The sequence below is a fragment of the Solanum lycopersicum genome, chromosome 7 (assembly GCF_036512215.1).
Source record: "Solanum lycopersicum chromosome 7, SLM_r2.1".
Lineage (NCBI taxonomy): Eukaryota > Viridiplantae > Streptophyta > Magnoliopsida > Solanales > Solanaceae > Solanum > Solanum lycopersicum.
In genome coordinates this window covers 29,570,235-29,642,323 of record NC_090806.1, presented here as the reverse complement: position 1 = coordinate 29,642,323, position 72,089 = coordinate 29,570,235, and the positions used below count along the sequence as shown (strand labels likewise).

The following is a 72,089-nucleotide window of genomic DNA, read 5'->3' as shown; positions in this document are numbered from 1 at the left end:
GGACATCACTGAGGGTGTCCAGATTGTAGAGGATGTGGGTTCTGGGAAACCAGACCCACCACATTGTTGATCGACGGTGCTATGCGCCACAGGTTTGCTTCACCTACCCCTCTAATCTTTAGATTTTTTTATGCATTGGGGACAATTGCATGCTTTTTTGTTGGGGGTGGGGTAAATAGATAGTGAGTGTTAGGGTGAAGTCTGAGTAGCCCAACTCACTATCCTCTTTTGGGGTTTTCTTGCCTGTGTTCTTTTTCCCCAAAAGACTGATTACTTTTTCTGTTGAACCGGCGCGTTATATCTTTTGTGCATAGTTCAAGTCTGAAGCATGATGGCTAAAATGATATCCCGATAACACTGGAAAATGTTGCATGAAAAGGCGTAGTAACTGATAATTGTGTGGCTCTAAACATATAATAGAGTTACACCATTGCACTACCCTAAATCTTCAAGTCGAACTAGGTGTTTGATAATCTGGTATAGTGATGAGATGTCAAGTGAGTGTGAGGAAAGTTGAATAGTCCACTATTGATACTGAGCTAGAACTTGCCTGGTTAGTCCTGCTAAAAGTAAGCTGTAACAGACAATTAGGAAAGGATCATAGGCCCTTATTCAATATAGCCCATTTCTAGCCTAAATAAAAGAAACCAAATGAAAGTTATCCTTCTTTGATCCAAATAATTTGAGCTTAAAATTAGACCTTTCTTTTTCACCCCAACTGATCTTTTCTGGGAACAATATGTTGGTCCTGGTCCCTCCTTGGACATATGCACCTTAGCTTATGCCAAAAGCATAAGTTGAGGGTGGCTAATGTATAAACAACCTTCGTTATGGCCCTGACCCGACTTTGGGTATTATGTACCTTGACTCATGGCAAAGCCATGAGTTGAGGGTGGCTGTTTTGAGGAATTCTCTGGAAAGTGGGGTTGAAAGAACAAAGAGAGAGAAAGAACAAAAGTAAATTGACTCAAGAACTCTTTGAAAAAAAAAGAGAAATATTCAAGAATTACAAACAAGAAAAGAAAAGAGTTACTTACACAAATGAAGAAAGAAGGGAAACAACAAGGTGAAAGAATAGAAGTAACTGGGCGAGATAAAGTGATAGAAAGTGGAAGGTTTAGACGATATGTCAAGGAGGGCAAAAATTCACTAAAGTATACCTAAATATACCCTACCTGACTCTGAGCCTACGTTACAAGCTAAAAAAGTCCTATCCTGATCCTAAGGGTTGTATAGCGAACTTAAGGCAGTGAAAATAAGGGAAAGCTTATGGCAAAAGGTATGAATGAGTGTGACTTTGTTCTGAGAGCGAGTGTTGAAATGTAATCCTTATACTCAAACTGAAATCATTATGTGAAAAATGAGGATTTTGTTCTAAAGTGAGGACACTAGTTGCTATACCGGAATTGTTAGCCTCTCGGTGAGAAATTGAAGAGGATAGGTGTTAGTGCGTGGTGAGTCTGTGTCATGTTCGAATCCCACAAAATTCAAGCCTAATAGTGATAGCATGCATAGATTTGATGAGATTAATTGGGATTGATAGCCAAATGATTGCAAAGGATAAAAACATGAATACTATTGTACAAAGATTGTGTAGTGAGTCATAGTGCGTCGCTTGAGGACAAACAACGAATTTAAGTTGAGGGTGTTGATATACCGTGGTTTCACGGTATAATTAATACTTTTTCCTTAAGTTTAGTGTGTCCGAAAGCCCTTTTTATGCTAATTTTGATATAAGTTTCTCTTTGTTTTGCAGGAAATCTGTCCAAAGCTGAATGCGGAGATTTTGAGTGAAAAAAAGAAGAAGAGACCACCTACGGAGCTTATGACGGTCCGTCATGCCTGTGACGGTCTGTCATGCCTGTGACGGTCCGTAGGTGGCAGCGTAGAGAAGCTGCTCAAGGAAGATGGGGAAGTCTGACCAAGTGTGGGGTTACGAAACTTGTGACGGTCCGTCATGGCTATGACGGTCCGTCCTGCAGGTTTGTCGTGAAGATCAGAGAAGTGATCCCAGTACCCAGATTCCAAGAGTTGAAGTATTTGAAACGAGACCCTCGACGGACCGTTGTACTTATGACGGTCCGTCATACTTGCCGTCGAGGAGAATGAAGAAAGCTGCAGGAGAATTGCACCAAGTATGGGACGACGGAGGCCACGACGGTCCGTCATGACCACGACGGTCCGTCGCGTGGTCCGTCGACCCAACCGCGTTTTGGCAGAATTCCAGTAATTAGAATCCTTGTTTAATTAGATTTTTTATTTTTTATAAATAGTTCGAAAAACCTCATTTTTGAGGTTAGACTCTGTGAGATTAAACATCATATTGTTAGACTTTGTGCTTTGTGTCTTGAGTGTTTGATTGTTAGAGATTCTTACAAGTGATTTTTGGTGATTAATCAAGCAAATTTTCAGACTTTATTCTTTCTCATTGAAGTAAGTACATGAATTCTTGTTTAACATATTTGAATATTGTGTTTATGGCTATGAGGAACTAAACTCCATAACTAGGGTTGTGGGAACCATAGGCAAATAATGAGATAAAGCCTAGCTAAAATAACAATTCTAGAATAGTGTCTTGCATGTATTAATAATTCTTTCGCTTAGAAGTCTTTTTAACGGATGATCAACGTTAGAACTCGCCTTAATGCTACTTGTCGGACCAAGGAGGTAGATAATAGGAAAAGAATTATTAACATAGATTTAGTGTATATTATCTAATAGGCTAGTATTGATTGGTACGAGGTAATAACTTAGTCAAATATCGAATACGATGCTTAATATGAGGTAAGGATAAGGGTTAGGAAAGCAACACACGTAGCCAGACCAAGGTGCGGAGTGAGATTTTCTAGATGCCGGACCAAGGATTTAGAAATACATAACTTATCACTTTGCATGCAAGATACTAGGAAAGAATTGTTATAGTTAGAATTATCAAGTTGTGAACCTGTGGGGAACACGTAAACCCTAGTTACTTTGATTAATTGATTAAAACCCAAAATTAAAAGCTATTAAGTGTCTCTGTCAAGTTTGTTATTTATTTTTACTTATTAGGAAATACAAACCCCCCTTTTATGCTTTTACTTTCTAAGGAAGTCATCAACTGAACAATAGTAATAACAAGTTGAAGTTAAGTCTAGACTATTTTCCTCGTGGGAACGATCCCAACCTCACTAGTTGGGTTATTTACTTGACGCGGCCGCTTTACTTCTCATTTGAGAAGTAAGTTTGAGCGTATCATCCACCACTAGGAATTCACCCATAGATGTAAAAAAAACGTGGGCATATGCAATGAATCCTACTCCAAATCATGTCCGAAACGAAATAGGTGGTCAACTTAAGAATGTACGGAATCAAGGTCGAATAACACTAGATACTTTCTCCATAATTCGCATATCAATATTTTCATTCATCTTACTACATCCCTCAATTTATTTATTTTTTTATTTTATTTTTTTTCCACCCAAAATCAACCAGTCTGATCTCCATTACAATTTTACACATGTTGGATTTGTCAAACCCTGCATACTTCTCACAGTACTCCATCAAAGCCAACACTGTTAATATTAACAAATATCATAACCACACCAACCATTTACCTTACTTTCACACAGTCATTAGTATCACATTCTCCTTAGCAAGCACATTGTAGTATCCAAGACTTTGAACCATGGTTTCTTATCTTTCCATTTAAGCGTCCCATAATAGATATAAGTAACACTTAATGTCAACTTCACCTAAACTTTCACATACCATTTTCAACCACCATCATTTACCTCATGCAATAACTCCAAGAAACCCTTGATCACTCCAATATTTATGTATACTATAATCTCATAACCTCTACTCATCATCATATGCCTATGTAACACATTATAACAATCTATTTTGTCTCATCAACAAAGTACTTTTAATCCCCCCCGATCCTCATTAACCATGTAAAATTGTAGGTCCACTCTATTTAACATCCATTTGTTACCTATCACATTCTGAACAATCTACCTCGACATAACAATAGATAATCTTCCACACGTCATTTATTGTAACCCAACCAAAACTTAATATTTAGAAAAGTTAATAATAAACCCATAGTCACATCTCATAGTCATATCTAAACTCAAAGGCGAAATCACTACAACCATCACCTCCGAATACAGTGTTTGTACGAGAGGTCCTATTGTTCCTTTGCCTTTCTTAAAATCTTTCCATGACGAAAATTTCAAATAACTTTAACTCTTCAATACACCATAATTTTTTTTCCTTTTTGCTAACTCATTTACTAGTCTTATATTTTTGACCAGCAATATGGGAAACCTTAGGTATAACAATCAAAAGTAACCAAATGTACTACTCAAATTTTAAGTACTCCTATATGCTTCATACTCAATGTGATAAACCATTTCTTACCTTACCAATTCATTCCTTGACAAGATACATTATCAAAAATCTAAACTCACCACGTAAACTTGAAGTTTTGATCCCAACCATGTAATACAATTCCATTGTCTATCAATATTAGCTCACATCTGAAATTTTTATAAATTTATGTATCATAGCTTACCATATATCGCCTCTCTAGCGACCTTATAATATCCTTTGCTTAAAAATCCAATGGTACCCCTTACCAAATTCGAAACTATAAAAGAACTTATCACCACGCTCGAGTCGAACTGTGTAGGATTGTTTCTCAATTCTTACCCAATATCTATATTATTATTATTATTATTATCAATCTAATGAACGTATGACACTATTACCATAATCAAAATGAAACAGATGAAATCTCGTATCCTCGAACTAAATTCTCAACTCTCTAAAGATATATCTTTGTCCTTTATAATTATAGTAAATATCCTTTTTCTCGATTATCTCTTTCCAATGACTAAAATACTTCCCACTAATTCTTTTCCATTTATGACTCTAGCTTCTTTCAATTCTATTCAAGCGAAATTTTCAACACATCATACAACTTTTCATACAACTACATTGTTCATCAAATAGTGAAAAATCACAACCTTAGATGCTCGAAAGTCGCTATTACCATAAAAACACGTTTAACCCTCAATTCATATTTTATGATTTAGTCTCAATCGCAATCCATCACAAACTCCTATTACCATCATGCTTAGTTAGCTCTTGTTATCACCAAGAAGTCAACTATTTCATCAATATGAATCCTTAAACCCAGTTATACCAATCCAATCCAAAGAACTAACCCACTTTTATCTGCACTTCCTTACTAAAACTCTTAATTATCTTCACATAAGTATACTCTTTAGGACTTCTTTTACCCATATGCTTGTCATTCAATATTGATCCAATTTCTTAGACATTACGATGAAATCACCAATCATTTAAAAATTCATAAAATACATTTCACAATCTGAACATATCAATATCATACCAAAGATCCACTACTAAAAGCTTCCTTATAAATAATGTTTAACACATCCACCCGTACCAACAAGCTAGTTGGGTTCTCAAATATGAGTTCAACACCAAATCTTATCATATGAGCATGTATACCATAGATAACTCCTTAAGTAGTTAATATTTGCACTTAACAATCAACATGTCCGTTTTCATGTACCACTAGTAACACATCGTGAAAATTCATTACATCCACCACTAGAACATATCATATCTATTGGGAAGATCATTTCCAAATAGGTCACACACTTTATCCATCAAATAGCTATAAAATATTAACAATTAGTTTTGTATCTAACCCAAGCTATATGTATTCTTTCGTAAGCAAGGTCAATATCAAAAGTAACACACTCCATAATTCTAACCAAGTACCCATCAGTACCATTGTAATAGTCATATCATGACTTTCTTTGGTATACACTCAATCTGTGAAACCACAGAAGGGATTCTGACCTGAATTGGTGCAACATCATTTGCTAAGCAACCCATTAATGGTATGACAACTATATAAATTGTATTACACTATTTATTATCTAGTTAATTCTTCAAAATTTAACTTCTAATTGTTGAACCATTCCATATTTTGCTTATACCAGATAAGTACTACACTTATTATTATTATTTTACAACGATAACTAACCTTACTCAACTCTTTCAAATATGATCACGCATTCGTTTCATGAGTATATCATTTCCACCTTAATACCAGATCTAACATCAAACCAATACACGACATGCCAATGATTCAAAAAAGGAACTACGCACGAGTCATCACATAAATGAGAGCGAATGGAGTGAAGCGATAAGAATCAAAATGGGACCAAGTACGCACAATAGAGATCCAAGAAGTGAAGATATTTCCTAAAAGTCACTACAGCCTCTCGAAGATAGATACAGACGTCTCCGTACCGATCATCGAGACTCTATTTAGACTCGACTTGTACACATGTGAGACCAATGAACCTGGGGCTCTGATACCATTTTGTCACGACCCAAAAATGGACGTGATGACACTCGTCTTATTCCACCAAGACAAGTAAGCTTAAAACTCAACTATTATGATAAAAATGCGGAAAATTTACTATCAACTTACATTATACCCCAAAACCTGGTTGTCACGTGTACAAGCCTCTAAAGTATTACAATCGGATCAAAAGAAAATATAAGTCTCATATGATATTGTTTCTAGAGTAGAACAAGATCATAATTAAGAAGAAGAAAGTCTGCTGAAATGGAAACAGCTACCTCACAAATCTCCAAGAAGCCTCGGAAAAGAAGAGAATGACAAGTATAACAAAAATCCAGGCTCATAACCTACAAAAATTTTGTAGAAGCAAGGGGTGAGTACCAAACTACACGGTACTCAGCAAGTAAAACTCTAAACACAAGCTAAGGGGATGAAATACGGGTACTCCTACCATCCTCAACCAAACCTCCACAACTACAACCTGCATTAAATTCAACCCAACCTAACAACTCACAGTTTACATAGCACGTAGCTCAACAACAACACTTAGACAAATTATATATCCTCAACAACAACACGTCAACAAATTACATATCCTCAACAACAATACTTCAACAAATTACATATCCTCAACAACAATACTTCAACAAATTATATATCCCCAATAACAAGCTCAATATTGGTCAATCACAAGTTCTGCAGAAAGGCAGTCACTAGATCATCAAAACACAATATCAAGATCACTAATGATAAGTATGTGCAATGTAATGGAATGCAATGTCAAGTATAATGATGCATGTCTGACCTAGTGATACACACCCGCTGTCTCTCAGTCCGGGACCCATGGGGGACATATCTGTCCATGCATCTGTCGCGGCGCACGACACGATCCTTGATAATAGTAACCATCGCGGCGCGCGATACGTCCCTCAAAATATAGTATCCATCGCGGCGCGCGATACGTCCCTCGAAATGGTACAGCCTCTTAAGTACCCATTATTTCTCAATGCACATTACACTTGCCACAACCAATGCCTCAGAATAATGTAGATGACAAGTTCATACATATAATGAGGAGATGATTATTTTTCATAACATCGCACATTTCACAACCACACAAACATGAAGTTACATCAACAATGATTTAACAAGCCTTCAACCCTTTCTCAACACAACACACATAAACAATTAATCACATTGCCTTTTGTTATCCCCATTATTTTCATCATTAGAATTAATCAATGTGGACAAGTCAACCCATCACCAATCCCGTTACTCCCAACATATACCACAAGGACATACACGCATTTCATACACTTAACAAGAGTTTAGAAATCCACTTGCCTCAAATAGTCGAACAATGACTCCAAAACTTGAGTCTTCCTCTTTTTGTTGACTTCCAAACCAATAAAATCTATTCAAATAAATAACCACGATATGATTTCGAAACTAACAACATTAATATTGCTATATCTCTAGCTTAGACCCAAAACTCATCCAAATTTATAATAAAATTTCTAAATCTTTATTCCAACCAATTGATCAAATCTCATATTTTCTGAATTTCAAGTTTAGGGTTAAATCTTAATTCACCGAATAACATAACTATAATGATTTTTATATATCATAATGCACCCACTATTTAATACATATCTCAATATATCAAAACTTGAATCCTAATATGATAATCAAATGAAAATAATTAAAGCCGAAACTAACTGCCCAACACATCAATGGCGGACTACAAAACTATCTGCTGAAACCACTTATTTTCAATGTTCCAATTCATATTTATCGTTCCACTATTAATAATCATAATCTGGGAGTAATCATTGTCCAATGATTAGGACTAATCATTGTCCAATGATTGAACCATAATACTTATACATATTTATAACCCCAAGTTCACATATTAGTATAAATTATACACGTTTTAACCTAAAAATCTATTCCCAGTTACACAAAAATTTAATAGAAAGGATAAGAATAATTACCTTGATATCTCGAGATAAAAATATCGTTGTTTCTCCTTCTTTTTCCTTTTCTTTTCTCCCTTTCTTTTCTTTTCCTTATCTGCGTATCTTTTTTTTTTCCACAGATCGTTCTTTCTTTTTCTTTTTTTTTCTCACAAGCCGTTTGCGGCTTCACAGTTAGGGCACTTTGCCCCTTTTTAATTATTTTATTTTATTTTATTTTATTATTTGATTTTCTTTTCTTTTTTTTTCTTTTTTCATTATTCTTAGCAATAAAATAATTCTTTATTAAATCTAAAAATTATGTCACTTATTCTTATAAGTCATATAAATTATTTACAAAATCTATTAAAAAGGTTAATATAAAATAATAGTTGGAATTTCTAAAACGACTTAGAGGGTTGTTACATATATTATGATTATTGGTAAGATTTATGTGCCATTCTAGGCAACCCGTGGATACTTCTATCCAGGTTGTTCGCTTTAAGTTAAGCTTGAGGTACCATTCCAAGTGGCTAAATGTTTTTAAACGAGCTTAAGATCTTCCTTATGTTGAGTCTTACATTGTATTGTTGCATGAGTCTACCTTTGTGTGTGTGGATTGTCTTTTTTTTTTTTTATAGTTGTAGTTGGTTATTAATATTATTGATTTATTCTCGAGTGTTCTCTTGTTATGCCTAAGTTTTCCCTAGTCTTGCTAGTATCATCGTGCTCCTTATTTATATTTAATTTTTCTGATCTCGGTCTTCCTAGGATGCCTACTAAGTACCCCGTGTATGGTACTTATATTGCACTTTTGCATCTTTTTTTATGTAGCTCCCAGTTTGACCCACCCTGAGTCAGCATTCGGATATCCCGTAGCTATCATTGGCTTGATTGTAGTGAGCTCCTAGTGCTCATAGACTTTGTAATGTCTTTATTTTGTACTAACTCTCAGGTTGTATTCTGGATTTTTCAATTCACTCTCTCTTCGGTATCTTGTGTTGGTTTCTCTCTTGGTCACTTATGGGTCTGTTTTGTACATTTTGTAGTGTACCACACACAGAGTCACAGGCGACTCTTCTTTCTATATCAATTATTCTTGTCTTTCGCTTTTATTACTTATGTTATATAATCTGCGTCTTCCTCAATCTTGTAACTTGGGTTTTACGCTTGTCCATTCAGTAGGCTGTAGTGGGAGTCATCTTGACCCGACTTAGGGCCGTGACAATATCAGAGCCTTATTTTATTTTGTATCCTAATCCTAGTGTATCTAATATGACTGTTCAATGAAATAACTTAACGGACAACGCGAAACATATATACAAGAGAAAAGAAGCTGATTTATTGAATTATTCATTTAATTCTATCTTTTTCTCCATGTAGCATAAAACTCAAAAACGTAAGGCAAAACTAACTGCAAATGTCGTTTTTGTCGTTGTATTTTTTTGTAAGGTAATAAATACTACCTCTATCACAATTTAGTGACCAACTTAAATTTCTATATAGAATTTGATTATTCAAATTAAATACTACCTCAATCTAGTTTTAATTTTCATGTTAATTTTTCAAAAATTAGTTCGAAAAATATTTAAAGTTAAATTAGATTACATTAATTCGACATATTAAACAAAAAAATAAGATTTTCAAAAAAAAAAATATACAAAAAATACTATAATATATATTTTTTTGCATTTCAATGTGATAAATATATATATATATATCACAAATTTTGGTCAATGTGGATTGAGGGGGTATTAAATAGGATTAATTTGTGAGACTTACTTGATTTCGTTTGGTCAAAGTTAAACAATTAATGCATGTATATGCTTATTAAATTAGGTAGTGCTGAATACACTTTTTCTTATTAACTTGGTGAGAATTATTTGAAGGGAGTACTATTAGTAGTTTGAATAGAAAGAATAGTTAAACAAAATTAAAATCAGTTATCTCAAAAAGATCATAAAATATATATTTCAAGGGAACATTTCAGTATCCTCGTGTACACTTATAATACACGAGATATTCTCTTTCACTTCTTTGTTTTCGGGCAAATAAATTAGCAGGTTTGCATTTCCTTTGGTGAGATTCCTACTTAGATTTGCAAATCTTTTTTAGTGTATTTTTTTCATTTTCTCCAGGTTCTTTTCATTTTCTGGGCTATCTCTAATAAATATATATGTGTCTCATGTCCAGTCCTAGATTTTGATTATTTATGTCTTATGGAGTTTTTGGTTCTACATTTTGTATGAATGTAGTCTCTATACAATTAAGTTTGCTTTGTGAAAAGCATAACGATTAAAAAAAAAGACCTCTCCCGCCTTTGTTTAATAATATTTGTCATGTTATAATTTTATTTACTTTTCAACTTTGAAATCAATAGAAAGGAGGGAAGATTTCACTTTGTTTGAGAATGAATCATAAGTTAATTAATTCATTTATAAATTTTCTTTTTGTATTTGATAGTATACACTCTTATGATTGAATTACAAATGAATGAGAAAGATAATCCCAATGAGAATCGAAAAATTGAAGAACACAACGGAGGAAAATAGAAGAGGACCAAGAGGGTAAGTAGCTAAGCTTGCACGTTAATTATTATTTTAATTTTAATTTTATGAGTAAGTCGTTATTTTTAAATTAATTGGAGTACTAGTGGTTGAATTTAAAATTTCAAAATGTTATTAGCAATAATAAATTGGTATGATAAATATTTATTAATATTTATCAAGGGGAGTGTGAAAGGCAAACTGGACAGACAACCAAACAAGAATAAAGGGAGTAATTCAAAACTTTCGATCAAATATAAAAAATATGCAAATTATCACATTCAACAAGGAATTAGGGAGAGAAAAATGAACAGTTCAAATACCATTGAACTCACTACTATGGTCGTAGCTGTTTCTTCTATATATATATATATAACTAGTAAATTTACTCGTGCTTCGCGCAAGAATTTAATATCAAAAAAATTATAAAATAATAATTTTAATCTATCATTCAATAAAACTTAAACACTATATTATCTTATAAACAAGATTACACAATAACAACATTAATAATGTAAAAGAAAATAAAATTTATTACATCTTATCATTTTTTTTGAGATGAAGGTAACTTATCTTATCATTTATCATTAGTAACATAAGTATAAATTAATGACTTTAAAAATAGATATGAAGATCTATAACATAAGAAATTGTGTCTGTGAGTCACTCAACACAAAACAAATACACAAATATTTAGTTGACAAAGGTAACTTATCTTATCATTTATTCTTAGTAACATAATTAGAAATTAATGACAATAAAAAAAAATACCAAGATCTGTAACATAAATAATGGTGTCAGTGAGCCACTCAACAGAAACCAAGTACACAAATATTTAGTTGAGAAGAAGAAGAAAAGACGAAGATAGGTTTTTCATTAATTGGGGTACTAGTGGTTGAGTTTAAAATTTTAAAGTGTTATTAGCAACAATAATTTGGTATGATAAATATTTAATTAATATTTATCAAGGGGAGTGTGAACTGCAAACAGGTCACACAAACAAACAAGAACAAACGGAGTAAGAATTCAAAACATTCAATCAAAGATGTAAAATATGCAAATTATCACGTTCAACAAGGAATAAGGGAAAGAAAAATGAATAGTTAAAATACCATTGAACTCACTATTACCGTAATTTTTGTTTCTACTATACATATATCTAACAAGTAAATTCACCCGTTAATATCACAAAATTTATAAAATAATAGTTTAAACCTATCAGTCATTAAAACTAAAGCACTATATTATATTAATTACAAGATTATGTGATAACAAACCGTAATAATGTAAAGGAAAATGAAACTTATTACATCTTATGTTTTTTTTTTGAGATAAGGGTAACTTATCGTAGCATTTATCCTTAATAACATAAATATAAACTAATGACTTTAAAAATACATACCATGATCTGTAACATAAGCAATGGTGTCAGTGAGCCAGTCAATACGAACCAAGTACACAAATATATAGTTGATAAAGGTAATTTATCTTATCGTTTATCCTTAATAACATAATTAGAAATTAATGATTGTAAAAATACATACCAAGATCTATAACATAAGCAATGGTGTCAGTCAGCCATTCAACATGAACCAATCACACAAATATTTAGTTTTGAAGAAGAAGAAGAAAGAAGAAGAAAAGAAGAAGAAAGGTATACAATTTTCGTTGTTTGAAAATGAGAGGAAATCCCTCTATTTATAGAAACAAAGGGTGTCCTACACAATTGTTTATTGTGCCTCATTCGGAAAAGTTACAACTACTTGGAAAAGTTTCAACCCTTTGTAAATGTTACAACCATTCATAAAAGTCACAACCTTTTATAAAAGTTGCAACTCTACTCTAAAGTCGCAACTTTTCACAAAAGTCGCAACTCTTCATTAAAGTCGCAACTCTTTATAAAAGTCACAACTCTTTATAAAAGTCACAACTTTGCATTAAAGTCAGAACTTTGCGTAAAAGTCAGAACCTTACATAAATAATGTTACTCTTCATAAAAGTCCCAACTTTTCATGATAGGAGAAGGATAGTTTAGAAAATAAATAAAATTTAAAAGGGAATTCTTGTTTGTGGGAGCGCCACTCAGTCGCACCTAACATTTTCATATATATATATATATATATATATATATATATATATAATATTTCATTCTATATAATAAGATGAATGCAAGATTGTTTATATGGTATGATTTTACTTTACTTTACATAAATTTTTGAATTCATTATTCGTGGTCTTTTATTATAAAATAAATTTTCTATGTCATTGGACAAAAATCAATTGGAAAGTTCAAAGGAGGTGATAATTAATGAGAGATTTAAACAATATAATGAAAGTGTAAACGAAAAAGAGTAAGATGACTCTGAAGGGGATTAACCATTTGAAACACAACACCAACAACAACAAGACTTCAAAGGTATCTACGAAATTTTACATTAAACAATTGACGTATATTAATTATTTTAAATTGTTTTTATTTGTAGATGGCGAAGAATTGTATAATTTTAGATCAATGGATTCAAATTATTATTTATTGTCTATGTTTTTCATTTCCTCTCATTTGGTTTTGCATGACTATAAGGTGGGTTGGAGCATACTATTATCACAAGTAATGATAGTCTTTCGAAAGATACCGATATTATTCAAAATGACAACCACACCGATAGTGGCTCAAAAGTTTTAATAATTGATGAAAATTTTGCATGACTATAGGGTGGGTTGGAGCATACTATTATCTCACGTAATGATAGTCTTTCGGAAGATACCGATCTTTTTCAAAAGGATAACAACACCGATAGTGGCTCAAAAGTTTTGATAATTGATGAAAAAGATTAGAATTATTGTCGGTTGAAGAAAGGTGTAACAAGAAGCATAAAATTCCGCTCATTATTAACATATACAAGGTATTTCAAACTATCCCGAAATATGGTTCCAGTCCATTGATATTGTATATAATTATTTTAGTTAGATGATCAAGTTTCCTTTAATTTTACGGCATACACACAACCTCTCATCACTCGAAGAGAAATATAATTGGAGTTCTCCAAATAATTTAGAGAACTAGATATCTAAAGTATACAATTGAGGCAAAACAATAATGAATCAAGTAAACACCTTTGAGGAGATAGCACCTAATAAAGAAAAACAAAAATTTATTCCCGGTATGCATTAAGCATCTTACAATTGACTTACTCTATTGATAATTTAATTTTTCAATTGGTTAAGCATGATTTTCAGAAAATAATTTTTTGAACTCATAATTTTTTTTCTATGTCTATTATACCCTCTTATTTTGTTATGCGTGATTTCCAGGTGAGTCTGAGGTCAAAAGAGTCAAAGGGGAAGAGATCCGTTCGAAGATTTTTTATCGTATTTTAAAGGACAATGGCGCCAATTGTGTCTCAAAACTGTTGACAAGAGACCAAAAAAAAAAAAACTATCGTATCACACAATATATACCAAGAAGTTTAAAATTTTGTTTTATCTCTGACTTCTACATGGTAATTTATGCATGTCTTCTTGTTTTCCATTCTCTTACATTAAAATTAGTATCATTGAACAACAATTTGCTTCTTCTATTATTTTGATCCTTAAATATTTTGCTAAATAAAAAATTAAATTGTTAAACTTAATTTTATTATATCTCATAAACTTTTCTTGATTTTCCAAAGTGTACTACCAGGCTTTCACCCATTGAAGAAGAATATAATTGGAATCTTCCGAGGTAATTACTACAAAAAATTAATGTTTAAAGTCTCAATTAAAAGTGAAAATAATTTATTATTAAATGCATGTGTAAAAAAAGTTCTCTTGACTGATCATTAATATATTAAAACTTGGATTTGAAAGATGATTTTAGGGATTACAAACCATAAGATATTTTGTATTCTATATATGTTTTATTCTTAGAAGAGAACTTCGTGCAGCATAAGTAAGGTTCTAAATACAAATATCCGTACTGTGACGAAACATAAATAATGAGCAAAACAAATAGTTTTTACCCCTATCTTTTGTTAAATAATTTCTTAAAATTATTCTCTGCAATTTTATAACGTGTTTAATCACCCTCTAGAAAGAAACAAATGTGAAAATTAATAAATTGTAGGATCTAAATTAAGAATTAAAGTCGCTATACCATGCATCAAGTAATACATATATTTTGAAATTTTACAGGAATATAAGTAAAGCTATGGCACCAAGAGGATGTATTTATAAGAAAAATACACTTACTAGCTAAACTGTTTCATCTACTTATTCTATCGATGAGCCAAATAAATGTACTTTAGCTATTACCACAGGTAAATGACTTCTAAAGTTAATCAAAGCATAGTGATTAGTCGCTTTCATGTTTGATGGAAAAATTTAGAAATTATATTATTTCTTCACCACTATCTTACAATTTGGATATTATTTATACTTCATTAGATAATATATCTACAATTAACAACAGTCGACACAAAACTAGAGCACAGTGTCTTAAAAAAATTAAAAGATCTTTGGCGAAGAATGTGGTTGTTGAGATCCCTAGTGGTAAATGGAGGCCAGTTAAGGCAATAAAATCAACCAAACTCTCAAATGAGTTGGGGATAGTTGCGAAAAATTTTCTTACACATCCAAACAAGAAGAAGGAACTCACAATAGAGGCAAAAGATTATGTTTCTCGTGCTTCAATTGTAACTTATACATATTTTTCTTCCTAGTGGTATTTTAACGTTGAAATTATTTTGCACACTTTTTTGTGAACAAATACATGTATTCATTGTGTTTGGATAGGGATAATTTGATATTTCCAACAGTTTATTAAATTTTCTCAATGCATAAAAGCACTTTCCTAGAAATAGAGTGGTAACTCATTTTAAGTATAATCAGAAAATTATATTGCACTAGTGATATACATCTTTTGCCTCGACTATTGTGAAAATTTCAAACACAACTTTTTTCCTTTTCAATTTGATTCTTTGGTGTGTAGAAATGATAGTATGGTTTACTAATTTTGATTTGTTATGTTTCTAGTTCATCTACCTTTTGTTGATTATAGTAAAAAATCCAGTGACCCGTCTTTACTATTTGTGTTGGTACATGTGAACTAGTGATTAAGGTAAGTAGTAGTCTTATAGCATCGCCATAATATCAGAAAACCATAACATTGAATTTCGAGAGATAACCTTATATCTACACAAGCGAATCAATTACTATATTTTGGCAATACTAATAATCATTTATTTTTAATTTTGTAGGATGAATAGAAGGCTAAGAGGATTGAATCCTATAGAATTGGGTTCTACAAAAACACTCATTATTCAAGTGAAAAAGGCTAGTCATATCAAGAAGCTCACAATGTCTATGTGAGAAAGCATATACTCTAGTAACATTCAATATGATTTAATTGTTTTTTTTCATACGTTAATTTTTTTCCCAAAAAATCATGATCGATTTTAAAGTTCTATACCCTTCCATGACAATGTGAGAAAAATTATAAAGTTCTATACCCTTCCATGACAATGTGAGAAAAATTATACTCTAGTAACATTCAATATGATTTACTTGTTTTGCCATACTATAAGTTTTTTTTCCAGAGAATCATGATCGATTTGAAAGATATATACCCTTCTATAAGTAGTGATGAAATTGTAGATTTGGTACTTGAAACAAAGCCATGATTCATGAAAGTTCTCGAGTATGTTCCTAAACCTATTACTAATCAATCAACACCAAAGAGAATGACAGAGTAAGACGACTCTCTTCGAAAGAAAAAAGAGGAATCTACTAGTATCCAACATGATTTTCCGTAAGGATTAAATGTAACTAAAGTTGTGGTGGAAAATCAACATTCTCATATAGGAACATTAAATCACAATTGGATGCTCTATCTGCACACAAAGATGAAAAAGTTCAACAAGTTCATTGTCACGCCCCGAGCTACCCCCGACACTCGGACACAGAACCTAGGACCACAAGTGATCCTAAGCAAACCCTGCTGACATGATCATGAGCACACTAAAGATAACAAACTGATGCGAAAGCTAAATGATAATTTATAATGAAAAAATGGGGAATACCTATATTATATAACTAAGATATTTGAAAATAATGAGTTTAATACAATGAGAATATTAACTTAATACTAAGCTGAATCTAAATATGTCTGTAATAAGTCTTTAACTGACTAGAAGTATCGAGACAAGCCCCAGCTAAATCTAGCAAATAGACCAAATACTGAAAAGAAGAACATCACTATTGTCCTCGGAGAATGAGGACTCATCACTGAATCTGTTGAGCTGAAGATAAAGAATCGATCTATGTGTCATCTGGGTGATGAGAACCTAAATATACATCACAAGAAGATGTAGCACACATATGCGTCAGTACTTGGAAGGTACTAAACATGTAGGATAGAATAAATATTAAATAAAAATAACTAAACAAGCACCAAAGCAAGTATAATAATCTAAACATGATATAGAGAATTTTGAGCTAAGTGAATGCAATGACCAATTTATAACATGCTGAAACTGAATACCGAATATACTGGTAAATGGTCAATGTAAGAGAGTCTGACTGAACTATGGGAGCTACTAATAACCAACAATAAAACTACATGAGCTAAATGTGGAGTCCTATGTATACGCCCCATTGAGAAGACCCAATATACCTTGCCAAAGGTATAAAGGCATGCTGGCATGATCACTAAACTAATTTCCCATAGAAGCGACTTACAACCTACTTGGTTAGTATCTCTAAAAATAATTGGGTACACTGAACCCTAGTCCAACTTGGTATTATGTTACTCCCATGAATTATGTACTAACTGATTATGACTGAGTTTTCTGTAATTACTGGATAGCTCAAAATTGAACATGCAAACTGAGAATACAACATTTAATCTGATAATGATGCATTAAAAACCGAGTCTTGTATGACTAAATAGCTTAAATAAATAACCTAGCATGTTTAATTCAAGAACTAAAGTAATAAATATCTGGGGTTCTAAAATTCATTCAATAAACTGAATAATAACATGATATCTGATTTGGACCATATAACTAATAGGTTCGTGAAATTCAAAAAACCCCAGTTCTAGTCATGATATGGGAACAAGAATCTGACTGATAACTAGGGACCTAATGGGTGAAAGGAACCCACAAGTGAAATCCATATAACTGGTGATAAAATTCACGGAGAAACACTTAGATTTCGTGGTTTGAACTGCTAGAAACTTGCTTTGTTCTTGAACTAGGGTTCTTGAGCTTTATCTCTTTTCTTGTTTCTAATTTTCTAAATTTTTATTTAATGATTTGACTTAGGTAAGTTTTAATTATGTGTCTAGGATTAAATTGACTAAAATCTGATGATTTAGGGTTAAAAAGACGTATCTTAAGGTTTAAACGAAGTGGGAAAAGACCAAAAGACCCCTGGGTAAGTTGTTGTCGGACCAAACGACGACCAGGATTGAGGTTCCATCGTTCGGTTCGTGGTTGGGACTGTCCAACATTACTTTACTAAAATGGGCAAAAAAATTTACTCGGAGGTACGATTTTAGCAACGTCGGTGGATTTGGAAAGCTAATTCAATTATCTATATGTGGGTAGGTAATGGAACACCTAATTTATTTTTTGCTAAGAGTTATGACCATTTGAAGTTGACCAAACTGCACTTTCCCCTTAACTGCCTGCTAATTCAAACCTATGGTAAGACCTACGGACCGTGGGTCCACCTACGGACTGTGCTGGTAATCCGTGACTCTTGTTAGGGAGTAGGAGAATGGGGTCTCAATCGATGGTCATAGACTACGGACCGTAGGTCCGTCCGTCGACCAAGACTTAACCAATTTTCTCGGACTGAGATTTATGGGAGTTTCTGACCCCATCAACGGATGTGCAAGACAGAGCGGTGGTCAGGCCACGGTACGTCGATGCCTCCATTGGTTGCACCTTTAGATTTTTTTTTCCGTAAAGCTGATTTCTGGCTTGTTTTGGATAAGGGGTGTTACATTATCTCCCCCTTGGGAACATTCGTCCTCGAATGAAAACTAAACTAGCTTAAATAGAGGGAGAGAGCTTCAAATCCTATTACTAAACACTGAGAACTTTCTGACTGAATTAAGTTCCAAGAATATGCAAATGCACTAAAAATGCAAGTACAAACTGAGGGAACATGATTCCAAGACTGAATTTATGAATGAATGACTGGAAAACTAAAGAGAATTATAACCTCAAGCTGGAGTTGAATCGGAAGGAAAAAGGTGAGGATACTTTGCTTTTATGGCTGCTTCTGCTTCCCAAGTAGCTCCCTCTACGGACTGACTCCTCCACAAAACCTTGACTGAAGTGACTTCTTTGTTCCTCAACCCTCTAACCTGACGTTCAAGAATCTCAACTGTTACATCCTCATAAGAAAGATTATCTTTCACCGCCACACTCTCTAATGGCACTATAGAGGCTGGTCACCCACAGACTTTTTCAAGAGTGAGATGTGGAAGACCGAATGCAGTGTTGCTAAATCTGGTGGCAACTCTAACTAATATGTCACCTTTCCAAAACTTTTCAAGATCTTGTAAGGGCCTACATATCTAGACCTGAGCTTCCCTTTCATTGCAAATCTCATCACCCCTTTCATAGGTGAGACTTTCAGAAAAACCTAATCATCAACTTGGAACTCTAGTTCCCTTCTCCTTACATCTGCATAAGATTTCTGACGACTTTGGGTTGTATTAAATATATATCTAATGAGTTGGACTTTCTCCATAGCATAAAGGACGTAATCTAGCCCTATCACAACTTCTTCACCTATTTCGAGCCAACCAGCAGGAGATCTACATCTACACCCATATAAAGCCTTCTAAGGGGCCATCTGAATGCTGGAATGATGTCTATTGTTGTAAGCGAACTCAATAAGAGGAAGGTGATCATACTAACTACCTTTTAAATCGATCACACAATCTCTCAACATATCATCTAAGGTCTAAATGGTACCTCTGCCTTCCTATCCGTCTGTGGATGAAATGTTGTACTAAGGTTAACTTGAGTACCAAGACCCTTCTGAAATGACTTCCAGAAATGAGAGGTAAACTGAGGAACTATATCTGAGATAATGGACAAAGGAACCCCATGTAATATCCCAATCTCATTTATATAAATCTTGGCATGGTCCTCTGCCGAATCTGTAGTCTTGACCACCCAAAACCGAGAAGACTTAGTCATCCTATCAACTATCACCAATTGGAGTCATGCTGTTTGAGAGTACGCGGTAACCCTGTGATGATATCCATATTGATCACTTCCCACATCCAAATAGGAATGTCTATCTCTTGAGTCATACCTCATTGTCTCTGATGTTCAGCCTTGATTTGCTGGCAATTGGGGAACTTACTAACAAAGTCTGCTATATCCCTCTTCATACCATTCCAACAATAGACTTCCCGCAAATCGTGGTAGATCTTAGTGGCACCTGAATGAATAGAATACCTAGATTTATGGGCTTTAACAAGAATATGTTGTCTCAACTCGCCCACATCAGGAACACACAATCTACCCTGGTAGAGAAGCACACCATCTCCCCCTTGGGAGAAAACCTCCACTCTCTGATTTTGGACTGCATTCTTAAGTTCAAGCAAAATTGGGTCACTTTCTCGCTTTTCCTTAACCTCGACTACCAAAGATGATTTTGAACTATTACACCAATATCTGAGATGCTCATAAGGCGAACTCCCAAGCAAGCCTGTGAAAATCCTTCACTAGCTCCTTCCTTTCTTCCTCACATGGGCTACACTACCCATAGATAATCGACTAAGACTATCTTCTACTACATTCACCTTATCGGGATGATAATGCACACTCATATCATAATCCTTACGGAACTCTAGCCATCACCTCTGGCGAAGATTCTACTCTTTTTGGGTGAACACATGTTGAAGGCTCTTATGATCAGTGAACACATCTACATGAACACCATATAGATACTGTCTCCATATCTTGAGTACAAACACCACTGTTGCAAGCTCAATTCTTGAATTGGATAGTTCTTCTTATGCACCTTAAGCTGTCTAGAGGCATACACTATAACCTTATATCGTTGCATCAACACACAACCAAGGCCAACTCCGAATGCATCACAAGAGATATCATAGCCATCTAAACCCTCTTGTAGAGTCAAGATAGGAGCTGTAGTCAATCTAGTTTTCAATTTTGCAAAGCTTTTCTCACAATCATCTGACTATTGAAACTTGACCATCTTTTGAGTCAACCTAGTCAATGGTGAGTCTATGTAGAATAATCCTTCCACGAATCTTCTATAATAACCCGCTAGACCTACGAAACTTTTGATATCTGCGGCAGAGGTAGGTCTGGGCCATTGTTTCACTACTTCTATCTTTTGTGAATCTTCTCGGATCCCTTCGCTGGATACAATGTGACCAAGGAAAGCTACAGATTGCAACCCAAACTCACATTTGCTAAACTTAGCGAATAATTGGCGATCCTTGAGAATCTGTAAAACAATTCTCAAATGACTTGCATGTTCTTTCTCATTCCTAGAGTAAATGAGGATATCATCAATTAAGACGATAACGAACAAGTCCAAGTACAGTTTGAACACTCTATTCATAAAATCCATGAAAGCTACACGAGCATTAATTAGTCGAAATGACATAATTACAAACTTATAATGACCATACCGAGTTTTGAACACTGTTTTTAGAATGCCACTGTCTCTGACTTTAAGCTGATGATAACCTGATCGGATGTCTATCATTTAGAAGTGACTAGCACCCTGAAGTTGCTCAACCAAGTAATCAATCCCGGGGATGGGATACTTATTCTTGATTGTGACCTTGTTCAACTTCTATAGTAAATGCACATTCTGAGAGAACCATCTTTCTTCCTCGTGGTAAAATACTAGGTTTGATGAAACCCTTATCTAAAATGTATTTCAATTCATTAAGCTCTGCTGGAGCCATTCTGTAAGGAGGAATAGAAATTTGTTGGGTATCTAGAAGGAGATCAATTCCAAAGTCGATTTCTCTTTCGGGAGGGACTCCAGGAAGTTCTTTTGGAAATACTTTTGGAAATTCACAGACTACTGGAACTGACTCAAGAGTTGGATTTCAAGGCTAGAATCCTAAACCCGAACTAGATGATAGAAATAACCCTTAGATATCTTCTTTCTGGCCTTAAAGTAAGAAATAAATCAACCCATAGGCGCTACGCTACTACCCTTCCATTCTAAGATTGGTTCATGTGGAAACAAAAAACGAACAATCCTAGTTTTATAATCCACTGAGGCATATCAAGAATGTAACCAATCCCTTCCTAGAATTACATCGAAGTCTACCATTTCTAATTATACTAGATTTGCTGAGCTAACTTTCTGAGTGACAGTGTCAGCGTAATTTCTGTATACCCGTTTAGTTATAACTGGGTCACTGACAAGAGTAGAGAGTAAGAAAGGTTCTACGAGATTTTTTTGACTGACATTGAATTGGACTGCTATGTTAGGAGTTACAAAAGAAAGAGTAGTCCGTGGATCGAATAATGCATAAACATCAAGGTCAAAGACTCGTAACGTACCAGTGACTTCATCAGGAGAACCTTCTTGATCCTAGCGAGCCTTAAGAGCATACAACCTGTTCTGGCGCTTACCGCCACCTCTACCAGATGATTTTCCTTACTGAGTTCGACTTGCTAGTGCTGCTGACGTTGTAGAGTGAGCCTTTCAATTACCACCTCCTTGACCCTGTCTAGAAGGACAATCCCACAACCTGTGACCAGACTTACCGCACCTAAAACATCCCTCTTTTCCTGCAATACACTCGCCGGGATGGTTCTTACCACACTTCAGGCAAGTGGGGTAATTATTGGTTCCTGAAACACTTCCCTGAAATTTAGATCCTGGTGCTCTACCCTTCTGGTCATACATGTTCTTAGAGGATGGAACACTAGCTAATAAAGGGGCTGGAGCTTAAAAATTTTGCTGACTCTACGAGCTATTTCCACCATCAATTTTCTGTTTAGAATAGTCATAATTCCTAGTCCTAGCATTCTATTCTCATTAGCCTATTTCCTAAGCTTATCACCCTCAACCTGCTGAGCATGAGTCATAAGCCTAGAGATGTTCATATCTCCTAGTGACATATCATTTATGCACTTAGTTTTCACAAAATTTTACACTCCATACAAAAACTTATTCATCTGAGCCCTAGAGTTAGCAACCATGTGAGGAGCAGACCTAGAGAGTTGGTTAAACTTTAGTCCATACTCCTGGACTGTCATGTTACCGTGCCTTAAGTTCATGAATTCTTGAAATTTTGCTTTTCTCAACTCTATTGGGAAAAACCTGTCAAGAAAAGTCTCACTAAAGCAATACCAAGTGATAGGAGCCACACTTGCACCCCTATTCTCCTTCAACTGAGTGTACCAGATATGAGCAACGTCATTCAACTAGTATTATTCTAACTCTTACCGATCATTCCCAGTGACTTGAATTACCTCAAAGATCTTCTTGATCTCATCCATGAAATTCTAATATTCCTCATTAGCTTTCGATCCTAAGAACTCAGGAGGATTCATCCAACCAAATCACGGACCCTTATTTCTATTTATCCACCATTTTCATTCACATGAGTATGAACCCAATTTTTGTGGTTAGTCATATTTTTGAGCCAACATCTGTATGGCTTTCTGAACTCAGCATTGGATACTTCCTAATCTGGGGTTGGAGAAGTTGTGTTTGCATTTCTGGCATTCCCATTACTAGTGTTATCTCTATGAGGAGACATGATATGAAACATAGAACGTCAAGTTAGAATAGAATAAGATCATACCTCATGCACGATAAGAATACTAAGAAAGTGAATTTTTTCCTAAAACACTTCATAGCCTCCCTCTAATTAGATGTGGTGCACTTCCCACCCATGAAAATGACTCTACTTAGTTTGGCTTTTCAGACATCCTAGGACACTTAAACATAGTGCTCTGATACCATGTTTTGTCATGCCCCAAGCTACCCCCGAGACGCATACATGGAACCTAGGACCATAAGTGATCCCAAGCTAACTCTGATGGCATGATCATGAACATACTAAATATAAAAAACTGATGTGGAAGCTAAATCATAATTTATAATGAAAAGATGGGGAATACACATATTCTATGATTGAGATATTTGAAAATAATGAGTTTAATACAATGAAAATATTAACTCAATACTAAGATGAATATAACTATGTATGAAATAAGACTCTTACTGCCTAGAAGTACTGGGACAAGCCACAACTAAATCTAACAAAACTGAAAATAAAAGACATAATACTGAAAAGAAACTCATGACTATTGTCCTCGGACAATGAGGACTCACCACTCAATCTTCTGAGCTGATCATGAGAGAATCGATCTATGCGACATCTGGGTGCTGATACATAAACGTACATCATGAGAAGATGTAGCGCACTATATGCGTCAGTACTTGAAAGGTACTTAGCATGTAGGATAGAACAAAGCTGAAATAAAGTATAACTGAACAAGCACAAAAGCAAGTATAATAATCTAAACATGATATAGAAAATTTTGAGCTAAGTGAATGCAATGACCAATTTATAACATGCTGAAACTAAATATACTGATAAATGATCAATACGAGAGAGTCTGACTGAATTGTGGGAGCTACTAATAACCGACAATAAAACCACATGAGCTAAATGTGGAGTCTGATGTATACACCTCATCGAGAGGACCAAATATACCGTACCAGAGGTATAAAGGCTTGATGGCGTGATCACTAAATTGATTGCCCATAGAGGGGACATACCACCTTCTTTTCTAGTAGTTCTCAGACTAATTGGGTATGCTTAATCTTAGTCCAACTCGGTATTATGCTACTCCCATGAATTATGTACTAACTGATTATGACTAAGTTTTCTGTAAAAACAGGATCGCTAAAAAATGAACATGTAAACTGTGAATGCAACATTTAATATAATACTGATGCATTAAAAACTGAGACATGTATAACTAAATAGGTGAAATATCTGACCTAACATGTGTAATTCAAGAGCTAACGGAATACATAGCCAGGGTTCTGAAATTTATGTAATAAACTGAATAATAACATGATAATCTGGCGTGGAACATATAACTAATAGGTTCATGAAGTTCTGTTGATGTTCTAGTAACCCAAATCTAATCATGATATGGGAATCAAGAATCTGAATCAAAACTAGGGCCGCAATGGGTGAAAGGAACTCACCGGTGAAATCCCACATACTTGGTGATGAAATTCAGGGAGAAACACTCAGATTTCGGGGCTGCAACTTCTAGGAGCTTTCTTCGTTCTTCAACTAGGGCTCTTAAGCTTTTTCTCTTTTCTTGTTTCCAATTTTCTAACTTTTGATTTAATGATTTGACTTAGGTAACTTTTAATTATGTTTCTAGGCTTAAATTGACTAAAATATGATGATTTAGGGTCAAAACAACATATCTTAAGGTTCAAAAGAAGTGGAAGAAGAACGAAAGGATCCTGGGTAAGTTGCTGTCGAAACAAACGATGACCAGGACTGACGGTCCGTCATTCCATCGATGGTCCGTCGTTTGGTCCGTAGGTTGGGCCTGTTCGACAGACATTTACTAAAACGGGCATAACTTTTTACTCAGAGGTTGGATTTTAGCAAGGTCAGTTGGTATGGAAAGCTAATTATATTATATATCTGCGGCTAAATCATGGGACACATAATTTATTTTTTCCAAAGAGTTATGAACATTTGAAGTTGACAGAATTGCACTTCCCCTTAACTACCTGCTAATTCCAACCTACGGTCAGACCTACGGACCGTGCTGGTTATCCGTGGCTCTTGTCACAGATTGGTTAATGGGGTCTCAATCAAAGGTCATAAACTATGGACCAGTCTTACCTACGAACTGTAGGTCCGTTCGTCAACTAAGGGCAGAGATTTTTGGTAGTTTCTGACCCCATCGATGGATTTGTAAGACAGAGTGTGGGTCAAACTATGATATGTCGATGCCACCCTATGTTGCACCTGCAGATTTTTTCTATAAAGCTGGTTTTTAGCCTATTTTGGATATGGGGTGCTACATTAATAGCAAATCTCGATCAAGTATAGAAGTAGTAAAACTTCTTCTTCTTCTTCTTCGTCTTCTTCTATTTGTGGGAGATCATCTACCTGTCTTTTATTAAGTTTTATTGTAGTTCTTTGAGAAAATGCACAAGCGCCCCCTCAAACTATGCCCAAAATCCTAGAGAGACATTTATACTATACTAAGGTCTTATTATCCCTTGTACTTATTTTATAAGTAATTTTCTACCCTTTTCGACTTACGTGGCACTTGGTTGAAAAAAAAAGTCACTAGTGTTGGGCCCATAAGATAGTGCCACGTACGACGAAAATGGGTAGAAAATTATTAATAAAATAAAATCAAGTTGGTATTAGGACCTTAGTATAGTATAAGTGTGTCTCTGAGATTACGGGCATAGGTTGAGGGTGTACTTGTGCATTATTCCTAGTTCTTTTATTAATGAATAGATAGCATCTTTTTAGTTTTAACAGCTGACTATTTTCTTTTCATGATTTATTGATCATTGAGCTTTATCAAGTAATCCCTTGAGGTACATATAATAACATCAAAACGTTTTAGTTTATATATTTCATAATATCATAAAGTATGAAATCTAACGAAATATTTTTCTCTATTATTTGCATTGGTTGTGGAAGATGAAAATCAAGATACAATTCAAGAGAAGTGCTTTTATAAGGAAAGATATTTTGAAAAACAATGTCTATATCTTTGTCTTAGTTTTGTTAACGTTTAATATGTTTCAACTATGCTTTCAAGTAGGATAAACTTTATTTGATATCAATATGCAATGAGATACTATCTCAATGTTATTTTATTAATAATTATTATATATCATGTCTCTGACTTTCATTTAAAAAAATATGTGGATATCATCACACTTCCTTCATTATTTCTTTGCGGGATAATTTTTAGACATACACTTAAGCTTGACTTCGACTATCACATTGAAAATACTCCATCATTGAGTATTATATTCAAATCTGTTAACTCATCTCCTCCATGTCTGTCACGACCCAAGAATCATCATGATTGAAACCCACACTTACAAGCCAGTGAGAGAACAACTAACACTATCCAACTAAATAAATTATTCTAAAACTAAGGCATTTAAGTTAGACAAGAAAGTTAAATGACAGAAAACAAAGTTCCATTATTAAACAAAAGATCAAACAACTAAAATTTATAGAAGATAAACCTAAGACCTGAAAGTCAATGTACGAAAACTATTAAAAGTATACCACGTTTTATAAAGAGAATACTATTGTACAATTCAACTAACTAACAAAAGGTTGAAGTCTTGAAACGGTGGACATAGGTGAAGGAGAACTCTATGGCAGCTGTAAAGATGCGGCTAACCCTTGAAGTTGATGCGACAATTTCTAGTCTCCTAAGCGAGATATGTCAATAACCTCCTGGAGATGCCCAGTACTCAACAAAAATAATAAAAAGTGCAGAATTAGTACACAACCACGGTGTACTCATAGGATCACGGCTATCCCACTAGTGTAAAACAAGCAAGTCAAACAACATTCATGAATATATATAATCATATACAACATTATCAACATGACAATTCGACAGCACATTTACATGCTTAACACACCATTTGTCCTCCCAAGGACCCAAACCCAAACATTTAGCTTGTCGGAACGTGGCAATCCGATCTCAAACTATGTCAAAATGTGCCATTCTGATCTAGTATTGTGATGAAATGTGGCAACCCAATCCAATGTTATGCTAAAAAGTGGAACTGATCCTAGTTAGCTTAAAAGAACATGGAAATCCAATCCCCGTTCCCACACTATTATTACAATCACAAGTACATAATCAAGATCATATATTTACATAATAATTTCATGGCGACATAATTCATCTATCTTAGTTACAACAAGTGTGATCAACATTGTGCCGCTCATATACATACAATTTCATAAAGAACCAAGAACATACATACATCACACAATCATGAAATCACAACCATCACCTACCTCAAAATAAGCTTAAACCCTAAGAGACATGATCCTTCCCTTTTCATATTGTTTTCGCTTGGTCGTGGTCTACAACTAATCGATGATACATGGGAATCAATAGAATTGTTAATTACCTTTATTACAAAAATTGTACGAACTCTAGATCAACCCCTGATCCCAACTAATCAATTTACGGTTTAATTACACCATAAAATCTATAAAGAAACCCTTCCCCACCAATATTGACCCATTCTACTATATTTTATGTATGGATAAGTGAATTAAGGGAGTGTAAAACTTATATTTAGCCTCAAGAATGGTGAAAAATGATTTGAAATATCCCAACGGTCATTCCTTAGCTCTAATAGTTGAAAAGTGTCAAATAAGGTTATTTAGGGGTTTAGTTAATGATCTAAAATGCGCTATTCCCGCTACAGCGATAACCTTCCCGTTGTATCAGCATCGCTACATCTACACAAAGTCTCAGTCCTACCCATTCAAGAACCTCAAAAGGGACAATATATCTGTCATGACTGGGGTCTAGACCCTAGCCAAAATTGGTGTCGTTGACCTCTCAGAGGTCGTAGATAAGCCTACTTATGCCGTCATTACATTGGTTATGTTAATTTTTGCAGAAAATTTAAAACTTTTTGTTTTGTTTGAAGTGTACATAGACATCATAGTTATAGCATGCATGCGCGTATAAAGAAGTTGATTACTCATGTTTTTTAACCATCTAATAAAGGACTATTCAATCTTGAAATAAACAGTCTTATAGCGTAAGTAACAATTGCCAAAATGGCACCATTACATAAGTTTGAAGAAAATAGGAAAGAAATACTAGTGGAACATGCTCCACTAGACTAAACCTATTACTAAGCTAGAAACATAATAGCAGGCAACCTTGAATGCATGAGGACCTACCAAGTCCGAATAAAAGGCTCTGATGTCTGAACAGCTGCAATGAATGTCTTCAACACCCTCCTTAACCTACAACTAAAATAGTAGATTGTATGGGATTAGTACACACTTATACTAAGTATGGATATATGCAAGTACACACCAAGGACATGCATGATTAAGAAGATCTCTCTCCTAACGATATGAATTTTGGAAATCCAAGCCATTTGGAGATGGTAAATCATATTAGGAAAGTCATTCTATGAGAGTAACATGCATCGTCATTCTTTTTATATTGCACACAACACATAACATATTTCATATAGCATGTACATAAATTACATATCATTCGTTCATATGCTGTGAGACCTTTGAATCACGGACTTAACATTAGGACTTCCCAAAATGAGGGCTCAACATATGGGACCTCAACTAGGGAGCCTTCTTTTGCAAACACAAAGTCTGCTTCATTTATTCATATGTACTTCGAATTTATTCGTTCGTAGGATGGTGTGAGCACCAGCTATACCTAGGATGTTTTTAAGACTCTCATCGGGTTCACTGTGCAATGACCAAGAATGACCTAGTGTTATTACTTGAGTCTAGTTCACCTCTTGATTATCCTATCCAAACACCTTTGGTATCATTCATTTAATTATTTTTTATAATTTGAGGAACTTCACCTTTAACTGACATAAATCATGTGAGCATCATGAAATCTAGAGTCTTCCCCACACCGAAAAGAGGTGGAGCCACTGTCCGAGGTGAAACAAAAATATCCCTAGCTCGCTTAGGCGGAAAACCACTGGCTAGTTCCCTATGTTGGCAGCATAGTTCAAAGACTAGGAGATTTAGGGAGACACATACCCACCTTGGTGGACAGTATCATCTCATGAGAATTACATGAACCTCCGCCCTTCTCGAAATAAAGCATCACTACTCATAGGTAGCGTATTGGTGCTCCGTTTAAAGTTCCTATTTACATTCAAGACGTACATCGTCGAAGCTTTATTCTAGCATGATGTAGTCATATCTCAATAGATGATTATCATCTCTTATTTACGTATTACGTGTGAATTTTCGTTACACTTACATATAGAGTGTGATTGAGAGTTGTCTCTTAATATTCAACACTTTCTTAGGTAAGTACTTTTGGTGACCTTATATTGGCGCAGGTACAACTTGTATCACTTGCAACTAGCCTCATATTGTGGTGTCACCCTGTTCTTTCCTAAAATCTTTTCATTTCATCTTTACTCACCTTTCATTATTTGTTTATCGTATAACATACATATGCTCTCTTGGAATTTACATTGAGGGACATTGATTCTAGGCGTAGATACAACTTGTCTAACTTGTACTAGCCTATTCTCATATAGCAACTCTTTCTTTGCTTATTCACCATTTATAATAAATATACTCTCTAAGAAATTTCATTTAGTGAAATTGATTTTTAGGCGTAGATGCAACTTGTGTCACTTGCACTAGTCTATAGTCATGTAGTCACTCTTTCGTTGCTTATTAACTATGAATTCATTCTTAACATTATTCTGGAGTATGCTTGAGATTTGACTCTACATCATTCTATACTCCCATAAGTGAGTACATTTGGTAACATTTTCCTAGGCTTTGTTGATACTTTCCTCACTATTCATCTTAGCCCTTTATCATGTTGTCACTATTTTCATTAGCTTTAGCATATTAGCTCTTCATAATTACTCACCCCATTACATGAATGTTCATTTCTTCATATGCCAATGCACTTTTACTTTTAGTGTGTTTAAAAGTCTTACTTACCCCCCCTCCCGGAGTCACATCAATTCATCACATACATCTTAGGTTCACTTACTTTTAAACGTACACTAGATTTATGATCCATACGTACAAGCCATGAGGCTTCATTCATAATTCGTGTAAGTGACTCGTACTTACCCAAGATTATGTGGTACAAGACTCATGCATCTTGTAAGCATGCCAAGTTCTCAATTTTGATTCCTATAGGCATCATTCATTAAATATTTAATCACGTAAGACTTATGTGTCAATACGGAATTGGGCAAGGGAACCCGATAATAAATCCCTTGAGCAACACTTAGTCTGATATTAAATTTTTATTTAAAATTTCAGCTTGGGGACCCAAGTTTTAATCCCAACGCCTACATTTCCTTTCTTACTTTTCTCTCCTTGACTTTTCTGTTTTAGGCCGAGAGGATGTGGGATCGATCCCCAACAACCTCATTTTATTTTCCTTTAGTTTTTCTCCTAATTTCCTCATCTATCCTAGAGGTTGTGGGTTCAATCCCCACATACCTCATTTTATTTTATTTTTCACTTTTCTCTTCTCCCCATCACAAATCCGAGAGGTTGTGGGTTTGATACCCACACCACTCATTTTATTCATTGTTCTCCTAACTCTTCACTTGAGCCTTACCCCATTTCAAATCCCCCTTACCTCATATTTTATTGAATTTTTTATAGCTTGCATATGGTGAGGTCTTGGGTTCAATCCCCAATGACCTCATGCATTTTGAAATTTTTTAAAACTCAATTTTTTTTCATGTCACTTGGCCGAACCAAATTTCTAGGAAGTTGGAAATTTGACAACGTTTTTTCTAGTCCCTTTTTGCAGCATTTATACGTTAGTTCTTAGGATATTTCGGTGATCATTTAGTACATCTTTAGGTGCATTTTCATGGATAAACTTGATCAAGAGTTGGCACTCAATTCAGCAACATTACACCACTCATGAGCATCACGACTTACACATGCAATTGCACGTAGAATACAAGAAATTAAACATGCCATTTCATGCTCCAATTGGTGACTGCATATTTTCAGAAAAACATCTTTCATTACTCACATAATTCCGAATATACATACATTCACATAATTATGACAAAAACACGTTACACACATAATATCTACCAACAGATATACCAACCTAAAACCATCAATAGGAGCTAGTGACAGGGACATGCAACGAGGAAACAATCCTAGTTTTTGGATTAGAATCGACTGAATCCTAGGGGGCTCTTGGGAACGGGACCAAGAGTAAGAAAAACCCATATTTTTTTCGATCAATACCCTTCAATTCTTCACCAATGGCATCCAATTCCACGACACCAAAGTCTCACCACCAAATTCCAAGCACAACCCATCAAGAACAACGTTTTTGCTTTTCGGTTTTAGCTTAGTTTTTCGTTTGAGTTTTTGTGTTTAAGTTTTTCAAGAGTTGAACTTTGTTTTTTCTCTGTTCTTTTACGGATAGTCATACATGAGAGAGATGGTGGAGAGATATGTAATGAGAGTAAATAAGCGTGAGAAAGAGAGTGGATAGGTAGCTTAGATATGGAGTTTTAGTTTAGGAATTAGTCAAACTAGGACTCCTTATTAATTAATAAAAATATGATTTTTTAGGATAAGTGAAATGACCACTATGCCCTTACTTAAACCAGATATTTAAATAGGATTCAATTCAATTTATCATTGCCTCCACCAAGGATGGAACCCGGGTGAAGCTTAACATGCGAAAAAAATCAAATTTGGCCAACCTTACCTGAATTACCCTCCTCTTTAAATTAATTAATTAAATAATTTGGATAATTACAATACTACCCCTATCCTAGAAAGGACCATTTTACCCATAGACCCTCCAAACCTAAGATTACCCCTTTCAAGTCCGGTAAAAACTCATCCGGGTAAATCTCTTCAATTTGACTGCCCTACATGGTTTGATCCAACCTTGCCTAGCTCAACTAACTCACCAAGTTGGTTTGCTAACATAGTACATAGGTTCTGAGGTCTAGTTCTACGCGCAACAACCGTATGAACCCGGTCTAATCTAGGCATTCTAGGTATTTTAGGCCTTAGTTGGCATAGTTATTTTCGGGTTGTTAAAATATCGCAGACTCAAATTACCCTTCATATAGAATCTCATGACACCTTTCTGGGTGATACCTTGATAAAGAAACTTTTGCCAATTTGAAACTCCATGTTCCTCACCTTATAATCTTCATACTTCTTTTGTGCATCCTTCACTAAGTCGATCGCCAAAGGTTTCACATCTCTGGCCTCAAACCAACCTATGGGTGATATAGTCACCTCCCGTATAAATCCTAAAATGGTTTCATATGAATGCTTGAGTGATAAATATTATTTTACGAGAACTCACATAATGGTAAGAAGTTATCCCAATACCCTCCAAAGTCAATCAGACAAACTCTCAACATGTCTTCCAACACTTGAATAGTCCTTTCTCATTATTCATCTTTCTGACGATGAAAGGTTGTTAATAAAGTGAGTTCCATGTCCAATTCATCATGTGAATTCCTCCAAAATTTTGAAGTGTAAAGGATGCCGCTTTTTGAAGTGATAGAAAGTGGCATCCAATGCGACCTCACTATCTCCTTCACATATATTTTAGCTAGTGGTTCCTCAATGTAATCTACCATTACCACAATAAAATGGGCTGAGTTTGTAAATATGTCAACCATAACCCAAATAGAATAAAACTTTCCCACGGTATTGGGGAGACCAACCACTAAATCCATGGCTATTCATTCCGCTTCCATTCCAAATTTTACATTCTTTAAAGTAATCCAACAAGATTTTGATGTTAATACTTTACTTGTCAAAAATTATGACACTTCCCCATAAATTCCGCAATGTCTTTCTTCATCCCCGACCACTAATAAATTCATTTAGATATCTATACATCTTGTTCACACCCGCATGAATAGAATATCATGAACCATGAGACTTCACCAATAATTTTTGAATCAAGCCATCAACTAGAGGAACACAAATCCTTCCATTCACCATAAGTGCACCATTCGCATCAAGTGTGGTCTCTTGTGCCTTACGAATCACCATCTTCTCTTTGAGTTCATTCAAATCTTCATCCTTAAATTGTCCGTCATTGATCTCCTTAATGAAGGTGGACTTAAATTCAATGCTAGCTAGCATTCGCCTCCTTCAGAGATGTGCAACTGCATGAACTTAGCCTCTAAGGTCAGTATTACCTTAGCCAAGGGTCTCTTAGTTGCATTCAGGTTAGTTACGCTACCCATGCTTACTATCTTATAACTCAACGCGTCTGTTACAACATTTTCCTTACTCGGATGGTATTGAATTGTCACATCTAATGCATGAGTAACTCCATCCATCTTTGTTGTCTCAAATTTAGATCCCTTTGAGTGAATAAATGTTGCAAACTACGATGATCATTAAATAACTCACACTTCACACCATAAAGATAATGTCGGCAAATCATAAGAGAAAATACTACCACTGCTAACTCCAGGTCATGAATTGGATAATTTCTCTCATGTACCTTCAATTGGCCCGACACATAGGCTATCACATTCTGATCTTGCATTAACACAACGCCCAAACCCCAATGAGAAGCATCACAATAAACTATAAAAATACTTACCTTTCCCCAGTAATGCTTGGATAGGTGTGGCAATCAAGAGAGTCTTGAGCTTTTGAAAGCTCTCTTCACATTTTTCATTCCATTAAAACGGTATCTCCTTCTTAGTCAAATTAGTCAAGTAAGTGGTAACAGAAGCAAAATTCTTCTCAAACTAACAATAGTAGCTAGCGCGCCCCACCAAGATCCTAACATCCATCGAGCTAGGTCGAACCCAATTTTTAACTGCCTCAATCTTTTGAGAATATAACATTACCCCTTCCTTAGAACTACATACTCCAAAAATTTAATGAAACTCAACAAAATTCACACTTGGAAGAATTTGCATAAAATCTTTATTTCCCAAGAATACCTAGAACAGTACGACGATTGTCGGGATGCTCTTCCTCACTCTTCGAATAGACCCTCTATTGACTAGATCATCATACATGTGTGTGTTCCTACATGTGATAAAATCTTCCACATAACACCTTTAAACTACACATGTTCACACTTTACTTCATTCATGCATAAGTGTACAAGTGTAACTATATGAGCCATGCTTTCATATAAACACATTTAGACACTAGGTATAATCATACTTCATCATACCACATACTTCACATTATAGCGTACATGTTCGTAACATACTCATGCATTCATATCCATGTACATAAGATACCAAACTTAGGAACTTTTCTTTCAAGGTACATATGTGCAATGCATAGACAAGGTACCATAACCTTTCCCATGCTAGTACACCTATCAAGTTATCCTAGTTAAGGAAACATATAACCTACTTTCATAGACATAACCTTAACATTCATAGTAGTAGACACTAGTGAATATGGGGACTACCTTTCATTAGACATTATGATCCTATACTACTTGTAAGCATGCATGTAGAGTAAGGGTGTGTGTAAATTAGTCACTATGATCACATAATGGCTATTAACAACAAATTAAGGCAGCCACCCTTTTAAGACCACATTACACTTTCAATCATAGACCACACAACACAATAACATATGAGAAAACACAAGCTTCCTATTACACTAAAGGCTCCTAACTTTTGCTATTCATCAATTTACATAGGGGTACATAGGTAGGGGGTCATAATTCTTCAATATTTCATTAATATCAGAACCTACACATAACCCTAAGATAATCATTCTCATGCTCATAGCAATAGTAACATTACCTAGATTCACAACTAGAGTAGAAGACTAGGCACAAGTTACAAATAAGGTGATCATCATAAACATACATCCATATATTCATAAATTTATCTCCAAGGCCATGGTAAACACATATATACTAAAAATAAAGTAAGCACCACCACCATAAGTGTACCATAGCAAACAATGTCATACAAGGCTTCATCAACAATACTATAGAGAAGTAGAGGAGTATAAGAGTAGAGCAATTTTTACCAATTCTTTAGCCTTTGGTCATCGTTGACCATTAGTACTCTTTCATCAACATTTAAACATAGAGAACTAGCTAAAGTACTATAATCATAAAACAAATCATGTACAAGTCGCTACAAGATCAAACTACAACCTAATACAATATATCACATATATAGAAGGAAGTAGAGAGTTATAGATCATCAACCAATATCCCTAGTCTTATTCATCAATCATATTTTATCAATAATATACATTTAGGGCAGTATCTAAAGAGATAGAACATCATAGCTAAATCATGCTTCATTCACCCTAGAGTATAGATCACAATATATACATTACTCTATCAAGTCTAAAAGCTAGAAGGACCTAAATTAATCTTCACCAATTCAATTGTTATATATTCATATTGGCTAAATTATTCTTAATTATCATTACATTAAACATATAGGCGGTAGCTAAGGCAATTCACCATATTCGATTTACATAACAACCATCTTAACGCCAAGATCACAAGTTACTATATTATAGACTAGAAGAACCAAGATCACTTCATAGCAAGCCTTCTTTACTTTGATCATTGATACGCTCAAACTTACTTCTCAAATAAGAAGTAAAGCGGCCGTGTCAAATAAATAACCTAACTAGTGAGGTTGGGATCGTTCCCACGAGGAAAATAGTCTACACTTAACTTCAATCTATTATTACTATTGTTTAGTCAATTACTTCTTTGGAAAGTAAAAACAATAAAGGGGGGTTCTATTTCTAAATGAATGAAAATAACTACCTAAATTGAAAGAGATACTTAACAACTTTGAATGTTTGATTTTAATCAATTAATCAAAGTAACTAGGGTTTACGTGTTCCCCACAGGTTCATAACTTGATAATTCTAACTATAACAATTCATTTCCTAGTATGTTGCATACAAAGTGATAAGTTATGTATTTCTAAATCCTTGGTCCGGCATCTAGAAAATATCACACTGCACCTTGGTCCGGCTACGTGTGTTTCTATCCTAACCCTTATCTTTACCTCATATTAAGCATCGTATTCGACATTTGACTAAGTTATTACCTGGTACCAATAAATACTAGCCTATTAGATAGCAAACACTAAATCTATGTTGAAAATTCTTTTCCTATTATCTAACTTGTTGGTCCGGCAAGTAGCATTAAGGCGAGTTCTAACGTTGTCCATCCGTTAAAAAGACTTCTAAGCGAAAGAATTATTAATACATGCAAGACACTATTCTAGAATTTTTATTTTAGTTAGGTTTTACCTCATTATTTGCCTATGGTTCCCACAACCCTAGTTATGGAGTTTAGTTACCCATAGTCATAATCAAAACATTCAAATATGTTAAATAAGAATTCATGTACTTACTTCAATGAGAAAGAGTAAAATCCGAAAGTTTGCTTGATTAATCACCAAAAATCACTTGCAAGAATCTCAAAGTAATAAGGTAATATCACAAAAAGTCTAATGATAATCAAGAATCTAACAATACAATATCTAGTAATATGATGTCTAACAATACGAAGTTTAACAATGATTCTAACCTCAAAAACGAGGTTTTTCAAACTATTTATAGAAAATGAAAACCTAATTAAACAAGGACTCTATTTGATGGAAATGTGCCAAAACACGGTTGGGTCGACGGACCTCGCGACGGATCATCATGGTCACGAGGGACCGTCATGGACTCCATCATCCCATACTTATGCAATTTCTTATGCTGCTCTCTTCATTACCCTCGACGGCAAGTATGACGGACCGTCATAGGCACAACGGTCCATCGAGGGTCTTCATTCCAAAAAACACTTCAACTCTTGGAATATGGGTACTAGGATTACTTCTCTAAATTCCATGACGAACCTGCAAGACAGACCGTCACAAGCTTCGTAGCCCCACACTTGGTCAAACTTCCCCATCTTCCTTCTGCAGCTGCACTACGCTACCACCTACGGACCATCACAAGCATGACGGACTGTCATAAGCTCCGTAGGTGGTCTCTTTTGCATTTCTTCGCTCAAAATCTCCGCATTCATCTTTGGATAGATTTCCTGCAAAACAAAGAGAAACTTATATAAAAATTAGCAGAAAAAGGCTTTTGGACACACTAAACTTTAGGAAAAAGTATTAATAATACCGTGAAACCACGATATATCAACACCCTCAACTTAAATTCATTGTTTGTCCTCAAGCAACGCACTATTACTCAATACAAAATCTTTGTACAATAGTGTCCATGTTTCATCCTTTGCAATCATTTGAATATAAATCCCGATTAATCTCATCAAATCTATGCATGCTATCACTATTAGGCTTGAATTATGTGGGATCAGAACATGACACAGACTCACCATGCACTAACACCTATCCCTTTCAATTTCTCACCGAGGTGCTAACAATTCCGGTATTGCAAATAGTTTCCTCACATTAAAACAAAATCCTCATTTTTCACACAATGATTTCAGTTTGAATATAAGGATTACTTTTCAACACTTGCTCTCAGAACAAAGTCACACTCATTCATACCTATTGCCATAAGCTTGCCCTTATTTTCACTTCCTTAAGTTCGCTATACAACCCTTAGGATCACGATAGGACTTTTTTAGCTAGTAACATAGGCTCAGGGTCAGGTAGGGTATATTTAGGTATACTTTAGTGACTTTTTTCCCTCCTTGACATATCGGCTAAACCTTCCACTTTCTATCATTTTATCTCACCCAGTTTCTCATATTCTTTCACCTTGCTATTTTCTCTTCTTTCTTCATTTGTGTAAGTGACTCTCTTCTTTTCTTGCTTGTATTTCTTGTATATTTTTCTTTTTCTTTACTTTTCTTTCAACTAATTCTTGAGTCACTTTACTTTTGTTCTTTCTCTCTCTTTGTTCTTTCAACCCCACTTTCTAGAGCATTCCTCATAATAGCCACCCTCAAGTCATGGATTTGCGGTGAGTCAAGGTACACAATACCCAAAGTTGGGTCAGGGCCATAACGAAGGTTGGTTACTGCATTAGTCACCCTCAACTTATGCTTTTGCATAAGATGAGGTGCACATTTCCAAGGAGGGACCAGGGATAACACATTGTTCCCAGAAAAGATCAGTTGGGGTGAATAACAAAGGTCTAATATAAGCTTAGATCATTTGGATCAAAGAAGGATAAATTTCATTTGGTTTCTTTTATTTAGGCTAGAAATAAGCTATATTGAATAAGGGCATATGATCCTTTCCTAATTGTCTATTACAACTTACTTTTAGCAGGACTAACCAGGCAAGTTCTACCTCATACCAATAGTGGACTATTCAAATCTTCCTCACACTCACTTGACATCTCATCGCTATACCAGATTATCAGACACCCAGTTCGAATTTTAGACTTAGGGTAATGCAATGGTGTACCTCTATGTCATGCTTAGGGTTACACATTTATCAGTTACTATGCCTAGTCATGCATCATTTTCTAATTTATCAGGATATCATGCTCCAGAATGAAACTACATACAAAAGATATAGACATGCCGGTTCAACAGAAAAAGTAATCAGTCTTTTGGGGAAAAAGAACACAGGCAAGAAAACCCCAAAAAAGGATAGCAAATTGGGCTACTCAAACTTCACCCTAACACACACTTTCCATTTACCCCACCCCCAACAAAAAAACATGCAATTGTCCCCAATGCATAAAAATTTAAGTACTAAAGTGGTAGGTGAAGCAAACCTATGGTGCAAAGCGCCGTAGATCAGCAAGCTGGTGGGTCCGGTTCCCTGGAACCCACGTCCTCTGCAATCTGGACATCCTCAGTGGTGTCGTCAGCAACAACCGCACCATCAGTAGTGCCTCCTGCTATCTCCATTGTTCGGGAGTTATACGCCCCAGCCGCTAACTCTAATGCTCTCATCTGGTGCGCCTCCTTCTCAGCAAGTGAGGCTCTCCTCGCAGCCTCCATCTCTCGGCGCTCCTTCTTCCGTGCTTGCGCCTTGTCCTCTACTCGACCCCTATGCCTCTTGGCATGCTGCCTAGGGGGAGGTGGTGGAATCTATGAAGTGGCAAATAGGGCCGCCAACACTGTGTCTTCAGCAGGTTCGACAGAAGGGGCCACAGACTCAGGCACCCTAGCCTCTAAGATCGTGTCAATATCTGCGCGAAGTCTATAGATTGTATCCTGAAGAGTCGATACATCCACTAGAGGGGATGGCTGGGCTAGCACCCTCAACTCAAAGGCGTCCAAGAGCTGGTGAACCTCAGCGATCTTCCGCTCTCTATACTGGACCATTTTCCGCTCTAGGCGCTCTTTAGACTCAGTAATAGACTTTTGCTTCCACGGATGGATATGATGCAAAAGTGTTTCCATTTACGCCTCTAATTTTTGGACCCTAGCAAGCGGAACCAGTGTCAGTAGAGGGGCCGTGCGAGAGGAGCTCGGGGCAGTGCTACTACCCGGGATAGACTCGATCGGGGTAGTGTCAGTGGACGCCGCCTGTGTAGCCGTGCAGGCCTAGGCTATTGTATCAGCAAGATCATCAGCAAATGGGGGAAGCTCTGAACGAGGCCCTCTGCGTGGAGCCAACTCATTGGCCTCATCTCTGATGAGGCCGACATCAACAGTGCCCTGCGGGGTCTTGAGCTGATCTACGTGCCATATAGGCACACCTGCGGGCATACAGAGAGAAAAGATCATGCACGGGAACGGGTAAGTAGTAGTGACCTTGAAAGCCCTATCGTGCATGATTTCCCATAGAAGCCACGCAAAATCCACCTCAATCCCGGCTATCATCACCGCCATCAACACTGCTTGATCCCATGTAACGATATTATCAGCGGCTGTGGGGGAGAGGCAGTGGCGGACAATCAGCCACAAAAACTTTGCCGTGAAAGTGAGGTTGACCTTCTTGATGGCCCCCTTTTGCTCAGTCAACCAGTCGGCACCCTCTCTATCAACTGACAGGTGCAGGGCCATCCACCTCTTGGTTGTATCTCTCATCGATGGCTCGCGCAGGAACTGGCCATCTTTAACAATCAGCCAGCGGTAGTCAAACTCAGCAGTGAGAGGGGTCCGAGTAGCATCAACACCCTCGCCGTATAGAAACCGGTGGATGGCAGGCAGGGAAATGTCAACTTGCTCGCCCCGTACTCGGACGTGCTCCAGTGGGGCCTGTTTGGTGGGGGAAGCCCGCCTATCTATATATGATCTGAGAGTCGCTACGTAGGATGCATAGAACTCTCGGACCATTTCTTCACTGCAACGGCCCAACAAACGTGATGTCCACTCCAGGCGATGCCTGGTGAAGAGATTGTGGATCTCAGGCATCGTTGGGAGACTCCTTGTAAGGACTCGCCGCTCCAAGGTGAGTGTTTGAGTCATCACTCCTTTATCAGTCAGGAACTTAGCGTCGGAGAAGACTTTAAATTGCCCGTCGACACACCACCGGTTGGGCTGGTCAGTGGCTGGGGTAGGGGCCTGAGTTGGTGAACCTGATGTGGATTCCAAACTGTCAGCCTCATCATACGAGGCCGACGCTGCAGCGGTTGCGGGTGCGGGAATCTCAGCAGAATCGGAGGCTTCCTCCGACCAGGATACTCCTAAAGAGCCAGATGCTCCTTCTTCATTTGTGGCTGACCCAGAGGGTGTGCCGGCCAGTATGCGCTCCTCATCAGATTGGGAGGCAGTGACTACGCCTAACGCCACCTTTTTGGGTGTGGCTCTGGGAGCACATGCAACACGGGAAGGGGTGGAAGTGTCTGGGGGCATGTACTCGGGGTCACGCTCATCATCAAAGCCAATGACCATGCAGGCAGACGGAGTGAAAGACTTCGATCACCCGTGTGCATAGATTCGATCTTGCTTGGGTGTCATAGTAGATAGTACCTCTACAGGATCAATATTAGTACGAGAAGTGGCAAACAAGACGAGCAAAACAACACAAAAAAATTAAAACAATATGTCATTTTTATGGTAACAATGACACACAACTGGCCTGGTGACGGCTCGTAGTGACTATGACGGACCGTCATGGGGTCCGTCGTGTCTTACTTAGACTATGTATATATGGAGAACCCTGAAGGAGAGTCTCTGACTAGTACGACGGTATGTGTAGGACGGACCGTTACAGGGACGACGGTCCGTCGTAGGTGTCTGTCAAAGGACAATTAGAAAAAAATGAGAGACCCTTAGGAGAGGGGTCTCTGACCGTCATCACGGTCATGCAGGACGGACCGTCGTGGGTACAATGGTCCGTCACATGTGTCCGATGAAGGACACTTAGAAAAAGTGAGAGACCCTCAAAAAGAGGGTCTCTCACAACCAGAAAGGTTGTGCAGGACGGACCGTCATGAAGACGACGGTCCGTCACATGTGTCCGTTGGGGGACACTTGGAAAAACATGGGCAGTGGGGTGTTAGGGCTTTTGGAACGGACCCTAGGACGGTCCGTCATGGACACGACGGTCCGTCATCGGGGTCTCGTTCTGTAGATTAGTGATAGAATTGGTGTACCCTATTCATCCCCGATGAACCCAAATCGAACTTATAGTGTTTTGCACCTACATTTGTCTAACCCATTTACCTAGGAAACTAGTAATGCGAAAGCACCTATGTCTAGCGTTGTAAACATGGCATTTCGAACATTTTTAACCTAGGCTAGACAGAATCTTATATAAAAGAAATGAACATATTACGAACAACTAAGCTAATACTAATTAATAAACAAAAATGTAAGATAAATGAGTAGAAATTAGAGACACATACCTTAGAATTGGGGAAAACAAAAAGGACAAGTACACGGTGACCAGGAAGACACCCACAGCAGCAACTCCGACTAGTAGATTATCACTTTTAGGGCTTTGGAGAATTGTGGGGGGGGGGCAATGATTGGTAGATAGAGGGAGAGATTGTGGAAGTTGAAAAGAGAGGGTAAAGGGAGGAATAATGAAGGAATGAGGGTGAAAATGAGGGGTTGGGGAGTTTAAATGGTTAAATTTTATAATAAACTCCAACCGGGTCAGGTCAGGTACGCCTCATCAATCACGCGACGATTCCCCGACGACGGTCCTTCGCAGTTGTGATGACCCGTTGTTGGTTCCGTTGTGTGTGCCCTAGTTTGAAAATAACAGAAAGACGTACCTGGTACGACGGAGGCATATGAAGGTTCGTCGCAGGCACAACGGTCCATCAATGTATCCGTTAGTGACTGCTGCAGAGTGATTTTCTACAGAATTTCCTAGTGATGTGCCTGCAAATTTAAAAACACATTAGTAGAAAAATGCTACCATTACTAAAAATACTATATGTATTGGGTTGCCTCCCAACAAGCGCCTGATTTAATGTCGCGGCACGACTGGGGACACTTGATTACTCAGACTTCATCAAGATGGTATGCCTCTATCACTTCATCCCCCGCTGCTTTATGCCCAAAATAGTGTTTTATTCGATCTCTATTCATCTTAAACCGCACTCCCTTCTTGGCTTTTAACTCAACTGCTCCATGAGAGAATACTTGGGTAATCAAGTAAGGGCCAGTCAATTTGGACTTGAGCTTGCCCGGAAGACAAGGCGGCCCAGAACTATCTACAAGCACAAAATCCCCAACCATAAACTCTTGTTTTGCACTTTTTTGTTCATTCTCCTTCTTCATCTTTTCTTTGTGGGATATGGCGGATACCGATTGGAGCTCAACACTCTACCTCATGGTCCTACAAATGTCGAAGGTTGCTTCTTCATTATTCAACTGAAATTTCATCTGCCTCTTTTCTATATCAACTAAGGCTCTACCCTATAGGTCGTTTCACGGTCCGATCAGCCATCAGTAGCCGCATTGCAGTGGGTTTTGGATCACCCAAACCCAACTTCTTGTAAATCGAGAGGGGCATGAGATTTATGCTTGCCCCCAGATCACATAATGCTTTCGTAAAATGTAATGATCTAACTGTACAAGGAATAGTGAACGCACCGGGATCTTCTTTCTTTTGTACGAGGGACCTTGTAGCAATAGCACTACAATGATGCAGTCTATCATCGTCCTCAAAACAGACCAATCTTTTGTTTGTTACCAGATATTTCATAAACTTGGCATAATCGGACATTTTTTCTAGATCTTCTACCAAAGGGACATTGATAGAGAGCTGTGTCATCATTGTTATAAAACGTCGATATTTACCATCCTCGGTCTTTTTCACTAATCTCTGAGGGAAGGGTGGTGGTGGTCTAAGCATGGGAATTACTTTCATAGGGATTTATGCATCTTTTCCGTTGCTCTCTTCTTCCTCAACACTACCCTTTACCACATTATCATCATCCTTTCTCACATTTTCCTAATTAGATGGCATAGGTGGGTCAATGGTTTTCTTCCCACCCCGAGTGGTGATTGCCATACAGTGTGCATCATTTTTTTGATTTTGGACAGTGTTTCTAGGAAGAGTGCCCGGTTTCCATGTGTTCACTATCACAGATAATTGGTCCATTTGCAATTCGATCTATTCAATCGAAATTGCATGTGTATCAACTTTTTGCCCAATACTAGCTAAATCACCCCTTAACTCTTTAATATGCTCATCACTAGCATCGAACCTCCTCATCATTTTGTGCAACATATCCTCAACTCGCTCCATACTATCTCCACCATCTGTAGGAGTAACTTCAAGATTTTGGGGAGGGACATAAGGCCCATTCCTATCATTTCTGTTACCTTAGTTACCTCTGTTAAAGTTTTTGTCGTGGTTGTAGTTACCTTTTGGGACATAATGAACCTCACGATTGTAGTTACCATAGTTCCGACCTTGGTTCCCTTGACCTTGGCTCCAATTATCCTGATTTGAGCCTTGGGTGCTTGGTCGTAAACCCCCGTCTGCTCATTTACTGCATAAGTATCCTCCGCATAATAGCATTCATCATTAGGAGGTGGTGGTTTAGCCAAGTAGTTGACTGCATTTATCTTTTCTGCACCCCCATTGACATGTTTTAGTTTCAACCCAAGCTCAATTCTCATCTGAGCCATTTCTTCACGAATCTCATCTGTGGCTGGGTTGTGAGTGGAATGCACTGCGAAGGTGTTTTTCCCGGTATTTGACTTTCTAGTACTCCAAGCTTTATTATTCCGGGAGATTTTGTCTAATTTTTCAGCAATCTCAGCATAAGGGCATTCCCCATAAGAACCACCTGCTATAGTTTCCAACACCGCTTTATTATTATCATCATGTCCCCGATAGAAGTATTCCTTCAGTGACTCATCATCTATGCAGTAATTTGGAACACTTCTCAAGAATGAGGTGAATCTATCCCAAGTACCACTAACTGACTCTCTTGATAGTGCCACAAAGTTGTTCGCTCTGTCTTTGTGGTTTAGTTTCTTGGAGACCGGATAGTAGCGTGCTAAGAAGACATCCCTTAATTGGTTCCAAGTGAAGATTGAGTTGTATGGGAGCTCAGTGAACCACATAGCAGCCTCTCCCGTTAGTTAGAGAGGAAACACTCTGAGACCTATTAAATCTAAATCCAAATCAGGCCTCCCTACACAACTTTTACAAACAGCCCTTACCTTAGCTATATGGGCATGTGGATCCTCAGAAGGTAGCCCTGAAAATAAACCTCTGGCAGTGAGAATTTGCATCAGACTACTAGTTACCAGAAAGGTGTGGCATGTGGGTAGAGGAGGCAAGACAAGTGGCCCATCCGAGTCTGCTGTGTTATCATAGCCTCTGTAGTATGTTTGGGGCCATGGAATTGGATTTTGTCCCCTCTGTTGGTGTTCACCCGGAGCATCGGGTAACATCTGACCATGAACATCAACCGGAGCTGGGATGTTCTGGTTTGGATCATCATCATTGATTCCCAAGTTTTGATTCATATTGTGCAGTGTACGCTCTAATTCGTGATCGTAGGGAAACAAGGGTTCTCTTCCTCACCGTGTATTTGGCATATAAGGAGGATAGTTCTAAAAAAATCAAAAACAATAAAACAACGTAAAATCAAGAAAATATCGACTAAACTATAGTAATAAGTTCAAGTTAATCTAAAAGCTATAATCCCTGGCAGCGGCGCCAAAATTTGATACGCTCAAACTTACTTCTCAAATAAGAAGTAAAGCGGTCGTGTCAAGTAAAAAACCCAACTAGTGAGGTTGGGATCGTTTCCACGAGGAAAATAGTCTAGGCCTAACTTCAATCTATTATTACTATTGTTCAGTCAATTACTTCTTTGGAAAGTAAAAAAGATTAAAGGGGGGTTTCTATTTCTAAATGAATGAAAATAACTACCTAAATTGAAAGAGACACTTAACAGCTTTGAATGTTGGATTTTAATCAATTAATCAAAGTAACTATGGTTTACGTGTTCCCCACAGGTTCATAACTTGATAATTCTAACTATAACAATTCTTTCCTAGTATCTTGCCTGCAATGTTATAAGTTATGTATTTCTAAACCCTTGGTCTGGCATCTAGAAAATCTCACTCCGCACCTTGGTCCGGCTACGTGTGTTGCTATCCTAACCCTTATCTTTACCTCATATTAAGCATCGTATTCGATATTTGACTAAGTTATTACCTTGTACATATCTGTACTAGCCTATTAGATAGTATACACTAAATCTATGTTGATAATTCTTTTCCTATTATCTACCTCCTTGGTCCGGCAAGTAGCATTAAGACGAGTTCTAACGTTGGCCATCCGTTAAAAAGACTTCTAAGTGAAAGAATTATTAATACGTGCAAGACACAATTCTAGAATTTTTATTTTAGTTAGGTTTTACCTCATTATTTGCCTATGGTTCCCACAACCATAGTTATGGAGTTTAGTTACCCATAGTCATAATCACAATATTCAAATATATTTAATAAGAATTCATGAACTTATTTCAATGAGAAAGAGTAAAATCCGAAAGTTTTCTTGATTAATCACCAAAAAACACTTGCAAGAATCTCAAAGTAATCAAGTAATATCATAAAAAGTCTAATGATAATCAAGAATCTAACAATACATTATCTACTAATATGATGTCATCTAATACGGAGTCTAACAATGATCCAGAGTCTAACCTCAAAAATGAGGTTTTTAAACTATTTATAGAAAATAAAAACCTAATTAAACAAGGACTCTATTTGCTAGAAATCTGCCAAAACGCGGCTGGGTCGACGGACCTCGCGACGGATCGTCATGGTCACGACGGACCATCATGGACTCCGTTGTCCCATACTTATGCAATTTCTTCTGCTTCTCTCTTCATTACCCGCGATGGCAAGTATGACGGACCCTGATAGGCACAACGGTCCGTCGAGGGTCTTCGTTCCAAAACACTTCAAATCTTGGAATATCGGTACTGGGATTACTTCTTTGAACTCCATAACGAACCTGCAGGACGGATCGTCATAGACACGACGGACCGTCACAAGCTTCGTAACCCCACACTTGGTCAGACTTCCCCATCTTCCTTCAGTAGCTGCACTACGCTGCCACCTACGGACCGTCACAAGCACGACGGACCGTCATAAGCTCCGTAGGTGGTCTCTTCTGCATTTCTTCGCTCAAAATCTCCGCATTCATCTTTGGACAGATTTCCTGCAAAACAAAGAGAAACTTATATAAAAATTAGCACAAAAAGGCTTTTGGACACACTAAACATAAGGAAAAAGTATTAATAATACCGTGAAACCATGGTATATAAATCATACAAGATTTATACCCACAATTAAACCATGATATTACCCTAAGGCAGTCTCTAAAAGCATCTTAACATAATCAAATTCCACTTTTATACATTTAAAGATCAATGTTATCGTGAATACATAGAGATCTAAGCTAGCCTAAATCAAATATTTATATATTGGTTCACATGGATAATTCATTAACAATTAACCATCCATATATATAAGTAGACATAAACATATTAACATAATTGTATCACAAATCGATATGGATAAGATCAAGATCATAAAGTCATACATAGGCTAAAATCAAGTTTGTGAAAGAGAATGGGTTCATCATGAAATTTGATTTAAAATCACATCAAAATCAGTTGATAATCATCAATACATTCATATTATGCTTTTTAAATCAATTTAAGAAAGATCCCATGGCTAGATTGAAGAAGAAGAGATTTGATCATGGAACTTCTTTGAAAACTTTGAAGAGGACACTCTAGATGAAAGATTATCGAAAGATGAACGATCACCATAACTTTATTTCATGAATAACCCACTAAAAATTGATTAATAACCCATGAGAATCGAATCTACAAGTTGACCTTGAACTTCACCTTCAATGGAGATTTATAGAGAGGATATTTTGGGAAAGGGAGGTTTGATTTTGATATAAGGATTGGGTATGGGCTATTCACATTTTTCACCAACCTAATATAACCAAAAATGGTTAGATAAATCGCTTAGGTTAAGGTTAGCACATGGGGGAATTTCTCATTCACCCCATATAAAGGCAGCGTGCATGGCCGTAACTGAAGGCCTGCACCGATGGACTAAACGACGGGGTGTTGGTCCATTAACGGACCATCCTGTACCTTTGATCATTGAGTATGAGGCTTTCAAATACCTCAATACTTAACCAGGATAAGTTTACATCAATGCCTCCCCCATCGATTAGGTGCTAGTGGACTGACGAGGCGTCGTTTGCTCGTCGATTGACACTGCCAAACCAGTGTCTCGACAGCCTTTGGGTCCTTCTTGAGGGCCTCTTGCGTGGCCCTTGGGAAATCGTACCCGAAAGTTCCCAACGTAAATATGTACCTTAAAATGTTATATAACTTCTATATATTTTTCATAAAAAAAGTACATGTAAAACATATCAAAACATGCATGGCACACTCAAGACACAGATAAACGTTTCAAGGGCTAGCTTTCGAACGTCTTGGACGTTGTTGAACGTTCGACCTCCAGACTTCTTGAAACTCAATACACTGCCTTTAAACATCATTTTAATCATATAATCACCTCATAAGCTCATGATACACACATAATCACCTAAAAATGTCTAACTTCTTGGTTGTCCCTGGACATTTCACTTCTAAATGACTTCACATCACCCAAACATACTTTAAATCAATATATTAAAATGTTAACAAGATTTTAGGCACAAGTGAGGCTCTATACACCCTAATTCATTTTGGGGGTCTTACAATATCCCCCACATGGTAGCACTCGTCCTCGAATGGCACTTAGAAAACATTAATCATAACAAGGACTTCAATACACCATAGAGAATCTCACAACAGTCATAACATCATAATATAGAATTTAATGGACCAAACATACAAGGAACACACTTCAAACCATTTAGCACTCAATGCATACAAGCAAGCAATACTTTTAATCGCTCACGCTTTAATGCATCAAACACCTAGGAACTTCCCATGTTCATAGGAGGAACATCCTTCTCCTAATCATAACATAGTCATTACATATTAATTTATTAAGATCATCATGTAAGGTCACACATAGGTAGATTCCAACAATACTCAAAACACATTTAAGTAATCATACTTGCACATAGACTTGAGTTAATTAGATTGACAATGGATTCTTATTATTTAGACCTAGTTCTACGATGGTCATACTCAACCATACTATGTTTAGTTGTGTCCATGGATGAATTCCTTTTCCTCAACATAGTTACATGTCTCATGAATTAATACCCAAACACATGCACAAAGATCAACTTTACTCTAACAATGAGAAATTCTTAACTTTCAAACGAAGACATGCTCATGTTTTTTTCCTAGTGAAGTCTAAATGGCAAGTCACACCAAGCACATCACAACAATTAGGAAGCCTTTTCACAACATTTCACTTTCTACCTTAACATTAGCTTTCACAAACATGCATCATTTAGGGAAAGTCTTACCATTTATAGGCACACACACAAGAACAATAGCTAACATGCCTTCACTTTATCAAGAGTAAACCTACAATCATTCTTTCCAAACCCTAGAAGTTACATAGATTTCACGAGACTCAACATATTTCATTTTAAAGAGGTTCAATTTCTCAATATAAAGCTAAACCTTTCATATCAAAAGTGACTTCAAACATGTTTCTTACCTTAACTCATGAAGTCAAATGCACAACTAGTATATCAAGATGCACAATCAAGAGAAAACCATAAATTTAATCAAAATTTCTTTTCAAGTACTTTAGAGTCTTAAATTACCCTCAATATAGGGTCAATCAAGATATACCAAATATATAGAGGTCATGCAATTCAAAATTTAATGCAAAACTCTTATGATGTACTAGTTTACTAAGAATTCATTAGCTTCTTGTTCACGTTAGATAGAAGGACAAGGTATAAAATATCTACAACCTCACTACTCCATCACGATCCCCCACTCAGGTTAAACCCAATTAAGATCAACTTAACCCAACCTTAAGAGGATCTTAACTTAACAACCTTTATTTTCATCACTTAAAAGTGATTACCACTTTAAAAGGGATCACAGTAAGTCAACATAGGAACACCAAGGCATTCTAAACCTTATCACCTACACAAATTATTTCAAAATTTTCAAGTTAAGTCATACTCTTCAACCACATAAGGTTTTCAACAATACAATAGACACCAGGGTCATACAATATTAAGGAAAACAATTGAGAATACTTAACTATAGGGACTCTTCTTTTTCATTCAACTTTACAGTAAGGTGACTTCTAGGTCAATCAAATCCACATCATCATTCTACAAGGACAACATTCTACCATTGCTTCTAAGACCAAGCCTATACAAAGACTTCAATCCATACAAAACAATCATGAAGGGTCACATATATAAACATGGGCAACATTGAAACATCATACATTTATTTTTAGGGTAGTATTCTTCTTCCCCATTTCAACATATACCTAGGGCGACATGATTGCATAGGTGATCACTAAACATTTCAAGTTAAACCATATTAAATTCTAACATGCTTTAACTATATCATGACATATAATTCCCAAAATAACATGTTATTTCACATAGGTCTCCCATATTACCACAAGAGACATCATATCAACACATCATTGCTAAATTCACCTTCAGACAACTCATGAAACCATAAAACCAAGATAAGCATCAAAACTCACCCTTTCTCCCTCAAGCACAGAGATACAATCTCATCAAAGAAATGACATCTAAAAGACCACCGGACAAGAAAACATAAGAGAGATATCTTATAGAGTTAATTTCTATGGCACGATGTGAGAATGATAAAGAAGGGAAACTCTATCGTCCTATAGCCTACCATACAATTTGATGTGTCGCGACTCACCACCAATGAAACAAGACTCTACTAGATGTGTCAATATGAGACTCTTACAACCTAAAACCACTTTCATAAACCTTATGCTCTGATACCACGTTTGTCACATCCGGGGTGCACACCGGAGAAGTAACGTGGCGTACTTGACCTCTCGAAGTTCTTATACAAGCTCATAGTTATTATTCATCGCATTGTCATAGGTAAATTTAGAGGAAAACATAAAATTTTTCATAGCACTTCATATGTTAGAAAATTTACCTTATATATATATATATATATATATTTATATATAATATCATAAGTACATATTTAGAACTTAAGTCTGTTTGGCATCCTAGACACAACATCATAAGATTACTTTAGGGTCACGACCCTTAAAAAATAATACATAAGAAATCTTATACACTTTACAGTAAAGACATGACTAAGAAATCCTTGGACATAAGGATTCCTTTTCCTTGAGCTTGGGGATCACATATCAAGCTCCTCAACATAGAGACAGTCATTTTAGCATCCACAACCTACAATTTGTGTACAAAGTAGAGAAGAATGGAGTTAGTATAAGAATTCACTAAGTATGACAACCATGCAAAAACATGCATTTAAAAGGGACATTTTACTTGAAAACCATACATGATGCCTTTTTGTGAAATCTTTATAAAACCTTGATACAATAGCATTTATATCATTCACGTGATTCATATAGACATATTCAAAGTCCATATATCATATAAAATCACATATAGAATTAAGCCACATATTAGAGAATTTTACAGTAAGCTTCTTACACATTACAGTGAACTACTTTAATTTTACAGTGAATTTTTTTCAGTCCAATTTCTTAACTTTCCCAAGTAATACTTCTAGTGATGCTTGGTGCAATGCATGAAGAATGTCCCATAACAATAATCATGCTCAAGCTTCACCTTAAGACCACAAGGAATCAATACATACAACCCTTTAGCTCAACTCATGCATTCCTAGGACCATTTCATAAACAAGGCATACACTTTACATTAAGATTCCATATCATGCAAATCATTCCATCATGTAGACATTTAAAATATTGTCATGTAAGAGAACCATAAGTATATGCACATGCATTAGAATACCTTCCCAGGAATCCCTTACATATGTACTTATGCAATGCCTAGGTGGGTTCATTACTTCCACCTATCCTAAGTATCTTCTCTTAGGTTATCCTAGTTAAGGTCCTTAGTCATTTACTTCTATTGTCCATTTTACATTAGGAAACTATATCTTTAACTGACAATAAGACCATGTGAGCCAAACATGGAATTAAGTGTCATCCCCTCACACCAAAGAGGGTGTCTTACTTTCCAAGGTAAGATATGAGTATCACTCTAGCATATTAGGTGAAATCACTTGCTAGATCCTATGGGGCAACAAAGTTATGGAACTTGGGTGCATCATGGAAAAATCACTCTAACACCCTTTTTGGGTCATGAGGCTATCCACCCTGTGAGGTCAATGGTGACCTACCTTCCTACAATGGGAAGGGACACCCTTATCTGCAAGTTCACTCGATGCTAAGATAAGTTCCATTTATTAAAAGCCTTTAATTACATTACTTTATAAAACATAGGCTTTAGGAGATTCATTCCCCATATGCTTAGATCATTGGTTATAGATGAGAAGTCTTTTCATCAACTAAATCATGTCAGAAAACCTTTCACATGGACATAGCATATGTAAGCATCTATCTAGTTTAAGATACCCTTGCGCACAACTTTCAAGAACCCCTCTATTAACTAGATCATAATACATGTGTGTGTGCCTATATGTGACCAAACCTTTCACATAACACCTTTAGACCACACATATTCATGCTTTATTTCATTCATGCATAAGTGTACAAGTGTAACTATATGAGCCATGCTTTCATATAAACACATTTAGACACTAGGTATAATCATACTTCATTATGCCACATACTTCACATTATAGCGTACATGTTCGTAACATACTCATGCATTCAAATTGATATACCGTGGTTTCACAATATAATTAATACTTTTTCCTTATGTTTAGTGTGTCCGAAAGTCTTTTTGTGCTAGTTTTTATGAGTTTCTCTTTGTTTTGCAGGAAATCTGTCCAAAGTTGAATGCGGAGATTCTGAGTGAAGAAATGCAGAAGAGACCACCTATGGAGCTGATGACGGTCCGTCGTGCTTGTCACGGTCCGTAGGTGGCAGCGTATAGAAGCTGCTGACGGAAGATGGAGAAGTCTTACCAAGTGTGGGGTTACGTAGCTTGTGACGGTCTGTCGTGGCTATGATGGTCCGTCCTGCAGGTTCGTCATGAAGTTCAGAGAAGTAATCCCAGTACCCAGATTCCAAGAAGTGAAGTGTTTTGAAACGAAGACCCCTGACGGACCGTTGTGCCTATGACAGTCCGTCATACTTACCGTCGAGGGGAATGAAGAGAGCAGCAGCAGAAATTGCTAAGTATGGGACGACTGAGTCCATGACGGTCCGTCGTGACCACGATGGTCTGTCGCGAGGTCCGCCGACCTACCTGCGTTTTGGCAGATTTCCAGCAATTAGAATCCTTGTTTAATTAGGTTTTTATTTTTTATAAATAGTATCAAAAAACCTCATTTTGAGGTTAGACTCTATTAGATTAGACATCATATTATTAGACTCTGTGTATTAGTGTTTGATTTGGAGATTCTTACAAGTGATTTTTGGTGATTAATCAAGCAAACTTTTGGACTTTATTCTTTCTCATTGAAGTAAGTACATGAATTCTTATTTAATATATTTGAATATTGTGTTTATGGCTATGAGTAACTAAACTCCATAACTAGGGTTGTGGGAACCATAGGCAAATAATGAGATAAACCCTAATTTAAAGAACAATTCTAGAATAGTGTCTTGCATGTATTAATAATTCTTTCGTTTAGAAGTCTTTTTAACGGATGGCCAACGTTAGAACTCGCCTTAATGCTGCTTACCGGATCAAGGAGGTAGATAATAGGAAAAGAATTATTAACATAGATTTAGTGTATACTATCTAATAGGCTAGTATTGATTGGTACGAGGTAATAACTTATGCAAATATCGAATACGATGCTTAATATGTGGTAAGGATAAGGGTTAGGATAGCAACACACGTAGCCAGATCAAGGTGCGGAGTGAGATTTTCTAGATGCCGGACCAAGGATTTAGAAATACATAACTTATCACTTTGCATGCAAGATACTAGGAAAGAATTGTTATAGTTAGAGTTATCAATTTATGAACCTGTGGGGAACACGTAAACCCTAGTTACTTTGATTAATTGATTAAAACCCAACATTAAAAGCTGTTAAGTGTCTCTTCCAAGTTCGTTGTTTATTTTCACTTATTTAGAGATAGAAACCCCCTTTTGATATTTTTACTTTCCAAGGAAGTTATTGACAAAACGATAGTAATAATAGGTTGAGGTTACGTCTAGACTATTTTTCGTGTGGGAACGATCCCAACCTCACTAGTTGGGTTATTTACTTGACACGACCGCTTTACTTCTCATTTGAGAAGTAAGTTTGAGCGTATCAAATTTTTGCGCCGCTGCCGGGGAATTTAGCTATTAGATTAACTTGAACTTATTACTATAGTTTAGTTGATACTTTATTGATTTTACTTTGTTTTATTTTTTTTGATTTCCTTTCAGAACTATCCTCCTTGTATGCCAAATACACGGAGAGGAAGAGAACCGTTATTTCCCTACGATCACGAACTAGAGCGTACACTACACAATATGAATCGAAACTTGGGAATAAATGATGAGGATCCAAACCAGAACATCCCAGATCCAGTGGATGTTCATGGTCAGATGATACCCGACGGTCCGGGTGAACATCAACAGAGGGGACAAAATCCCGTTCCACGGCCCCAAGCATACTACAGAGGGTATGATAACATAGAACACTCGGATGGGCCACTTGTCTTGCCCCCTCTATCCATATGCCACACTTTTGTGGTAACTAGTAGCCTGATGCAAATGCTCACTGCCAGAGGTTTCTTTTCAGGGCTACCTTCTGAGGATCCACATGCCCATATAGCTAAGGTAAGGGCAATGTGTAAAAGTTGTGTGGAGAGGCCTGATTTGGATCTAGATGTAATAGGTCTCAGAGTGTTTCCTCTCTCACTAACGGGAGAGGCTGCTATGTGGTTCACTGAGCTCCCATACAACTCCATCTTCACTTGGAACCAACTAAGGGATGTCTTCTTAGCACGCTACTATCCGGTCTCCAAGAAATTAAACCACAAAGACAGAGTGAACAACTTTGTGGCACTACCAGGAGAGTCAGTTAGTAGTTCTTGGGATAGATTCACCATATTCTTGAGAAGTGTTCCAAATCACCGTATAGATGATGAGTCACTGAAGGAATACTTCTATCGGGGACAGGATGATAACAATAAAGAGGTGTACTATAGCAGGTGGATCTTATGGAGAATGCCCTTATGCTGAGATTGTAGAAAAACTAGAGAAAATCTCTCGAAATAACAAAGCTTGGAGTACTAGGAAGTCCGATACAGGGAGAAACACCTTCGCAGTGTAGTCCACTCACAACCCACCCACAGATAATATTCGTGAAGAAATGGCTCAGATGAGAACTGAGATTGAATTTATACTAAAACATGTCACTGCGGGTGCAAAAAAGATAAATGCAGTCAACTACTTGGCTAAACCACCACCTCCAAACGATGAGTGTTATTATGAGGAGGATTCCTATGCAGTAAATGAACATATGGGGGGTTTTCGACCAAGTGCCCAAGGCTCTAATCAGGAGAATTGGCGCCAAGGTCAAGGGAACCAAGGTCGGAACTATGGTAACTACAATCGTGATGGTCATTATGTGTGAGATGGAAACTAGAATCGCGACAACAACTTCAACAGGGGTAACTATGGTAATAGAAACGACAGGAATGGACCCTATGTTCCTCCTCAAAATCGTGAAGTTACTCCTAGGGATGGTGGAGGTAGTATGTCACAAGTTGAGGATATGTTGCATAAAATGATGAGGAGGTTCGATGGTAGTGATGAGCATAATAAAGAGTTGAGGAATGATCAAGCGGTTATTGGGCAAAAAGTTGATACACATGCAATATCGATTAAGCAACTTGATTTACAATTGGCCCAATTATCTGCATTTGTGAACACACGGAAACCGGGCACTCTTCCTAGCAACACTGTCCAAAATCTGATAAATGATGGACATTGTATGGCAATTACTGCTCATGGTGGCAAGCAAACCATTGACCCACATATGCCATCTAATGAGAATAAGGTGACAAAAGATACTGATAAAATGGTAACTGTTGATGCTGATTTAGAGGATAACATTGCAAAAGATGCTGAAGTGCCTAAAAAGGTAACTCCTATTCCTATGTCACCACCCCCATTTCCTCAAAGATTAGTGAAAAAGACCGAGGATGGCAAATATCGGTGTTTTATAACAATGTTGAAGCAACTTTCTATCAATGTCCCTTTGGTAGAAGCTTTAGAACAAATGCCCGGTTACACCAAATTTATGAAAGATCTGGTCACAAAGAAAAGATCGGTTACTTTTGAGGATGATGATATAATGCATCATTGTAGTGCTATTGCTACAAGATCTCTGGTCCAAAAGAAAGAAGATCCGGTGCGTTCACTATTTCTTGTACAATCGGGCTATTAGATTTTGCGAAAGCATTATGTGATCTGGGGGCAAGCATAAATCTCATGCCCCTCTCGATTTACAAGAAGTTGGGTTTGGGTGACCCAAAGCCCACTGCGATGCGGCTACTGATGGCTGATCGAACAGTAAAACGGCCCATACGGATACTTCATAATGTGCTAGTAAAAGTGGAGTCATTCATCTTTCCGGCTGATTTTGTTATTCTTGATTGTGAGGTTGATTTTGAAGTGCCTATTATCCTTGGGAGGCCATTCCTAGCTACGGGAAGAGCCTTAGTAGACATGGAAAAGGGGCAGATGAAATTTCGGTTGAACAATTAGGAAGTGACCTTCAATATTTGTAGGTCCATGAGGCAGAGTGGTGAGGTCCAATCGGTATCTTTTATATCCTACAACATGGGTGAGACATCTGAGACACAAATAGAAGAATGTCTAGGTGTTGAAGCATTAGCGGCAGTGATAATGAACTTTGATAGCGATTGCATTGAAGAGTATGAGTCATTAGTCGCGGCTCTTGATCGAGGTTATGTTCGGTTTAAATCGAAGAAATTTGAGCTTGATATGAAAAATCGCGAGTACCCACCCGCGAAACCATCGATAGAGGAGGCTCCAAAAGTTGAATTAAAAGCTCTCCCACCTCATCTTAGGTATGAATTCTTAGGAGATGGTGACACTTTGTCGGTAATCATTGCATCAGACCTGGATGAACAACAGGTTCAGAGTTTGGTGAAGGTACTAAAAAGGTTCAAAAGATCTATTGGGTGGACCATTGCGGACATTATTGGAATCCCACATGGTTTTTGCTCTCATAAAATCCAACTCATGCGTGATCATAAGCCGAGTATTGAGCACCAGAGACGCTTGAATCCTCCTATGCAAGAGGTTATGAAGAAGGAAATCATCAAGTGGTTGGATGCCAGAGTAATCTATCCAATCGCCGATAGTAGTTGGGTATGCCCGATTCAGTGTGTACCTAAGAAAGGGGGAATGACTGTGCTCCCCAACAAAAGGAATGAACTTGTTCCAATCAGACCGGTTACTGGATGGAGGGTGTGTATGGATTACCATAAACTGAACTCATGGACTGAAAATAACCATTTTCCTATGCCCTTCATGGATCAGATGTTGGATAGACTTGCCGGAAAAGAGTGGTATTGTTTTCTTGATGGGTATTCGGGGTATAATCAGATTTCTATTGCACCAGAAGATCAAGAGAAAACCACTTTCACTTGTCCATATGGGACCTTTGCGTTCAGAAGAATGCTGTTTGGGTTGTGCAATGCACCCGCATCCTTTCAGAGATGTATGATGTCAATATTTTCTGACATGGTGGAGGATACTATAGAAGTTTTAATGGATGATTTTTCTGTTGTTGGTGATTCATTCGAGCGGTGTTTGACCAATTTATCTGAGGTTCTTAAGAGATGTGTAGACTGCAATTTGGTACTAAACTGGGAAAAGTGTCATTTCATGGTGATAGAGGGTATTGTGTTGGGTCATCACATTTCAGAAAAGGGCATAGAGGTTGATCGAGCTAAAGTCGAGGTAATAGAGAGACTTCCCCCGCCGATCTCTGTGAAAGGTGTGAGAAGCTTTCTTGGGCATGCAGGTTTTTACCGGAGATTCATCAAAGACTTTCCAAAGATTGCACACCCATTGTGCAAATTGCTAGAGAAAGAACGTAAATTTTGTTTTGATGAATCCCGTCTTAAAGCATTCGGTGAGCTAAAAGAAAAGTTAGTGTCTGCGCCTATCATTATTTCTCCAGATTGGAACAGTCTATTTGAGGTAATGTGTGATGCTAGTGGGTGGCTCTTGGTGTAGTATTGGGACAGTTAAGAAACAAAATCCTTCACCCAATTTACTATGCTAGTAAAGCCTTAAATGAAGCTCAGAAGAACTACACAGTGACTGAGCAAGAACTCCTTGCAGTAGTCTTTGCTTTTGAGAAATTTCGCTCCTATTTGATAGGTACTAGAGTTATAGTGCATACTGACCATTCAGCATTGAGATATTTGATGGCGAATAAGGATGCGAAACCTAGGTTGATTCGTTGGGTATTACTGCTGCAAGAATTTGACTTTGAAGTGCTGGATAGAAAAGGAACTGAAAATCAAGTTACTGATCATTTTTCTCGTCTAGAGGATGAAGCTATGAGAGAGTTAGGGGATAAGACTGACATTGATGATACTTTCCCCGATGAACATGTATTAGCTGCTTCACAAGACTTGATTCCATGCTTCGCAGATTTTGCGAACTATCTGGCTAGTGATATTGTTCCATCAGACTTGTCCTTTCATCAAAGCAAAAAGTTCATGTACGATGTGAAGAAGTTCTTTTGGGGTGAACCATACTTGTAAAGGATTTGTGCCGACGGCCTTATTCGGCGTTGTGTGCCAGAATGTGAAATGTTGAGTGTGTTGGAGGCATGCCATTCTTCACCTGTTGGCGGACATCACAATGGTATCCGAACCGCTCATAAGATATTACAATGTGGTTACTATTGGCCAACTCTTTATCAAGATGCTGATGGGTTTGCTAAAGCATGTGACAAATGTCAACGAGATGGTGGTATTTCAAGAAAGCAAGAGCTCCCTCTAAACCCCATTCTTGTGATTGAGTTATTTTATGTTTGGGGTATTGACTTTATGGGCCCTTTTGTGAGTTCTCATGGAATGAAGTACATTCTAGTAGCAGTCGATTATGTATCTAAATGGGTCGAAGCCATAGCCCTCGCAAACAATGAAGGGAAGAGTGTCACTGCATTCTTGAAAAAGAACATATTCTCTCGTTTTGGCACCCAAGGGCCATTATTAGTGATGGGGGCTCCCACTTCTGCAACAGATTGTTCAAGGGGTTGTTGGAGAAATACGGGGTTCTCCATAATATGGCCACTCCTTACCACCCTCAAACTAGTGGGCGAGTTGAAGTGTCGAATCGGGAAATAAAAAAGATATTGTCAAAAAACAGTGAATGCTAGTAGAACGGATTGGTCAAGGAGGCTTGATGATGCTCTTTGGGCCTACCGGACAGCATATAAGACTCCCATAGGTATGTCTCCATACCAACTTGTATATGGGAAAGCTTGTCATCTTCTGGTTGAGTTAGAGCATAAAGCCATGTGGGCTATGAAGAAGCTAAAAATGGATTGGAACGAAGCTGCAGAGCAACGGTTAAATGGGTTGAATGAACTCGATGAATTTCGCCTAAAAGATTATGAGAGCTCAGTACTATACAAAGAAAATATGAAGAAGTACCATGACAACAAAATTGAAAATCGAGAATTTATGGTCGGGGATTTGGTGCTTTTATTCAATTCCAGGTTGCGCTTGTTTCCGGGCAAGCTCAAGTCCAAATGGACTGGTCCTTACTTGGTTACCCAACTATTACCTCATGGAGCAGTTGAGTTGGAAACTAAGGAGGGTGTGCGGTTCAAGGTGAATGGACAGCACATAAAAATCTATTTCGGGCATGCTGAATCGGCAAATGAAGTGATAGAGGCATACCATCTTGATGAAGTCTGAGTAATCGAGTGACCCCAGTCGTGCCGCGACATTAAATCAGGCGCTTGTTGGGAGGCAACCCAATACTTATCGTCTTTTTAGTAATGGTAGCATTTTTCTATTAATGGGTTTTATATTTGCAGGCACATCACCAGGAAATTCTGCAGAAAATTACTCTGCAGCAGTCACTCACGGACACATCGACGGACCGTTGCGCCTGTGACGGACAGTCGTATTCATCCGTCATACTAGGTACGTTTTTATGTTGTTTTGAAACTAGGGCACGCACGACGGAACCAACGATGGGTCGTCACAACTGCGACGGACCGTTGTTGGGGAACCGTCGCGTGATTAATGAGGTATACCCGACCCGACCCAGCTGGACCCTTTTTCCAAAATAAGACCATTTAAACTCCCCAATCCCTCCATATTTCACACCATTACTCTCTTATTTCTCCCATTACTCTCTCTTTTAAACTTCCCCGTTCCCTCCCACCATCATTGACCTCTCACAATTCTCCAAAGCCCTAAAGTGTTATCTACTAGTGGAAATTGCTGCTGTGAGTGTCTACCTTGCCACCGAGTACTTTTGCATATGTTTTTCTCCATTTCTAAGGTATGTGTCTCTAATTTATACTCATTTATATTTTATTTTTGTTACTAGTTAGTATTAAGCTTAGTTCCTCGTAATATTTTGTTTACTTTATACGATTCTGCCTGACCTAGGTTACAAATGTTCGAAATTACCATGTTTACCACCCTAGACATAAGTGTTTTTGCATTGCTAGTTCCCTAGGTAGTTGGGTTAGACACATGTAGGTCCAAAACACCACAAGGTTGATGTGGGTTCATCGGGGTTGCTTAGGGTACCTTTAGTTCTGTCACTGTCATTGAAAACGAGACCCCGATGACGGACCATCGTAGCCACGACGGATTGTCGTAGGGTCCATTGCACAAGCCGTAGCACCCCTGTCCTACCGGACACATGTGACGGATCGTCGTCCTCACGACGGTCCGTCCTGCACAACCGTTTTGGTTGTCAGAGACCCTGTTTCTAAGGGTCTCTCATCTTTTTCCAAGTGTCCTTCAACAGACACATGTGACAGACCGTCGTACCCACGACGGTCCATCCTGCATGACCGTTATAACTGTCAGGGACCCCTCTCCTAAGGGTCTCCATATTTTCTCCAAGTGTCCTTCAACGAACACATGTGACGGACCTTCGTACCCACGATGGTCCGTCCTGCATGACCGTCATACGATCAGAGACCCCTCTCCTAAGGGTCTCCATATTTTTCCCTAGTGTCCTACAATGGAAATCTACAACGGACCGTCGTAACAGTGAAGGTCTGTTCTGCACACACCGTCATGCTAGTCAGAGACTCCCCTTCAGGGTTCTCTATTTATACAGAGTCCAAGTACAACACGACGGACGTCACGACGGTCCGTCATAGTCACGATGAGCCGTCATCAGGCCCGTCGTGTGTCACTATTTCTACAGCAATTACATATTATTTTCACTGTTTTATTTCATATAGTTTCGCCTGTCTTGTTTGCCACTACTTGTACTAATAGGATCCTTTGCAGGTACTATCTACTATGGAATCCAAGCAAGACAGAACCTACGCACGTGGGCGATCAAAGTCTGTTGCCCCGTCTGCACTCTTGATCATCGGCTCTGATGATGAGCGGGACCCTGAGTATGTGCCCCCAGGCACTTCCGCACCTTCCCGTGCTGCACGTGCTATCAGAGCCACACCCAAGACGGTGGCGTCCGGCGTAGTCACTGCCTCTCAGTCTGATGACGAGCGCACACTGACCGGCACACCCTCTGGGTCAACCACAAATGAGGAAGGAGTGTCTGGCTCCTTAGGAGTATCATGGTCCGAGGAAGCTTCTAGCTCTGCTGAGGTTCCCACACCCGCCACTGCTGCAGCATCGGCCTCGTCTGATAACGCTGACAGTTCAGACTCTACATCCGGCGCACCAGCTCAGGTCCCCACCCGAGCCCCTGACCAGCCAAACCGGTGGTGTGTTGACGGCCAGTTTCAAGTTTACTCTGACGCCATGTTCCTGACTGATAAAGGAGTAATGACTCAAACACTCACCTTGGAGCAGCGGGTACTTACAGGGAGTCTCCCAATGATGTCGGAGATCCACAACCTCTTCACCAGGCATCGCTTAGAGTGGACAGCACGTCTGTTGGGATGATACAACGAGGAAATGGTTCGAGAGTTCTACGCATCTTACGTAGCGACTCACCGATCACAGATCGATAGGCGGGATGCTCCCGCTAAACAGGCCCCACTGGAGTAGGTTCGAGTCCGGGGTGTACAGGTTGACATTTCACTGCCAGCCATCCACCGGTTTCTATACGGCGAGAGTGCAGATGCTACTCGGACCCCCATCACTACCGAGTTTTACTACCACTGGCAGATAGTAAAGGATGAAGAGTTCTTGTGCGAGCCAGCACTGAGAGAGTCCACCAAGAGGTGGTGGCCCTGCACCTGTCAGTATATGGAGAGGGTGCCGACTGGGTTACTGAGCTGAAGGGGGCCATCAAAAAGGCCAACATCACTTTCATAGCAAAGTTCTTGTGGCTGTTCGTCCGTCACTGCCTTTCCCCCACAGCTGCTGATAACATCGTTACTTGGGGTCGAGCAGTGTTGATGGTGGTGATGATAGCCGGATTCGAGGTGGACTTCGCATGGATTCTCCAGGCAGTCATGCACAAGAGGGCATTCAAGGTCACTACTACCTACCCCTTCCCGTGTATGTTCTTTGCCCTTTGCAGGTCCGCAGGTGTGCCCATATGGAACGTAGATCAGCTAAAGACCCCACAGTGCACTGTTGACGTCGGCCTCATCAGAGACGAGACCAATGAGTTGGATCCACGTAGAGGGCCTCGTCCAGAGATGCCCCCAATTGCTGATTATCTTGCGGATACGGTAGCCCAGGCCCACACAGCTACACAGGCGTCCACTGACACTACACCAGTGGAGTCTATCCCGGGTAGTAGCAAAGCCCTGTGCTCCTCTCGCACAACCCCTCGACCGGTACTGGTCCCGCTTGCTAGGGTCAAAAAACTATTGGCACAAATGACCACTCTTCTGCATCATATCCATCCGTGGATGCAGAAGTCGATTACTGAGTCTAAAGCGCGTCTAGAGAGGAAGATGCAGCAGTTTACAGAGCGGAAGATTGCTGAGGTCAACCAGCGCCTGGACGCCTTTGAGTTGAGAGTGTTAGCCTGACCAGCCTCTCCGGTGGATGTGTCGACTCTTCAGGCTACAGTCAACAGTCTTCCTGCAGACATCGACACGATCCTAGAGGCGAGGGTACCGGAGTCTGAGGCCCGTTCTGTCGAGCCTGCTGAGGACACCGTGCTGGCAGCCTGGTTTACTACTTCAGAAATTCCACCACCTCCCCCTCGAGAGAGTGCCAAGAGGCGTAGGGGTCGAGCAAAGGATGAGGCGCGAGCAAGGAAGAAGGAGCATCGAGAGATGGAGGCTGCGAGGAGAGCCTCACTTGCTGAGGAGGAGGCACACCAGATCAGAGCATCACAGTTAGCGGCTGGGGAGTCTAGCTCCCGCACTGTAGAGACAGCAGGAGGCACTACTGATGGTGCGGTTGTTGCTGAGGACACCACTGAGGGTGTCCAGATTGCAGAGTACGTGGGTTCCGGGGAACCGGACCCACCATCTTGTTGATCGACGGCGCTTTGCGCCACAAGTTTGCTTCACCTACCACTCTAATATTTAGATTTTTTTTTATGCATTGAGGAAAATTGCATGCTTTTTTTTGTTGGGGGTGGGGTAAATGGAAAGTGAGTGTTAGGGTGAAGTCTGAGTAGCCCAACTCACTATCCTCTGTTGGGGTTTTCTCGCCTGTGTTCTTTTTCCCCAAAAGACTGATTACTTTTTCTGTTGAACCGGCATGTTTATATCTTTTGTACATAGTTTAACTCTGAAGCATGATGGCTAAAATGATATCCTGAGAAAACTAGAAAATGTTGCATGACTAGGCATAGTAACTGATAATTGTGTGGCTCTAAGCATGAAATAGAATTACACCATTGCATTACCCTAAGTCTTCAATTCGAACTAGGTGTCTAATAATCTGGTATAGTGATGAGATGTCAAGTGAGTGTTACGAAATTTGAATAGTCCACTATTGGTACTGAGCTAGAACTTGCCTGGTTAATCTTGCTAAAAGTAAGTTGTAACAGACAATTAGGAAAGGATCATAGGCCCTTATTCAAGATAGCTTATTCCTAGCCTAAATAAAAGAAACCAAATGAAAGTTATCCTTCTTTGATCCAAATAATCTGAGCTTAAAATTAGACCTTTCTTTTTCACCCCAACTGATCTTTTCTAGGAACAATATGTTGGCCCTGGTCCCTCCTTGGACATGTGCACCTCAGCTTATGCCAAAAGCATAAGTTGAGGGTGGCTAATGCATAAACAACCTTCGTTATGGCCCTGACCCAACTTTGGGTATTGTGTACCTTGACTCATGGCAAAGCCATGAATTGAGGGTGGCTGTTTTGAGGAGTATTCTGGAAAGTGGGGTTGAAAGAACAAAGAGAGAGAAAGAACAAAAGTAAAGTGACTCAAGAACTCATTGAAAAAAAAGTAAAGAAAAAGATAAATATACAAAACAAAAGATATGAAAAAAAAGGGAAAAGAGTCACTTACACAAATGAAGAAAGAAGGGAAAAGAGCAAGGTGAAAGAATAGGAGAAACTGGGCGAGATAAAGTGATACAAAGTGGAAGGTTTAGCCGATATATCAAGGAGGGCAAAAAGTCACTAAAGTATTCCTAAATATACCCTACCTGACTCTGAACCTATGTTACAAGCTAAGAAAGTCCTATCGTGATCCTAAGGGTTGTATAGCGAACTTAAGGCAGTGAAAATAAGGGCAAGCTTATGGCAATAGGTATGAATGAGTGTGACTTTGTTCTGAGAGCGAGTGTTAAAAAGTAATCCTTATACTCAAACTGAAATCATTGTGTGAAAAATGAGGATTTTGTTTTGAAGTGAGGACACTAGTTGCAATACCGGAATTGTTAGCACCTCGGTGAGAAATTGAAGAGGATAGGTGTTAGTGCATGGTGAGTCTGTGTCATGTTCTAATCCCACAAAATTCAGGCCTAATAGTGATAGCATGCATAGATTTGATGATATTAATCGGGATTGATAGCCAAATGATTGCAAAGGATAAAACATGAATACTATTGTACAAAGATTGTGTAGTGAGTCATAGTGCGTCGCTTGAGGACAAACAATGAATTTAAGTTGAGGGTGTTGATATACCGTGGTTTCACGGTATAATTAATACTTTTCCTTAGGTTTAGTGTGTCCGAAAGTCTTTTTGTGCTAGTTTTTGTATGAGTTTCTCTTTGTTTTGCAGGAAATCTGTCCAAAGTTGAATGCGGAGATTTTTAGTGAAGAAATGCAGAAGAGACCACCTACGGAGCTGATGAAGGTCCGTCATGCTTGTGACAGTCCGTAGGTGGCAGCGTAGAGAAGAGTCTAAAGCAAGATGGGGAAGTCTGACCAAGTGTGGGGTTACGTAGCTTGTGACAGTCCGTCGTGGCTATGACGGTCCGTCCTGCAGGTTCGTCATGAAGTTCAGAGAAGTGATCCCAATACCTAGATTCCAAGGAGTGAAGTGTTTTGAAATGAAGACCCACGACGGACCGTTGTGCCTATGACGGTCCGTCATACTTGCCATCGAGGGGAATGAAGAGAGCAGAAGAAGAAATTTCTAAGTATGGGACGACGGAGTCCTTGATGGTCCGTCGTGACCACGACGCTCCATCGCGAGGTCTGTCGACCAAGCCGCGTTTTGGCAGATTTCCAGCAATTAGAATCCTTTTTTAATTAGGTTCTTATTTTTTATAAATAGTATCGAAAAACCTCATTTTTGAGGTTAGACTCTGTTAGATTAGACATCATATTATTAGACTCTATGTATTAGTATTTGATTTGGAGATTCTTACAAGTGATTTTTGGTGATTAATCAAGCAAACTTTCGGACTTTATTCTTTCTCATTGAAGTAAGTACATGAATTCTTATTTAATATATTTTTGAATATTGTGTTTATGGCTATGAGTAACTAAACTCCATAACTAGGGTTGTGGGAACCATAGGCAAATAATGAGATAAACCCTAATTTAAAGAACAATTCTATAATAGTGTCTTGCATGTATTAGTAATTCTTTCGTTTAGAAGTCTTTTTAACGGATGACCAATGTTAGAACTCGCCTTAATGCTACTTGCCGGACCAAGGAGGTAGATAATAGGAAAAGAATTATTAACATAGATTTAGTGTATACTATCTAATAGGCTAGTATTGATTGGTACGAGGTAATAACTTAGTCAAATATCGAATACGATGCTTAATATGAGGTAAGGATAAGGGTTAGGATAGCAACACACGTAGCCGGACCAAGGTGCGGAGTGAGATTTTCTAGATTTCGGACCAAGGATTTAGAAATACATAACTTATCACTTTGCATGCAAGATACTAGCAAAGAATTGTTATAGTTAGAGTTATCAATTTATGAACCTGTGGGGAACACGTAAACCCTAGTTACTTTGATTAATTGATTAAAACCCAATTTTAAAAGCTGTTAAGTGTCTCTTTCAAGTTCGTTGTTTATTTTCACTTATTTAGAGATAGAACCTCCCTTTTTATATTTTTACTTTCCAAGGAAGTTATTGACCAAACGATAGTAATAATAGGTTGAGGTTAAGTCTAGACTATTTTCCTCGTGGGAACGATCCCAACCTCACTAGTTGGGTTATTTACTTGACACAACCTCTTTACTTCTTATTTGAGAAGTAAGTTTGAGCGTATCACATATCCATGTACATAAGAGACCAAACTTAGGAACAATGCATAGACAAGGTCCCATAACTTGCTCATACTAGTACACCTATCAAGTCATCCTAGTTAAGGAAATACATAACATACTTTCATAGACATAAGTTTAACATGCATAGTAGTAGACACTAGTGAATATGAGAACAACCTTTCATTAGACACTATGATCCTATTCTACTTATAAGCATGCATGTAGTGTGAGGGTGTGTGTACATTGGACAATATGATCACATAATGTCTATCATCAACACATTCAGTAAGACACCCTCTTAAGACCACATTATACTTTCAAGCATAGACCACACAACACATAATAGCATAGGATACAAGCCAGGCTTTCTACTACATTTAAGACTCCTAACTTTTGCTATTCTTGCATTCACATAGGGGTACATAGGTAGGGAGTCATGATTCCTTAATATTTCATTAATGGCAGAACCTACACATAACCCTAACATAATCATTCTCATGCTCATTACTATAGTAACATAACCTAGATTCACAACTAGAGTAGAAGACTAGGCAAAAGTTACACATAGGGTGATCATCATTACCATACATCCATATATTCATAAATTTGCCTCCAAGTCCATGATCAACACATATATAATGAAAATAATGTAAACACTGCAACCATAAGTGGACCATACAACATAATGACATACAAGGCTTCATTATTAATACTATATAGAGATAGAAGAGTAGAAAAGTAGAACAATTCTTACCAATTCTTTATCCTTTAGTCATCATTGACCAGTACTACTCTTTCATAAATAATTCAAATATACGTCAGTAGCTAAAGTACCACAATCATAAAAGAAATCATGTACAAGTCGCTACAAATCATACTACAATCTAAAACAATATATCACATATATACTTGGAAGTACAAAGTTATAGATCATGAACCAACTTCCCTAGTCTTGTTCATCAGTCATATTTTATCAATAATATATAGTTAGGTCAATATCTAAAGAGATATAACATTATAGAGAAATCATGCTTCATTCACCATAGAGTATAGATCACTACATATACATTGCTCTATCGAGTCTATAAGCTAGAAAGATCTAAATCAATATTTACCAATTTAATTGTTATCTATTCATATTGGGTCAATTATACTTAAATTATCATCAAATTACACATATAGGAACTACTAAGGAAATTCACCATATTCGAGTCACATAACAACCATCTTAACGTCAAGATCCCAAGTTACTATATGATAGACTACAAGAACCTATATCAATTCATACAAAGTCTTCTTTACTTTAATCATAAAAGATTTATACCCCGGATATGTGGCCATTGACGCCTCCCCATCGACGGGGCGTTGGTGTACTGACAAGGCCCCGTTTTGCTCGTCGATTGACACTGCCAAGGTAGTGTCTCGACAGCCTTTGGGTCCTTCTTGACGGACTCTTGCGGGGACCTTAGGAAGTCGTTCCCCAACGTTCCCAATGTGAATATGTACTTTCAAATGTTTTAGACCTTCCATTAAAGTTTCACCCAAAATGAACAGGTAAAACACATTCAAACATTCATGTTACACTAAAGACACACATAAACGTCTCAAGGACTAACTTCTGAACGTCTTGGACGTTCTTGGAAGTTCGACCTCCAAACCTCATAAAACTCAAAAAACCTGCCTATAAACATCATGTTAATCAAATAAGGACCTTATAAGCTCATTACACACACATAATCACATAAAAACATATAAGGCCCCTTAGGTGACTAGTCATCAAACTTCTTGGCCGTCCCTTGACGTTTGACTTCTAAATAACTACAGATCACCCAAGCATACTTTAAATCACTGTATTATCATGTTAAAAAGTTTATAGGAGTAAGTGAGTCTCTAGACACCCTAACACATTTTGGGTGTCTTACAAGGTGCAACTCTCCTATGACCTATACCCCTAGATTTTTCTCTACCTTTGCCTCGAACGTGACTTCTCGCTGTGGGTTCCTGAGTTAGAGATTTTATGATAAATATAGGTCCAAGGTCATTATATCTAGTCTGAACAATATGTCTACAAACGGGTGAAAGAAGTTAGATACTAATGGCAATCAAATCATAGCACCAAGGAGACACGAGAAAATGGATATTTCCTGAAGTCCTATAGCCACTCGAAGAAAAGTAAAGGTGTCCTTTTACCGTTCCATGAAAATCTATTAGACGCGTTTTGGTACATCGAGATCAACAAACCTAGGGTTTGATACCAACTTCTCAAAACCCAAAAGCCATCGTCATTGACACCCACACTTACAAGCCAATGGGAGTACCACTACTACTATCCAACTAAAGAAATTATTCTAAAACTAGAGCACTAATTTATAGAAAAAAGTTAATTGACTAAAATTGAAGTTCCATTACTAAATGAAAGATCTAACGACTAAAATTTGCGGAAGATAAACGTAAGATCTTAAATTCAATGTACCTAAACATATGCTTATCTAGTTGACTTGTACAATATATTTACATCCCAAAAGCCATCGTAATTAGTGATACCTAGAATTATTGCATCGACTTCAAGGGTAAGCCGCATCTTCTGGGCTGCCATAGAGTTCTCCTTCGTCTATATCCACCATTTACGGACGTTGACCTTATGTTTATCTAGTTGACTAGTACAATACATTTACATCATAATTTCGTGGCTACATCATTCATCTATCTCAGTTACAACAAGTGTGATCACCATTAGAACGTTCATATGCATACAAGTATTAAAGTGAAGCAAGAATATGCATACATCATACATTCATGAAATCACAACCATAACCTACCTTAGAATAATCTTGAACTTAAAGAGACTTGATCCTTCCCTTATCTGAATTTGTTCTGCTTGTTCGTGATCTACAGTTAAATGATAATAAATAATAATCAATAGACAATCACTAATTACCCGGAATACTAACAATTCTATGAAGCCTAGATTAAATCATGATCCCAACTAGTCAATTTAGGGTTAAATTACACCACAGAATCCATTAGGAAACCCATCCCCATAAATATTGACCCATCTATTACGTTTTTGGGATTGAATAGTGAATCAGGGGAGTGGAAAACTTACCTTTAGACTTAAGATTGGTGGAAAACGAGTTGGAATAGCTCCGCAGTCGTTCTTCAGCTCTAAAAGTATACAAGTGCCAAATAAGGCCGTTTAGGGGTTTAATTAACGACCTAACTTGCGCTCATCCCGCTATAGTGACACCTATCATGCTCTAGACTCGTCACTACAATGGCATAAAGTCCTGCTGAAGCGTCACTTTCGAACTAGTGAGCCTCTATTGGAACTAAAATTTGTAAGGTCCATTTCGTTTGCTTCAACGACGCCCATCTTGCTGCAGCGACACACTTCGCGCTTTTGCGGCACAAATCGGGACATAACATTTTTAGGGGAATTTCAATTCCCCCTTTTTACAACACACAATTAACCCACTATGCTCTGAGAAGGCCATTAATGCAAGATTGATTCATGGAGATCTATTTATCCAAATTCAATTTTGAAAGTCGTACGAATTCCTTAATGAGTTATATATCTATTCATGTAATCAAATTTATGTTTACTCCACACAATTATTACAAAATTTTCCTACACCTTGATGACTCTGAATTTCATTCAAATCTGGACAAGGTTGGGAAAATCCTAGTACTTTGAAAAAGTTTTTCCGGCACTGATTTTTCCCACATTGGTATTTCTATAATGATGGAACCCGGTCGTTACAATGTCACATAAGCACATCCACTTATAAAATGTTAGTCTTCCAATAATATTTTTTTCTTACTATGTAGAAAATGAATCTTTAAAGAATATGGTAAAGCACTGCTATTTCAATTCTTTAAAATATACTAAATAATGCCAAAGCACATTATTTATAAATATTTCTATCTTCACTTACTAAAACACTTTATTTGCCTTGAGTGTTTTCATTATCTTAATATATATTAGATATGAGTTAATTTTGAAATAATCTCCTTCTTAATTTACAACTAAATTCTTTACGTGATTGCATACGTAGAAATGATAATGACAACTCTACCGTCTAAAACATGTCTAATTTACAAAAGCTTTCCAGTATGTATTAACATTTATGTTTATTTGTTTTAACATTTTTTAGAAGAGATATATATTGAATAACTATGATTTTATTTTAACTTGCAAGATTAATAGGTAAAAACATGAAAATAAAACTAAACAACTATCTGTTGGTTTAGCACTAATTCTCTATGAAGAGACATATCAGAATGGGTAGGAGATGCCACTATTTCTTTTCCCTTCATTGTTTTGCTTATCCTCTTTGATTTTCTAAAATTCAAGTAGATTTCAGTGTTCCCATGTTTAAAAGTCCCAAACTTCAACATGTAAATTCACTTGGAATCTCGCACACTATTCCCTCACAAATTTACGAGATTTCAATGTTTTATATTAAATTAGAAAAAAGACAATAAAAGAGTAAACAAATAGAGAAACTTCAAAGATTCTTTAACCTTACAAATCTTGAAAATGGAAATAAAGATATCATTTTAACTATCTTACAATTGTATAAGATAATGAAAAGTAAACAGTCAATACCCTACTCGAGGATATTAAAATTGTAATTGTCTATTTGTTATCTACTCATCTCCTTCATAGGTCATTCAATTGAGCGAACCACTGACTATCTGAAGCCCTCATAATATTAGGGTGCTTCAACCAGGTCATTCACATATTACGGAACTATACCTATGTCACCATTTATATTAAATATGTTAACTATGCACGCTCAGTTTTCGTACACATGCATAAGTAGCCCAAATTGCTCGAGAATGGAAAATTTGCATACCTGTATCGGTGGATATGTAATTTGTGTCAAGTTCTTGATATTCATTAGTGAATGCTTGGATTTTAATTTCTGATCTGATACTTCTTTTACTATTGCTGGGGTTTTTTGCAATTTAGTCGTGCTTCAAATTCCTTCGATATGTCAGCTTAAATGCCAAAAATTGTTTCCTCTTCCTTCATTTCATTTTTATTGTTATCTTTCTTTATTGTCTCAAATTACAACGAACCACAACAATCTCATGTTTTTGAAGTCTCAAATTATGGTGTGA

The 72,089-nt window shown here is 37.4% G+C and overlaps 1 pseudogene; it reads left to right on the top strand.

The window, feature by feature from the left end:
• Positions 1-56,990: 56,990 nt before the first annotated feature.
• LOC138337379 (uncharacterized) lies at positions 56,991-63,351 on the top strand (annotated as a pseudogene).
• The last annotated feature ends 8,738 nt before the right edge of the window (positions 63,352-72,089 follow it).